Source organism: Durio zibethinus, chromosome 10 (genome assembly GCF_047325235.1).
Source record: "Durio zibethinus cultivar Kanyao isolate XHJ-2024 chromosome 10, ASM4732523v1, whole genome shotgun sequence".
Lineage (NCBI taxonomy): Eukaryota > Viridiplantae > Streptophyta > Magnoliopsida > Malvales > Malvaceae > Durio > Durio zibethinus.
In genome coordinates this window covers 26,882,701-26,950,597 of record NC_143171.1, presented here as the reverse complement: position 1 = coordinate 26,950,597, position 67,897 = coordinate 26,882,701, and the positions used below count along the sequence as shown (strand labels likewise).

At 32.6% G+C, this 67,897-nt stretch overlaps 9 protein-coding genes and 2 pseudogenes across 18 annotated transcripts; 7 read left to right on the top strand and 4 right to left on the bottom strand.

Annotated features, from left to right (window-relative positions):
- The first annotated feature begins 626 nt into the window (after positions 1–626).
- On the top strand, positions 627–3,729 carry LOC111293141 (uncharacterized). 5 transcript variants are annotated; one of them, XM_089767045.1, is made up of 7 exons: positions 782–861; positions 1,337–1,374; positions 1,786–2,064; positions 2,150–2,256; positions 2,375–2,507; positions 2,680–2,874; positions 3,226–3,729. In XM_089767045.1, the coding sequence occupies exons 3-7, from the start codon at positions 1,801–1,803 to the stop codon at positions 3,505–3,507; spliced, it is 981 nt and encodes a 326-aa protein (XP_089623171.1). In that variant the 5' UTR covers positions 782–861; positions 1,337–1,374; positions 1,786–1,800; the 3' UTR covers positions 3,508–3,729. The 5 variants fall into 5 exon arrangements, with proteins under 5 accessions (XP_089623175.1, XP_089623174.1, XP_089623173.1 ...); XM_089767049.1 differs by lacking the exons at positions 782–861; positions 1,337–1,374 and adding an exon at positions 627–742; XM_089767048.1 differs by lacking the exon at positions 1,337–1,374 and having other exon boundaries at positions 709–861.
- A 1,379-nt stretch (positions 3,730–5,108) lies between these two features.
- On the top strand, positions 5,109–5,876 carry LOC111293419 (E3 ubiquitin-protein ligase ATL42-like). Its single transcript, XM_022886158.2, has one exon. It carries the CDS (start codon positions 5,201–5,203, stop codon positions 5,840–5,842), a length of 642 nt encoding a protein of 213 aa, XP_022741893.2. The 5' UTR covers positions 5,109–5,200; the 3' UTR covers positions 5,843–5,876.
- Positions 5,877–8,456: 2,580 nt separating this feature from the next.
- On the top strand, positions 8,457–10,065 carry LOC111293140 (UDP-glycosyltransferase 90A1-like). Its single transcript, XM_022885901.2, has one exon. The coding sequence runs from the start codon at positions 8,536–8,538 to the stop codon at positions 9,943–9,945; it is 1,410 nt and encodes a 469-aa protein (XP_022741636.1). The 5' UTR covers positions 8,457–8,535; the 3' UTR covers positions 9,946–10,065.
- Positions 10,066–13,154: 3,089 nt separating this feature from the next.
- LOC111292848 (UDP-glycosyltransferase 90A1-like) lies at positions 13,155–18,779 on the top strand (annotated as a pseudogene).
- A 2,766-nt stretch (positions 18,780–21,545) lies between these two features.
- Positions 21,546–24,914, top strand: LOC111293418 (wall-associated receptor kinase 5-like). Its single transcript, XM_089766305.1, has 8 exons — positions 21,546–22,361; positions 22,413–22,483; positions 22,540–22,666; positions 22,768–22,881; positions 23,590–23,805; positions 23,888–24,003; positions 24,193–24,468; positions 24,547–24,914. Exons 1-8 carry the CDS (start codon positions 21,662–21,664, stop codon positions 24,787–24,789), a joined length of 1,863 nt encoding a protein of 620 aa, XP_089622431.1. The 5' UTR covers positions 21,546–21,661; the 3' UTR covers positions 24,790–24,914.
- Positions 24,915–25,127: 213 nt separating this feature from the next.
- Positions 25,128–29,066, bottom strand: LOC111291759 (benzaldehyde dehydrogenase, mitochondrial-like). Its single transcript, XM_022883731.2, has 11 exons — positions 28,878–29,066; positions 28,182–28,316; positions 27,875–28,017; positions 27,565–27,718; positions 27,233–27,462; positions 26,900–26,989; positions 26,541–26,714; positions 26,297–26,434; positions 25,848–25,985; positions 25,670–25,731; positions 25,128–25,584 (listed from the first exon to the last, which is right to left on the bottom strand). Exons 1-11 carry the CDS (start codon positions 28,951–28,953, stop codon positions 25,311–25,313), a joined length of 1,614 nt encoding a protein of 537 aa, XP_022739466.2. The 5' UTR covers positions 28,954–29,066; the 3' UTR covers positions 25,128–25,310.
- LOC111291758 (imidazole glycerol phosphate synthase hisHF, chloroplastic-like) lies at positions 28,991–38,618 on the bottom strand. 5 transcript variants are annotated; one of them, XR_016345888.1, is made up of 21 exons: positions 38,132–38,618; positions 37,942–38,024; positions 37,728–37,822; positions 36,817–36,920; positions 36,190–36,359; positions 35,954–36,068; positions 35,465–35,520; positions 35,331–35,369; positions 35,053–35,151; positions 34,716–34,778; positions 34,534–34,596; positions 34,339–34,421; positions 34,066–34,174; positions 33,917–33,970; positions 33,229–33,316; positions 33,012–33,049; positions 32,038–32,143; positions 31,524–31,690; positions 31,300–31,347; positions 31,038–31,171; positions 28,991–29,100 (listed from the first exon to the last, which is right to left on the bottom strand). XR_016345888.1 is itself a non-coding variant. In XM_022883726.2 (20 exons), exons 1-20 carry the CDS (start codon positions 38,304–38,306, stop codon positions 31,160–31,162), a joined length of 1,767 nt encoding a protein of 588 aa, XP_022739461.2. In that variant the 5' UTR covers positions 38,307–38,618; the 3' UTR covers positions 30,886–31,159. The 5 variants fall into 5 exon arrangements, 3 of the variants coding, with proteins under 3 accessions (XP_022739461.2, XP_022739460.2, XP_022739463.2); XM_022883726.2 differs by lacking the exon at positions 28,991–29,100 and having other exon boundaries at positions 30,886–31,171; XM_022883725.2 differs by lacking the exons at positions 28,991–29,100; positions 31,038–31,171 and having other exon boundaries at positions 31,181–31,347.
- Positions 38,619–44,375: 5,757 nt separating this feature from the next.
- On the bottom strand, positions 44,376–47,610 carry LOC111293012 (cyclic nucleotide-gated ion channel 18-like; annotated as a pseudogene).
- Positions 47,611–49,186: 1,576 nt separating this feature from the next.
- LOC111293013 (uncharacterized) lies at positions 49,187–50,444 on the bottom strand. Its single transcript, XM_022885696.2, has one exon. It carries the CDS (start codon positions 50,256–50,258, stop codon positions 49,296–49,298), a length of 963 nt encoding a protein of 320 aa, XP_022741431.1. The 5' UTR covers positions 50,259–50,444; the 3' UTR covers positions 49,187–49,295.
- A 5,449-nt stretch (positions 50,445–55,893) lies between these two features.
- Positions 55,894–62,019, top strand: LOC111292270 (potassium transporter 8-like). 2 transcript variants are annotated; one of them, XM_022884558.2, is made up of 8 exons: positions 55,894–56,477; positions 56,558–57,050; positions 57,140–57,193; positions 58,946–59,206; positions 59,301–59,353; positions 60,054–60,177; positions 60,260–60,514; positions 60,758–62,019. In XM_022884558.2, the coding sequence occupies exons 1-8, from the start codon at positions 56,436–56,438 to the stop codon at positions 61,858–61,860; spliced, it is 2,385 nt and encodes a 794-aa protein (XP_022740293.2). In that variant the 5' UTR covers positions 55,894–56,435; the 3' UTR covers positions 61,861–62,019. The 2 variants fall into 2 exon arrangements, with proteins under 2 accessions (XP_022740293.2, XP_089623170.1); XM_089767044.1 differs by having other exon boundaries at positions 56,107–56,477; positions 58,928–59,206; positions 60,758–61,992.
- Positions 62,020–62,747: 728 nt separating this feature from the next.
- On the top strand, positions 62,748–66,534 carry LOC111292206 (uncharacterized). The gene is made up of 7 exons (XM_089767043.1): positions 62,748–63,180; positions 63,288–63,368; positions 63,495–63,671; positions 64,509–64,679; positions 64,903–65,118; positions 65,203–65,291; positions 65,594–66,534. The coding sequence occupies exons 1-7, from the start codon at positions 63,096–63,098 to the stop codon at positions 66,290–66,292; spliced, it is 1,518 nt and encodes a 505-aa protein (XP_089623169.1). The 5' UTR covers positions 62,748–63,095; the 3' UTR covers positions 66,293–66,534.
- The last annotated feature ends 1,363 nt before the right edge of the window (positions 66,535–67,897 follow it).

The window sequence follows — 67,897 nt, the reverse complement described above, 5'->3', positions numbered from 1 at the left end:
ATGAACTTGAATCGTTTAATAAATAAGCATACAAATAATATTTAAAATCATTTATTAAATTTAATAAATAAACATAAATAAATAAAAATTAAATATATTTACAAATAATTCATCAAAAATTTTGTTCACTTGCACCTTTAACATTAATGATCTCACGATATTTATCTAAAAGAAAAAATAAAAGGAGAAACTCATTTGAATGTTAATCTTATGGAAACGACTTTGATTAAAATAATGATTAGGCATGCAAATGATATGTCACGTTTTGAACAAATACATTTCATTATTTTTTTTCAAATGATGAACCATCAAATCAAAATTTCACCTTTGGAGCGCAAATTCAATAAAATTACTATAAATTGTTTAATTTACAAAAATCCATAGAAATAATTTTACAATTCATCTATTTATAATAATCGAAATCATGACGAATCGATATTTAATTGATTTACTCATTTATATATATTTAAATTATGATTGTATAAATTAAAATTTTTTACTATTTTTGAATGAATAAAATCACATTCATCTACTTAAAATCAATAAAAAGCAGTGGCATTTTCGGTATTTAAAGCAAGACCAAGGGTATTTACAAAATAAAAATTAATTTCAGCTGCGAGAGAGAGAGAGAGAGAGAGAGAGAGAGAGAGAGAGAGAGGCAGTCTCACATGCAAAAAACCCGTGCCACCTGCCGGGCCCGGTCGGATTTCTTCCAAGAATAGTCTACACCGTGTCGTTTTGGGTCAGTTCTCTCCAAAATTTTTTTTTCTTCTGTGCAGTAAAAAAAGTCTCCATTTTTCACTGGAGAGTCTAAATGCAAGTGACAGCATTCCCCGATCACTCTCTCTCGTTCTTAATCCGGTTCTGTCTCTCTTGTTTTTATTTTATTTTATTTTTATTTTTATTTTGTTAAATTTAATTTTCGAGGAAAAATTATGAACGGAAGAGACATTTCTCGGCGAGATCTTGTATTTAAAAAAAAATTGTTGCTTTAGTTTCATTTTCATTTTTAAAAATTTTCTGTAATTACATTTTCGATGTCTAGATCTCTCTGTTCGCTTTGATTTTTTATTTTTTTGTGGAAATTTCGGAAATTGTGTTAATTCGTGGATTTTGATCTGTATTTAATCAAGCAAATGGAGATTTACTTAGGTTAATTGTTTATTTTTTATTGTATATGCAATGTGAAGAATTTTGGTGCAAATTTATGTATAAATTATTTAAATTAAATACTTTTTTCTGTGTATATGTTGGATTTTTTTTGTCTGTGGTGAAATGATGCTAAATTTGGTTGAATTGAGGCTTTAGAGTCACTAATTAGTGTAATGTTTTTCAGATTGTGGCAATGTTTTTGGGTTCAATTTGTATAAAAAGGTAATTTGAAGTGGATGTAGGCAGTTGGTTGGCTCATTATTGCTCAATTTCTGAAATGTGGGTTAACAATGTTGGTAGTTAGGGTGTACAGTAGGCATTATAGGAACAGGTTGTTAAAAATGAGTGAAATTTGTGGAACGAAAGATGCAAGCATCGAATGTATGATTACTGAATAAGAATTTTAGAGTGCTTGGCTTAGAATTGCTTTGTTTGTTGTGTCAATCTGAGAAAGTGAATGATAGGGTGGTCATTGATTGAGAAGAAAAACAGGATTTTACTGTTTTCAGCTATGTAGTTCTCTAAGCCAACTAGCCAAGCGATTATTTAATTTCATTGTCAGTTTGTTTGTAAGATTGTACATCGGTAGTGGAATATGTCGATGTTTATTTATTCTTTTCCTTTCGGTTTCAGACTTTAATTTCTATAATGTCGGGGAATGCTTTAAGAGATCTCAATACTTTACCTACGTCTGAGAGGAACAGTGACAGCTCTAGTAAAGGGGCATTTACTAAGCCTTGCAATGGGAAGACAATTGAAAATGTTGAAGAGCAGCAGAAGAAAAGCCCTGCTTCTGTTCATATAAATGGTGGTGAAACTGTAAGTGCTGGAGTAGAGGTAGCTAATTTGGAAGTAGAATACATTGAATCTGAGAACTTGAGTGATCTAGAAGATGTTGATACATGTCTGAAGGTATAATTTTCTGTTTGTTTTTTCTTACACTTCATGCTCTGATTTCTGATGGTCCACTGTTTGCTTGCATATTTACCTATATCAGAAGCTCTTTCCTGGACTCGACTCTAAAGATTGGGTTCTAGTTGCTGAAGCGCTCAACAATGTTCGCCGACTATCAATATTCCATAAGGAAGCAATGCACAGTATGCTGTAAGTCTCAAATTCTCACTTGGTTATCTGACTGGAAAGACCAGAGGATGGGGAATCTAATACTGTTGTCTTGGATTTAATTTGATTAGTGTATTTCTTTCTGTGTTCTAATGTGCAGGGGTGATTTGATCCCTCTTGTAGTTAAGTCCTTGAAGAATCCAAGAAGTGCTGTTTGTAAAACTGCAATTATGACATCTGCAGACATTTTCAGGGCATATAATGATGATCTGATTGATTCTTTGGATCCCCTGGTATTTTCACACTTAATGCGTTTTATTTTCATGCTGGTTTGGGTGCCTGTTTGCATTTTTGGATGGTATACTGCCATCTTGGTTATTTTTCTCTTTTGTGAATGTTTCTTTATCTTGGGATACAAGTAAATGAATTTGGCTTTTCTGATGTGTTAAAATATGATTGATACAGCTGGTACAGCTTCTTCTTAAGTCTTCACAAGACAAAAGATTTGTATGTGAGGCAGCTGAGAGAGCTTTAGAGGCAATGACTACTTCAGTTTCCCCTACGTCTTTGTTGCCCAAGTTGCAACCCTATCTTAAGAACAGAAATGCACGAATTCGAGCAAAGGCATCAATGTGCTTTGGTCGTAGTGTTCCACAATTGGTAGGCAAATGATATATGAAATGCTTCCTGCTATTTTATTTGTTTTGAAAAGGGTTTGGTTTTTCCGGTCTTTATCATGTTTAATTTGTGCCATTGATGTGGATGGTGCCTTTGTTTACTATATTTGCAGCAACATAAAACATATAAATTTCAATTAACTGAATTCATTTAAGTAGTTAGTGTGTAGCTATATGTGGGTATTTATAGTATATAGTTTGCAAAGCTAAAGTTTATTCTTCTCATTCTCTTTCCAATCACTTTATCATGCATCCCTAGTTTTATTTTTCCTTCATGAAAATATTTTCCCCTTCACTTTTGTATTAAGTTAATGCAGTCACTTTGGTTTGACAGGGTGTTGAAGGAATTAAAGAATATGGAATTGACAAATTGATACAAGTAGCTGCATCCCAGCTCAGTGACCAACTCCCAGAGTCCCGGGAGGCTGCTCGAACGCTTCTTTTGGAGCTGCAAACCGTATATGAGAAATCCCATGGCCTCTCAACAACAGTATCTGAGCATCCAGAGATGGGCTCTTGGGAAAACTTTTGTCAGTCAAAACTCTCTCCTTTAAGCGCACAAGCAGTACTTCGTGTCACAAAAATTGCTCGGGAAGGTCTTGTTATTGGTTCCTAACAGTGAGTTTTATATAAACCATATATGAGTTTGTAGCAAGTAATGTCTTTTTAATTTTACCCACATATATGAGCTCTAGCGTGCAGAGTCTAAGGTCACCTTTTATTGATTTGGCTTTGGTTTTATCTTTTTTTCGTTGTAAATTCCCTTGAATCACTGAGATGCCTTCTATCCTGGTTAAAAATTTGTTGGATTGGAATCTTACGAATGAAATTCTTTGCATATGGTTCCCTCTCTGTCTTCCTCATCCATGTCATGGTTGCTAAAATAGTACAGTTTGCTTAAGCCTTTTTGCTTTAATCTCATAGCAGAATGTTCTACCAGAAATGTTACATAGTAATTAATATACATATATATATATATATATATTTATGATGACTTTATGATTGCAGTGGCAGATCTGAAAGAAGCAATAATGTCAATTATTGAGTGCTCATCTAAGAGTTGGCTTCTAGCTTAGATGTCTTAATCATATGTTAACATCTTTTTGTGTGTGTGTGTGTGTGTGTGTGTGTTTGTGTTTATTGTCATCTTGTCAATTTCTTAGCTGCCGGCTATGGCTTGTGGATATGCCATAGCTGGAAGATGGAGAATATGCTTTGTTTTATTTTAATTTATATTGTAAAAGCTTTATTCAAAGCAACAGATAATTTATTTTTTACAAGTTAGATGTGAAATTAAACTTGTTTTCTACTCCCCATGTTAGAATATCACATCAAATTTTACTTTTTTTTTTATTTGAAATTTCTCTTCAACCCAAGAGATAAAAAAACAACTAATATGTTAAATTTTCTGGCCTAACTTTTTATATCCATTTTCTCAAGTTCCTAACAATGATAAGATATAAGTGAATGAATATATGATTTTGTGTCAAAATGGTATTCCAACGTGTAACGAGTTTGAGTAATACCCAAAAATTTACTGTTATTTTTAATCATAAAGAGACTTTGATCAGTTGGAATAATTCTACCAGACTGTTTTAGGACATGAAAGCAGATTTGAGACAGTAGTAAACCCAAAAACATAGTGTAAGACAGGACAAAATGGCTTGTTGCTTGGACAGAACATTGTGCGGTCTGAAATACGGGGCATACTCTTAATGAGGCCTGCCTGAATTCTGATCTGAATGACAATACTGCCAAACAAAATGGGCAAAAGTAGGACTGCAAACGAAGAGCAGAGTTGTCTCTTCCCATGGAGGCCGCCTGATTTGTCAGAAAAAAAGAAGTGGTCGAAGTACACAAAGACAAATAAGAATGAAATTATAGAGAGAAATGAAAGAAAAGAGACAGAAGAAAAGTTTAAATCATCAATCTTCCTATGATTTTGTCTCCACCTGCTTACATTCGTTTGAACCTTTTTTTAATCTGTATAAAAACAGAAACACACCTGATCAGCTTTTTGCTAGTAACTTCACTCGAATCAAAATATACATTAACAAAATCTTATCATCCTGGCGAACAGATGTGTGATTGGTTTGATAAAGTGCTGTACTCTTAATTTCAGTGGTACAGATTTGATCTTAAAATTTTATCATCTTGCCAATAGCTTGTAGAGTCCTACAAAAAAAATCTTATCATCCTGTCATTTCTGTCATGTTTCAGGTTGTTGTCATCTTTTGAGGTATATTTTCTTTGTAAGTGGCAAATTTTGCTTTTCCGATGAAAATCAAGGGGATTTAGAAAAGATTGCGATGAGCATTAAACATCTGGCGGTGGGTGCAATACAGATTATGGAAATGGCAATTGTTATAACTGTGCTTCTGCTATTTCTAGGTGTTGGAATGCTGGTGATAATGCATGTATGTATAGTAGGAAGAGCCTTCAGGAGAGGATTCGGGAACCCAGGAAACTTTGACAGGAGCAGCAGCAGGAACAGAAGCATGTCCCTGGATGATTTACACAGGCTTCCCTCTTATGATTACATAGCAAAAGACAAAGGAAGTAGTCCAGTGGATTGTGCTGTCTGCCTGGAAAACTTCAAGATGGGTGAAAAGTGCAAGCTACTGCCTCAGTGCAGGCATAGTTTCCATGCAGAATGTGTGGATTCATGGCTTCTGAGAAACCCCATTTGCCCAATTTGTCGAACCAGTGCTGATTCAAGCAAGGCTGGGTTGGTTTTAGGCGAGGAAAGTAGTCGTTCCTGTGAAAATGTTGTTCAGTTGAGAGGGAGTCCAAGTAGGGAAGGTAGTAGACATTTGGATGATGTTAGAATTGAAATTGCAGAGAACCAAACAAGAGAAGCTCGTATTATTACTTGCAACGGGCATGAATCAAGAGAAAACCAAACAAATTTAGTTGCCATTCATTCGAGTTTTGCAATTGAAACTACATAGTATTGTTATATTTCCAAAATGTTGTAACTTTAAATCATCATCCAATTTTAGTGAATTCATTTTTTTTTAATGAGACCCATAAATAAAAAAATTTACAAATGTTAAAATTTGAATATTAAATTTACTAAATGTTCCCTGTTAAAAATTATTATTACTATACATCAATTACTAAAAGATAATTATATCAATCAATTAAATAATATACATTAAGAAAGAGTTAACTGGCCCAACCCAAGATTTTCTTCTCTTTTTAATTTTTACAGTAAAGAAATCAGGCACACAAAAAATGACCCAATAGCACAAGAGTAGTGGGTCGAATGGCCCAACAGAGCTCACAAATGCATCCTGCTTTCTTCTGTCAGGCTTGACCAAGAAGGTTTTGGGTATGTTAAATAAGTTTTTTTATATTTAATTGATATTATATAAAATATTAATAATTTATATATTCATATAATATTTTATAAAAATAATCTATCACGGTTTATACCCACATAAAAATATAAAATATATTTTTTGATTTTATTAAATTTATTTATAATTTTTATTAAAATTTTAAATTATATTATTTCGTATATTTATTCATATTATTTTTATATCGTATCACATTGTCATAATTTAAATTATGAAATTTACTTTTAACACATTCCTCTACTTATACTAAGGCAAAAGGTTTTTTTTTTTTTACTTTAGTTTTTATTTATTTTCTATTTTTTACTTTTTTTTCCTTTTGTAAAAAAAAAAAAAAGGGTGAAGACATCTGTATCAAAGAAAGCCCAAGTAAAATTAATGCACTTTTCGTATCATGGTCAATGGACCAGATTTATTTTAATTTATATTTGATATATTATTAATATATAAAATTTATAAATTATTAATAATTAATGATATAATTTCATTAATAAATAAATATTTTAAAAAAACTTATTTATTAATAAAATAAAATATTTTTATTTTATTTTATTAATAAAATAATATCATTCAGTGTATTAATTATATATAAAATTTATACATTAATAATATATCAAACATAATTCTTTATTTTTTTTGTCTTCTGTGGGCATAACATTTTTGTCTATATCATAATCTCACAAGAGGGAAACTCTCATACGGCAAGCTTCATAGCCATTCTAATTGTTGCGTTGCTTTTATCTGATATTTACCAAAAGTTGAGTGAGACTGTGAGGGGTGGGCTGCTTCTCTCCTGGCCTTTCCCCTATCAGAGTTGATTTCTTGATTTTGGTTTCAAAATGAGGCACATCCATTCAAGATTACTTACCTTCTAGGTAGTTTGACAGTGTTCTTTCTTTATTAATTTAACTGAAAATTATAACACTGTGTTGTCAACTCTTCTGATAATATCACAAGTAGTAAAGATGGATATGGTGAATTTCTCACCAAAATAAGCCATGTAGTTATGGATATATGTCATTACTTTTGTCACAGGTTTTTTTTTTTTTAATGAAAGAGGCCATTGATTTTAGTTGTTCAGGATACCTGTTTGCTGATTACCAGCCATACAATGAAGGATGGAGACTTTGCCATGAATGTGGAAAGTCTAATGGTAAATGAGAAGAGACACATTGAAAAGCAGACAACAAACTTACCAGGAATAGACCGTATGCAAACTCAGAAATGTCTTTTAGCTTTCCAGTAAGCCTCAAGGTCTTCCACACGAAAATGTCTATTCCATGCTGATACTGGTTTCTTGGTGCTTCTAAGACTTCATACTTTGAGATCAAAAGTTAATCACCTACTATAATTTAAACGGGATAAAAAGAAATGATATAACTTAAAATTTTAACAAAAGTTAAATTTAAATTTGAAAAAAAAATTTATGTTTGACGTATGATATGAATTATAATATCATAATTTTCATATTATATATATATTAAATATAAAATAAACAGACAAAATATACACCATCTTTCAAAATTCAATATTAAATCTCAGCTTGATATATATACATAGAGTTACACCTGATAGTGACAGTTCAGTGGATGCCTAATAAGCAAAAATATTAAAGTATGTGGAAATTCATACGAGAATAAGCCTGAAAATCATCACTCCAAATTCTTACTCTTACTATACTTGGCAGTAGGAAATATCTGAGGCAAAAGTTAAGAAAACTGCAATTATTTGTCATACTTCGAAGTTTTATAAAAGTTTTGTTGTTAAATGCCAAAAACCTTTACTGTCGGGTACAGTGGTGGGAGTGGAAATGTGAATAAAAACAAAGGAAAACTGAGAAATCACATTTCTTCATCAATATTTCAAGAATAGATCACTAAATCTTTGTCCTGTTTGAGTCTAAGTTGATATAAAAAAGAAAAGGGAGCAGGCCCATTTTGTCAGAAGTAGACAAGCCACAGTCCAAGCAGCAAACTTTAAACAGATTTTTGTCTATATCAGAATCGTCCCAGTCCAAGCAGCAAACCTCATCCATAAAATCTGATTCTCATTTAATATACCATCTTCTCTTCCATTTTTCCCCTAAAAAATGGAAGAAAAAAGGAAGAAATATCTCTAGGTGGAAGTAAATAGCATTAACATGCATGGTCCACAAAATACAATGTCAGCTGCACTGAGCTGTAACAATCCTCTATAAAAGATTTGCACCAGAATTCAGGATTGCCACAACCACAGATTCATGATTAAGCCATAGAAAGGTGGAAAGAGAGTAAGAGGAAAGGACTATGGAGACAAATTCATCTAATTTTTCATTCCACCGTGTGCTCCTCTTTCCTTTCATGTCAAAAGGTCACACCATACCAATTCTCCCCCTAGCTCGCCTCTTACTCCGCCGTGGCTTCGCTGTTACAGTCTTTACCACGCCAGGAAACCGTCACTTTATTGCTAAGTCTCTTGCTGACACTTCAGCATCTATCATTGACATTCCTTACCCTGAAAACATTCCTGAAATTCCAGTTGGTGTTGAGAGCACTGATGCACTACCTTCAATGTCACTCTATGTTCCGTTTTGTAGAGCCACAAAGCTCATGCAACCAGAGTTCGAAAGGAAGCTTCAGAGTCTGCTTCCTGTGAGCTTCATGGTATCAGATGGGTTCCTTTGGTGGACTCTAGAGTCTGCAACAAAGTTTGGTTTCCCGAGGTTGGTGTTTTATGGCATGAACCAGTATGCCATGAGTGTGTTAAAAGCTGTAGCTGCAGACAGGCTTTTGTTTGGGGCTGAGTCAGATGATGAGTTGATCACAGTTACTCAACTTCCATGGATTAAGGTCAGTAGAAAAGACTTTGATCCAAAATTCTTAAAGCCTGATCCAAATAGTCCTTCGTTGGAGTTAATCATGGATCAAGTGATATCAACAACAAAGAGTTATGGGTATATTGTTAACAGCTTCTATGAGCTGGAAAAATTTTTTTTTGATCGTTGGAACAGTGAGGAAAGGCTCAAGGTATGGTGTGTTGGACCCTTGTGTCTGGCTGAACCCCGCAAGGTTGAACATGAACCCCAGAAGAAACCCTCTTGGATTAAATGGCTAGATCAAAAGCTAGATCAAGGATGCTCAGTTTTGTATGTAGCATTCGGTACCCAGTCAGAGATCTCATCAGAACAACTTAAACAAATAGCAATTGGGCTGGAAGAATCAAAGGCTAACTTCTTGTGGGTTGTAAGGAAGAAAGAATCAGAAGTAATGGATGAAGGGTTTGAAGAAAGGGTTAAAGAGAGAGGTATTGTGGTGAGAGAGTGGGTTGATCAGAGAGAAATATTGATGCACCAAAGTGTTCAAGGGTTTTTGACTCACTGTGGCTGGAATTCAGTGTTGGAAAGCATATGCGCAGGGGTACCAATCCTTGCATGGCCAATAACAGCTGATCAGCCATTGAACGCAAAAATGGTGGTAGAGGAATTAAAGGCAGGGTTAAGAGTCGATACATGTAATGGGACAGCGAGATCCGATTTTGTGCATTGGAAAGGATTTATGAATATGGTGAGGGAGTTGATGGAAGGAGAGATGGGACAAGAGGTGAGGAAAAAGGTGAAAGAACTTTCAGAGTTGGCCAAGATGGCTATGGAGGAGAACAGTGGATCATCTTGGCGGACACTAGACTTGCTCATTAATGAGCTCTGCAACAAGAAGTAGACGTAAGCCAGTCAGTCTTAATTTCAGCATGTTCTTAAAACTTTTTTATAGCTCTTAATGCATTTGTTGGGATGGAAATCCAAGTGTTAGAAGACATCATGAAACACCCCTATCCTACAAGAATCTGCTATGACCTTTGATTTTCATATAGGACAATATCTCACAAGGTCGGTTGGTATTAACGTGGGATAATTGGGTTTGGATCCTAAAGAAAGTTTAATTTACAGACTAGAGCTTTGTAACAGTAAAAACTATTTGTAGTGTATTTGTGATGCAAATCTGGAATTACTGTCAGCTTTGTTCTGGGAGTTTTGTAGCACTGAAGGAATTTGTCATCGGTAAAATCGTTATTAAAAGTATTACAGATGAATTTTAAGCGTTTATCGATGAGATTTTTTGTCCGTAGAACTTAATTTTCTAGTAATGTAATATCTTTAATGTCTAGATTCTGCTAGCTACTTATGAGATTAAGTATATTTATTATTTTAATCATTTGAAAAGGGAAAGTAAAGAAAAGAATAAATCAAATATTATTTTTATACATACATATAATTTATTTAGAAGTATCATTTAAATTATACTTTCAAAACATTTAAGTAAACATTTAAAAAATTGATATCATATCAAAACATTTCATCAATTACAATGGTCAGGTATAACTTTGTGGTAAATCATAGACTAATTTTTAAAATTATAAATTTATCAATATAAAGCATCATTACATTAGTTAATTATTAGTTAGTCACTATTATAATCGGTGTTGATGATTATATTGATAATTTCATCATTTTAATTATTGTAAACTATTATAACTCGTTAGTTAATGTTTTATATTAATTATTATAATCGTTAGTTAAGATCGTATGATCATGAATATGTTAATTATTACAAACCATTAATCAGTGTCATAGAATTAATTTTGGTATTGATGATCTCAATTTTTAGAGATAAATTTATAGTTATCATAAAATTATTTTTTTAAATATAAATCAATTTATCATTTCATTCATAAACATGATTTATCACATATATATATATATATATATATAGAAAAAATAAAATAATTATATGCTTGATCTTATTTTCATGTATCAAAAATAAAAAAATAAAATATTCACTTATTTAGAAACATACATATATACATAAGTTCGTATGAGATTTTAATTATCTTCTTTCGATTTCATCACTTATTTTTTTTTCAAAATAATTAATAATCTATTCAAAATTATTTCAACATATCAAAAATTAATCAACCATTTTAAGGTAATTTAAATTAAAATTACTAAATTATATAAGAGTCGATTCAACTAACTAATGTTGACATTCAGTGCTTCTTTCACTAAAATAATCATATCTCATGATACAACTTGGAGTTAAGATTTTTTTAGTGCGTTAAAAACTAAACTTGATAAGATACTAATCATATATAACCCACTTCTTAATTTTTTGTAGATTAATTATATTAATTTTTGACATTCACATCATATACTGCTATCAAATAGTATGTATATCTTTTAGTAAAAATTAAATATTTATTCATAAGAGATTTAAAATTTAGTTTTGCTTGTTTCATTGAAAAAAAAACTCAATAAACTTTTCAAACATATATAACTCAATTCGTAATTCATTAATAAAAATTAAGAGAATTTTTGTAATTCCTTTATGTTGTTGCCTTGCAGGTTACACTTCTTGAAGTAAAAATTAGACAATTCTTTATAAAAAAAACTCAAAATTGATTTCCATTTGTTTCGTTAGAAAGTAGATTCAATGAACTTTTCAATGCTATATAATACTTATAATAATTTATCTACCAATACAAATTTTAATTTTAATTCACTGTTATAGATAATAACATTTCATTCAAAAATAAAATTTCTCCTTCAAGTTTTAAAAATTTAAATTTTCACTTTCAACCTCGATTTGGATTTCACCGCATAGAAGATATGGTGCGATTGAGTTCACCGCACCACTAATTGAATCCAAATGCCTACTCTAGTAAGGTCCATGCAACATAAATTTTTCATTGAATTTTTTTTTTAATTGTAGCTACAATAACTTTTTTTTTTCAATCGTAGTTACAATAATTTTAATTACTATTTTTAATCTCACTAGAGACAATCTCACTACCCATCCAAATGGAGCCTTCACCTTTAAAATCCACTTAATCATCTTCATTAAATCTTAATAGCAAAAAGAAAACAAAACCCAATAGTTTCCCAAATAAATCTTAATGAAAGATTTCATTTTTTTTTTAGTTTTTTTCTCAAAACTTTAACCCAAAATAATATAAATCAACATGATATTTTTCTTAAATAAAAAAAAAGAAGTATATGCTCACTTTTAAGAGATTAATTTGATTATAGTCTTTGATTTCAAATCCCTAACTTGACTTTTTAAACTTTCTAACTTTAAGGAAGATGAAGAAGAAGAACTCTCATTTTCTTTTTTATTTTATGATAAACAAAAATGATAAAGTTTTATCTCATAATACACCTCAACCCATTTTTTTTAGTAATTAATATCTTAATTAAACTAATGGGTTTTGATAATAGTCTAACCTAATTACAATTTGAGTTAAGGTATTATAGTACCATATGTACAAATTCCTTAACTTTTTATAAAAAAATAATATAAAAAACAAAAAATTGAGTTACCATATGACCCAGCAGCAATCTCAACTCATCCATTAAATCTGATGCTTATTTAGCTTAAGTTTGGATTTCATCACACCGGATTGAATTTATCACACCATCAATTAAATCCAAATGCTTACTCTAGTGAAATCCATTCAGCATAAATTTTTTTGTAGCAATCTCAACTCATCCATTAAATCCGATGCTTTTTTAGACTAAGTTTTGATGCCACTGCACCGGATTGAGCTTATCACATTATCGATTGAATCCAAATGACTATTCTAGTGAAGTCCATTCAACATAAATTTTTGATTGAAATTTTTTTTCAATCATAGTTACAATAATTTTATTTAATTACAATTATAATAACTTTTATTATTATTTTCAATCTCACTAAAATTAATTTCACCACCCATTAAATGAAGCCTTAATATACCATGTTTTTGTTCTTTCTCTCTTTTTTTCATTTTCCTCCTAAAAAATGAAAAAAAGGAAGAAACATCTCCATGTGGGAATAACTAGCATTATTGCATTAACATGCATGGTCCACGTTCAAACACACCTTAATAAAGACAATGCCAGAGGCAAACAATCCTCTATAAAAGATTGGTACTAGCGTTGCAGTATTGCCACAACCACAGATTCATGATTAGGCCATATAGAGGTTGAAAGAGAGTAAAAAGAAAGGACTATGGAGACAAATTCATCTAATTTTTCATTCCATCATGTGGTTCTCTTTCCTTTCATGTCAAAAGGTCACACCATACCAATTCTCCCCCTAGCTCGCCTTCTACTCCGCCTTGGCTTCACTGCTACAGTCTTTACCATGCCAGGAAACCGTCACTTCATTACTAAGTCTCTTGCTGACACTTTTGCATCTATCATTGACATTCCTTACCCTGAAAATATTCCTGAAATTTCAGTTGGTGTTGAGAGCATTGATGCACTACCTTTAATGTCACTCTATGTTCCGTTTTGTAAAGCCATAAAGCTCATGCAACCAGAGTTCGAAAGGAAGCTTCAGAGTCTGCTTCCTGTGACCTTCATGGTATCAAATGGGTTCTTTTGGTGGACTCTAGAGTCTGCAACAAGTTTGGTTTCCCAAGGTTGGTGTTTTATGGCATGAACCAGCATGCCTTAAGTGTGTCCAAAGCTGTAGCTGTAGACAGGCTTTTGTTTGGGGCTGAGTCAGATGATGAGTTGATCACAGTTACTCAATTTCCATGGATTAAGGTCAGTAGAAAGGACTTTGATCCAAAAATCTCAAAACCTGAACCAAATAATCCTTCGTCGGAGTTATTCATGATCAAGTGATATCAACAACAAATAATTTGTTGAGCCTGAAGTAATAAATACAATAATATATAAGCCATATATCGCAATAAACTCACAGTAATAGATAACAATCAATAATCAATAATGTAAAAAAAATAAAACACACTAAGATTTACATAAAAAATCCTTCAGTATTGAAGGAAAAATCACGAACCACAAAAAAAATCTCCACTATCAGATAAATCCAAATGCCTACTCTAGTGAAATCCATTCACTATAAATTTTTCTATAGCAATCTCAACTCATTCATTAATCTGATGCTTATTTAGACTAAATTTTGATTCCACTGCACCGAATTGAGCTTATTACATTATTGATTGAATCTAAATACCTATTCTAATGAAGTCCATTCAACATAAATTTTTTATTAAAATTTTTTTTTCAATCGTAATTACAGTAATTTTTTTTAATTATAATTATAATAACTTTTATTATTATTTTTAATCTCACTAAAATTAATCTCACCACCAATTAAATGAAGCCTTAATATACCATGTTCTTGTTCTTTCTCTTTTTTCTTTCATTTTCCTCCTAAAAAATGAAAAAAAAGAGAAGAAATATCTCTAGGCGGGAGTAACTAGCATTATTGCATTAACATGCATGGTCCACGTTCGAACACATCTTAATAAAGACAACGCCAGCTGCACTAAGCAAACAATCCTCTATAAAAGATTTGCACCGGCGTTGCAGTATTGCCACAACCACAGATTCATGATAAAGCCATAGAAAGATGGAGAAAGAGTAATAGGAAAGGACTATAAAGACAAATTCATCCAACTTTTCATTCCATCGTGTGGTTCTCTTTCCTTTCATGTCAAAAGGTCACACCATACCAATTCTCCCACTAGCTTGCCTCCTACTCCGATGTGGCTTCGCTGCTACAGTATTTACCACGCCAGGAAATCATCCTTTCATTGCTAAGTCTTTTGCTGACACTTCTACATCTATCATTGACATTCCTTACCCTGAAGATATTCCGGAAATTTCAGCTGGTGTTGAGAGCACTGATACACTACCTTCAATGTCACTCTATGTTTCGTTTTGTAAAGCCACAAAGCTCATGCAACCAAAGTTCGAAAAGAAGCTTCAGAGTCTGCTTCCTATGAGCTTCATGGTATCAGATGGGCTCTTTTGGTGGACTCTAGAGTCTGCAACAAAGTTTGGTTTCCCAAGGTTGGTGTTTTATGGCATGAACAAATATGCCTTAAGTGTGTCCAAAGCTGTAGCTGTAGACAGGCTTTTGTTTGGGGCTGAGTCAGATGATGAGTTGATCACAGTTACTCAATTTCCATGGATTAAGGTTAGTAGAAAGAACTTTGATCCAAAAATCTTAAAACCTGATCCAAAAAGTCCTTCGTTAGAGTTCTTCATGGATCAAGTGATATTAATAACAAACAGTTTGTTAGATTTAAAATAATAAACACAATAATATAAAAATAATATATTATAATAAATTCACAGTAATAGATAATAATTAATAATACAAGAAAAATAAAAAATATTATATTTACGTAAAAAATCTTTCAGTGTAAAAAGAAAAACTATGAACTATCAAAAAAATTTTCACTATCAAATAAACCCAAATATTTATTCTAGTGAAATTCATTCAGTATAAATTTTTCTGTAACAATCTCAACTCATCTATTAAATTTGATGCTTATTTAGACTAAGTTTTAATTTCACTTAAGCTTATCACACTATAGATTAAATTTAAATACTTATTTTAATGAAATTCATTCGACATAAATTTTTTATTAGTTTTTTTAATCATAATTATAATAACTTTTTTTAAAATTATAATTATAATAATTTTTATTATTATTTTTAATCTCACTAAAACTAATCTCACCACCCGTTAAACGAAGACCTAATATACCATGTTCTTGTTCTTTCTTTTTTTTCTTTCATTTTCCTCCTAAAAAATGAAAAAAAAGGAATAAACATCTCCAGGTGGGAGTAACTAGCATTATTGCATTAACATGCATGGTCCACGTTTAAACACACCTTAATAAAGACAATACCAGCTGCACTAAGCAAACAATCCTCTATAAAAATTTGCACCAGCGTTGCAGTATTACCACAACCACAGATTCATGATTAAGCCATAGAGAGGTGGAAAGAGAGTAAGAGGAAAGGACTATAGGGACAAATTCATCTAATTTTTCATTCCATCATGTGGTTCTCTTTCCTTTCATATCAAAAGGTCACATCGTACCAATTTCCTCCTAGCTCGCCTTATACTTCGACGTGGCATTGCTGCTACTGTATTTGCCATGCCAGGAAACCATCTCTTTATTGCTAAGTCTCTTGCTGACACTTCTGCATCTATCATTGACATTCCTTACCCTGAAAATATTCCTGAAATTCCAGCTAGTGTTGAGAGCACTGATGCATTACCTTCAATATCACTATATGTTCCGTTTTGTAAAGCCATAAAGCTCATGCAACCAGAGCTCGAAAGGAAGCTTCAGAGTCTGCTTCCTGTGAGCTTCATGGTATCAGATGTGTTCCTTTGGTAGACTCTAGAGTCTACAACAAAGTTTGGTTTCCTAAGGTTGGTGTTTTATGGCATAAACCAGTATGCCTTAAGTGTGTCCAAAGCTGTGGCTGTAGACAGGCTTTTGTTTGGGGCTGAGCCAGATGATGAGTTGATCACAGTGACTCAATTTCTATGGCTTAAGGTCAGTAGAAAGGACATTGATCCAAAAATCTCAAAACCTGATCCAAATAGTCCTTCGTTGGAGTTATTCATGGATTAAGTGATGCCAACAAGAAACAGTTTATTGAGACTGAAGTAATAAATATAATAATATAAAAATAATATATCATAATAAATTATATTAATAGATAATAATAAATAATTAACAACATAAAAAAAATAAAATATATTAAAATTTACGTAAAAAAATCTTTAATTTACGTAAAAAATATTTCGATATAAAAAAATCATAAATCATCAAAAAAATTTTTACTATCAAATACTAAATATATAATTTTTTTAATTAAAATTAAAATTAATCAACAACTAAAAAATAATTAAAAAAATCTCATCAAATAAATAATTTAACAAATACACAATAAATTTAATTTTAATGAGTTTCAAATCTAATTTTTACCATTTAAAATGAAAAATTCTAATCATAAACATACTTATAAAATTTTAACTCAATCAAACTGCATCTAACTCTCCTTTCTATTTTCTGACTTTGCTTTTTCTCTCTTCGGTGCCTCCTCTGTTTCTCCTTTTTTTGTTTTTTCACCAAAAAATCAGTCCCACCTTTTTATTACTAGGCTGTCAAGGAAGCCCAAAAACACAATACTCATGATTTTTAAATAGTCAAATAACCCATAAAACTGTACCTCACTTTCCTAACACTGTTATGAATATATTGTTAAAGCTTCTGTGAGTTGGAAAAAAAATTTATTGATCGTTGGAACCGTGAGGAAAGGCTCAAGGTATGGTGTGTTGGACCCTTGTGTCTGGCTGAACCCCACAAGGTTGAACATGAACCCCAGAAGAAACCCTCTTGGATTAAATGGCTAGATCAAAAGAGAGATCAAGGATGCTCAGTTTTGTATGTAGCATTCGGTACCCAGTCAGAGATCTCATCTGAACAACTTAAGCAAATAGCAATTGGGCTGGAAGAATCAAAGGCTAACCTCTCGTAGGTTGTAAGGAAGAAAGAATCAGATGAAGGGTTTGAAGAAAGGGTTAAAGAGAGAGGTATTGTGGTGAGAGAGTGGGTTGACCAGAGAGAAATATTGATCCACCAAAGTGTTCAAGGGTTTTTGACTCACTGCGGCTGGAATTCAGTGTTGGAAAGCATATGTGCAGGTGTACCAGTCCTTGCATGGCCAATGATAGCTGACCAGCCATTGAATGCAAGATTAGTAGTAGAGGAAATAAAGGCAGGTTTAAGAGTGGATACATGTAATGGTACAGCGAGATCCGATTTTGTGCATTGGGAAGGATTAATGAATATGGTGAGGGAGTTGATGGAAGGAGAGAGGGGAAAAGAGCTGAGGAAAAGGTAGAAGAACTTGCAGAGTTGGCCGAGATGGCTATGGAGGAGAACAGTGGATTATCTTGGCGGATACTAGACTTGCTCATTAATGAGCTCTGCAACAAGAAGTAGACGTAAGCTAGTGAGCCTTAACTTCAGCATTTTCTTGAAACTTTTTTATAACTCTTAATGCATTTGTTGGGATTGCAATCCAAGTGTTAGAGGACTTCTTTAACGCGCCTATCCTACATGAATCTGCTATGACCTTGGATTTTGATAAAGGAGAATACCTCAAAAGTTGGGTCGGTGTGGGTCGTCACGTGGTTTCTTGGGTTTGGATCCAAAAGAAAGTTTAATTGAGAGTCTAGAGCTTGGTAACAGTCAACTTTTTGTAGTGTATTTATGCTGCAAATCTGGAATTACTGTCAGCTTTGTTCTGGGAAAACATATAAACTGTTTACTTGAACTTCAAGAGCATTTTAAAAGCTGGTATTGAGTACAACTGTTTCGTTATGAAAAATAATGATCGATGGAAAGCTTAAAGTAATTAAATTGAGTTCGATCATGTGTATAATCACTAGTCATGTGCAGTGCCTCAGGCACCAGGTCAGTCTGCCCGGCATTATTTTCCAAGGACACCACCCACACCCTGGGGACTCGATCATAACAACTGTCTCATCCAATCATGCAAGAGCTATTCACGTGAGATTAGGCACTCAAATTGTAGCCCATAAACAAGACTAACAGCTGGGGTTAGTATTTTTCCAACTAAGGCTAGCTGTAAAGGCCAATTAATCTTTCATTGCAGGAAGTTTCTCAAATGAATGAAATTTCCATTCATGATAATACAAATAAACCTGATCCACAGTCCAAAAACCTCCTAGGAGGCTCGTTGCGCCTTTACCTTCTGTTAACCTAACAATTGGGCCCTTTGGATCAGTTCAAACAATTCCTGTGCCAGGTAGAGCCAGTACAAATGGTGCCTTGCTTTGACAGGCAATGCATTGTGCACCATAAAGTTTTTACTAAACTTTTACAGATAGCCGTAGCCTGTAGAGTTAGAAACCAAAGTAAGGTTCTGATGAAAATTATCAGTCAGCTTCTCTGGAAAAACTGAATATATATTAAGCAATAATTGATTGCTATCCTCCCACAGTTTCACTGATAGCTGATGATAACAAGGTAGAAATAATGTCATCGGTGACATCAGCATCATCTTCCTTGTCAGGCTAGTGATATCTTTCTTATTTAAACAAAACAATAAAAAAAATTTAACCGAAACATAATTTAAATGTAATTGAATTCAACAACTATAAGGTTTCAGACTGCAACATGTAAAAAAAAAATCAAAAAATTGCCAGTAAAATGAAAAACCAATCTTAGCTGCTTTAGTGGGTAAGCTTTAATGTTAGTTATATCAAGTGAAGATTCATTGGTTTCAGTTGCATTAAAATTAGGCCAAGCTTGTCTGATTTCGACCAGCCCTGTTGGAATAGACTACAGAGTACAGAGTGGTCATGAACAAAGGCCATTGGATTTATTACTATGCCCAAGATTTGCCTTCTTTATTTATTTCAACAATTTCATCAAGTCTTGAAATAAAATTCTATTTAAACAAGTATTTAACTGAGAATCATGTTAAGTTTTCGAAATGTCATAACCAAGAAATAAATTTTGTATAATTTGGGCCATTATTTTTTTCTTAATTTATTCAATTAGGTTTCTCAATTTATTTGTTTTTTTTCTTAAATAAATTTTTATCATGAATCACTACAATCACAATATTTTTATTTTCACATTTACCAACCTAAATAAATTGTGTATATCGAACCAAAGTGGTGAAAATTTCTTTTTTTTTTTCCTTAATTTTTTTTTTATATATGCCAACTCTCTCAATATGTTGATTGGATAAAAAAAATATTGTACTAAAAATCAATCAAGCGATTTTAATTTTTAAAGGATGATCGAGTTTATCAATATTTTAAAGTATAGAATTGATTTATATAACAAGGCAGGCAGCCGATTATCAAAACCCATTTTAATAAGTTTTTAAGTTCAATGTTTCATTCATGTATAGAATTTTTGAAGACAGTTTCTTGGTTTTTACTTTGGATTTTTCTTGGGGTCTAGTGATTTTTTCATGCTTTGACGTAAATTTGATAATTTAAAATATAATATAAAAATAATACGAAAAAAAAAATGATATAATTTAAAATTTTAATTAAAATTATAAATAAGTTTAATAAAATAAAAAATATATTTTATATTTTTATGTCGACAAAAATTGTAACATATAATTTTTTTATAAAATATAATATAAATACACATATTACCAAATCTAATTGAGGTACAAAAAGTACTTCGAATTTATACAATGGTTCTCGGTTGGATCCCTAGGTCTTTTTTTTTTTTACATTTTTTTATTACTATCAAACTATGGTTTACAATGAGGTAATGACGACAAATTGACAATGGCAGTTTTATATATATATATATATATATATATATATATATAACTAACAATGTAGAAGAATCTAAAATAATAAACCTCTATGGAGATAAAATCAACATCTAAATTTTTTGGTTGGTTCCACATTCATGGCCTCATGCTCACAATTCTGTTGTAGGCATATGAAATGTAAGAAGTAAGAACAATAATTAGCTATTATTATTATTATAAGTTTTGGCTCAACTACTAAAATTGTTCTCTTTGAGTTTGGGTTTAACCGATCGGTTCCCTTACTTCTTTGGAAGTTGGATTTGGATTCGACCAAGATTTGGTTTGTAAAAACTAGTAACACCTAATGAAAGAGTTAAAGATAGCTGAACTTAAATCATATCTGGATCACCTTTTGAAAGTGGTTTTTTGAACTGGTTTTCATTGAGGCATGTTGATGTGTATGTCTGAATTGGCTGTTATTGAATTCATGCATGTGATTGGACATCTAACAAGTTCCAAATGGTAGCTTCAAAGGCCTATATATCAGGTTTATGTGATTGGACATTTATGCTACAATCATGAATTATGTACAAATCTTGGCGTACAGTTAAAACTGTATGCTGGTTTTGGACAAGAATCGTGGTTGTAATTCAAACTAATATTCCTTGGAATGTCTTGCTAGAAATTTTGTTAGACCTCATCAAGTAAAATTGTAAAACCGTCATTAACTGTCAAGGAGGCTATCATTTCTCAGGCTAGCTAGTTTTGTCTTGTCCTTTGGAAGAATATCTGTAAATGGATCTGTCAGCATAAAAAGTAAAGCAAAATGACCCTTCTCTGCTTAAGATTTAGTGCCTACGCCGGCATCAATACTTTCTGAAATTGGATGGTAAAACAATGCTATTAGTTTATTTATGTCATCCTTTTTCTGCTGAAATTGTTCTTCAAACAACTGAAATCAAATGCCAAAGAATCCTGAATATACTTTACATTGAGTTGTAGTGAGGGGAAGAAGGCTTTTCCATGCTGTAATATGAGCAACCATTTTCTGCCCTTTCTTATGTCTGTCTAAATGTGTTCATTGTTGCTTCATTAAACTTCCGAATCCACTGCACACTTGATGCAGTTTTTACTAACCAAAGGCAGAAGAAGAAATCATTATTTACTATTTTCTAGTATGCTAAGTTCACCTCTTATGCATTTCTTAGTTGTGTTCTTCCTAGCATTTTCATAGCTGTGAACTCTCATCTCTTCAAATCAAGTTGTTGCCTAGAATCCGGTCGATCTTGTTGATAGGTCTAGATATGACCTGCAATTGCAGTATGTATTTGTGCAACTGGCATTGGGACAAGTACCCAAAACCAGTTCCTATTATCTGTATCTTCATCTTGATCACCACTGCCAAAGTTGCAGTTTCCCAACCTTCCACAACAAACTGCAGCCTTGAGTTTGAGTTTGCACCATCCTCAAGTTCAAGCTGTGAAGGGGGTGATTGGGGTGGATTTCTTAACAAAAACTGCTGTGGAGAAGCATTCCCTGGCCACCTCGATGCATTGGGGCTGAGGGCATATAAAACAGGGCTGATATTCTTAAATTTTAGTGGGCGGACAAGTTGTTTGGATTCAATGAAGAGATATGAAGAAGATGTTTTTACTTGTAGGATTGAGAAGCTAACAAGAGGTGCCGGTGGATGTTCTGATTATTCAGTAGCTGATGTTGCTAATAAACTGGGAGATGAATTGAGAAGTTTAAGTGAAAATTGCAAAATTTTGAACTCTGATGAACTGGATGAATCTTGTGGTTCTTGTTTTAGGACCTGGAAAGACATAGGAGGAACACATTTGACAGATGCAGAATCCATGATTTGTAGGTTTGCAGTGCTGGTTTCATTAACAAGTAGCAGGATAGGAGATGAGAATATTGAAAGAATTTATAAATGCCTTTCACAGAAAACTAATGCTTATGCCGGTAACATGATCTCATCAGATTCAATGTCAACTGAAATTCTCTAATTTCAATAGAATGATTTCTCACAAATTTCATTTTTCTTGGCAGAGAATGATGAATCACCACCAGAGCATAAAAGGAAGGCAAAAATTAGAACAGGTAATAGTCCAATTGTTATTGTATATGAACACAATTCTAAAATATGAAAGATTTGATGATATGTACTTATTGAAAGTTCTACACTAAAACAGATATTTGGATTCTGATTGGAAGCCTTGTCGGGTTTCTTGTGATAATAGTTATTATAATTTGCATCTTGTCCAAAAGATGTCGTAGATCAAAGCCACCATCCAAAAAACATGGTATGTTCCAGCAACATTTCATATGTACAAGGCCCTAAGTTTTGCATAGGTACAGCATTGCACATATTTATACTAATTCTGTTTGTTTTTTCTTTTTTTAGCATTTAAGGAAGTGTTATTGAAGAAGCCAGGTTGTCCCAAATTTCCAATCAAGGAGGTATATTCTGCTACAAACAGTCTGGATGAATCAAATTTCATCGGTGAAGGAACTGCTGGTAAGTATATGAATAATGCAGCAGGAGAAAGAACCAGGTTTCTTCCCATGTCAAGAAAGAACAGCAAATAACGTGCATAAAGACACATTTTGAAATTGTTGAACCTCACATCTATAAATAATCAAACCACTTGATCATGTAATCTGATCTTTGGAGTTTTATCTCAATTATACCAGTTTTCAATCATTGCAGAATCTTCCATTTCCAGCATAATGGTATGCTCATGTATCGATGCTTGCTGTGGTTAGATGCCAACTTGAGTGCTCTAAGATATTGTGTTATTTTTTTTCCCATTTTAATGTTTTTTATGACCATAGTTTATCTCGATTGGAATCATGTCCAGTTTGAGAGACTAAGACAAACATTTTCTTCCAGCACATACGAAAATGTTTATCCACATAAACTGGAGTTCGCAAACTTCAGCACATAGACTTTCTTGTATCTACCAATAAAAATAAATACCAAGAAGTATAAAGGAATATAATTATTCCATATGTGTCTAAAAATTGTTTGAAACTTGACTTTGATCAAATATCGTGCTCGGGTAAAATATGCTATGATATTGACATCTGCAAATATGGTGAAAAACATACAAATCTTGCTTTGTTTAAAACTTAGTGAAGGAACAACACAGATTGAGAAGCTTATCAGACTTGCATCTCAGAATATCATCAATAGTTCAATAATTTTTCTTTATTATTATATCAGGAAAGGTGTACAAAAGGATATTATCAAATCAACAGCATGTAGCAGTAAAACACATCATAAATGATGGAAATGTGGAGACTTTTGTGAGGGAAGTTACAAGTTTATCTCGCATCAAACATCCAAACCTTGTGACTCTGCTTGGTTACTGTTTAAGTGAAGACTGCTTCCTCATATATGAACTATGCCCCAACGGAAATCTTACAAGGTGGCTTTTCGGTATTCCTCTATCTTAAGTTTCTGTTATGTTACTTCCATGTCATGATTTCAAGGACAATGAATTAAATATGATTGACAGCAGGCAAGGACAAGGTACTTTCCTGGATCCAAAAGCTTGAGATTGCAATTGGTTGTGCTCGAGGTCTTTGGTTTCTTCACACACATTCAGAAGGCTGCATTGTTCATCGCGATATCAAGGTCTGTCTGAAAATAATCTCTGTGAAAATGAAATATCTAGTATGTCTCCATGGCATATTAGTATTTCTGTAATAAATGAAACCTGTCAATGTATACTATCTATAGTTTCGAAACTAATATGTAGCACAAGACTGCTGCTTATAGTTTGTGTGTAAAGCCAATCAAGTAAGGTTTCTGTCTGTCTTGCAGCCATCAAAAATTCTCCTGGGACCAAACTTCGAAGCCAAGCTCTCAGACTTTGGGTTATCTAAGCTCATTGACCTGGGTGAAACTCAAGTGAGCTCAGAAGTCAGAGGAACTTTTGGTTATGTTGATCCTGAGTACCAAAACAACCGCGAAGTAAATTCGTCAGGTGATGTCTACAGCTTTGGAATTGTACTACTACAAATCCTCTCTGGTAAGAAGGTTTTCAATTTGAATCTGAGAAAACCAATGCCATTAAATAAAATGCCCAGAAACCATGCTGTTTTTTTTCTTTTTTGAACTCCAGGTTGATATGAGCATTGGCTCTAATATTTAACCACCAATGTTTCTACTTCCCAGGCTAGAGTTCGGAGTAGAGGTGGAAGTATACGAGAATTTGCAGATCCTAAAGTTGAAGAGGAATACTCAATAGAAGCTTTTGACCTCACATTTCAGCTGGCTCTCTCATGCACATCAGCCAAACAACAACGACCATCTATGGAGCAAGTTGTTGTGAAATTAGAGAAGGCCCTTGACATATCAACAAGGGAGAGAGCCTCTACTACTCCAGAAGCTACACCAGACCAACATTCTACTACTTAGTAGAAAAGTTTTGAATTAATCTTATAGGTATAAAGGAGAATATCGAATTCAAAGAATTTTTTATGTTATATATAGTAATTGATACCATTTCTAGTACCTAATAATACAAATTCATATTAGATTAACCAGGCTTAGACAGCTAATAAACTAGCTGCAAAAGAAAGTGGAAATCTGCAAATCCTTGATTGACCAGAAAAGCATGAAGCTTCTTTTCTAGAGCTAATAGGTTTAACATTCATAAATTTCCACTGAACTCTTTTACAGCTATTGATGAATTCTTTTTCCAATTTTGAGAAATGAAAGCTATCTTTTTGGGAGTTAGACAAGGGCAGCGGATATTGTGTCCTCAAGATTGTTTGCAGTTCTTAAGTTTACATAGATTTAAACATGGTGTCCAAGCATCTGGCAGATACATTGTGAGAGAAGGATTAATTATTCATTGCAAAAACAAGCTGCAATCAAAACCAATGCCTTCTCTGCTCAAGTGTAGATATTAGAAGATGGCGATTTGTGAGAAAAAATTACAACCATGCTGGATTCTTTAAAGGAGTGACAACAGCCTTAACTTGCATGTAACTAGAAAGGCCATAGATTCCTTTCTCTCTTCCTTGCCCACTCATCTTGAACCCACCAAAAGGAATTGCAGCATCAAATATATCATAGCAGTTAATCCATACTGTCCCTACTCGCAATGCACGAGTCAAGATGTTGGCAGTTTCGATATTCTGAGTAAAAACACCAGCAGCCAGTCCATAGGAAGTTGCATTTGCCCTTTGAATCACCTCCTCAAGATCCCTATTGTAAATCAAAGCCATGAATAAGGGCCCAAGCAACCCAAGAACCTCAAAGAAACTTGTAATAACTACTATTAATGGCTTACGTGAACTTTAAGATGGACTGTACTGGACCAAATATTTCATCTTTGGCTATCAACATGTCATCCTGATTGGTTTAAGAATGGAAATCATATTAGCATGATACTTTCACAAATAAAAACAAAGAAAAGATTATCAACATCTTTACCAAAATTACGGTAGTAGCGGCGCTGATACTGATACCTGAACATTGGAGAAAACAGTGGGTTGAATATAGTAGCCTTTGGAGCCAAGTTGTTCACCTCCAGATTCAAGAGTAGCTCCACTTTCAATGCCTGACCTTATGTACTTGAGGATCTTCCGGAATTGCTCATTATCAATCTAAATTATAAGAAAAGCAACAAAATATTCAGTTTCTCATATATGATGTGTTTGATTTTGGGTCAGCAATCCTCACTTAATGATAAAATAAATTTGAATATAAGGTTGGCACATGTGTAATTCTGTATACTAAATTCACTGGAAGAAGGCAAAGCAATGAAACTTTGCTTAACTTTCATTTCATGCAAAACTGCAAATTTTCTATATTATTAATAGGTATGGTTTACTTTTTTCCTATTAATCTAAGAATAACAAAGCAGGAAGCCCCCAATTTGGATGGTGTTACTGGAGAGGAGGGTCCTGCTTCTCACCTGAGGGCCTTGTTGGATTCCCTTCTTGAAAGGATCCCCAACTACACGTTTCAGTGCTTGAGCCTTTGCTTTCTCTACAAACTCGTCATACACACTTTCGTGCACAAAAGTGCGAGAACCAGCACAACAACACTGACCCTGCAGATAGATGTAATGGTATGACTTCAATTAGAAAAGTCCACTTTTGAAAAAAATTGTTCATATCCTATTGGTTTATATTATTGGATTTGAATGAAAAACAAACCTGATTAAAGAACAAGGCAGAATGTGCAAGCTCAACAGCCTTTTCAACGTCAGCATCCTTACAAACAATGAAGGGGGATTTTCCTCCAAGTTCCAATGTTACCGGTTTGAGATTGCTCTTTGCAGCCAGTCCAAGTACAATCTTACCTGTCGCAGTGGAACCTGTGAATGAGAGCTGCAAACACAAACTGTTTAGATAAAATTTTCTATGGCTTCACTTCTTCTGCATGCCTGGTCAAATAAAGTTCTGATCTCACAATAAACAGGAAACAGATACGGAGAAAAACAAAATTTATCCTTATACAGCTAAGACCAACCCCTATCAAAATTCAAAAACAGAATCCAGAATTTGTACAATACCTTGTTGACGTCCATGTGACTAGAAAGTGCTGCACCAGCTGTAGGACCAAAACCAGAGACCACATTCAGAACACCAGGAGGAAGGCCAGCCTGACAGGCGGAATGCATTCAAGATCATTACATTAGAAAAAAGAAATGGCATCAAATTCTTCTTTTGTCATCGTCAGCTTTACGGCTTATGATTTCAAAACACAGAAAAATCCACAAATTGTGGTGTTAGTCAGAATGTAAAGAAGAATGTCTCAATGTACATGAGCAGACCATATCAAAAGCAAGAACCATGGGATGAATGAATAACAAATCAGACACAAAGAAAATATAGAAGCAACATACCTCATGAAAAAGCTTGGAAACATAGAGAGCAGACAATGGTGTCTGCTCTGCTGTCTTCAGGACAACTGTGTTACCACAAGCTAAAGCAGGACCAACTTTCCAAGAATACAATAGAAGAGGAAAATTCCATGGAATAATCAGACCAGTTACACCATATGGTTCATGCAGTGTTTGGACATGATGCTGTCCATCAGCTGGAACAGTGAGTCCGTGAATCTTGTCTGCCCAGCCTGAAGAATATGGGAAAAAGCTTTAAGATTCTGACCCAAGTAACAACATTATAAAGGCAATATAACAAAAGGAAGTGAGTTATACTTTTTAGATTCACCTACCAGCATAATATCGAAACATGCGCACAACCTTTGGTATCTCAGTATTAGCAGCTTGCTCATAAGGCTTCCCATTATCCCAAGTTTCAAGTGCTGCTACCTCTTCAGTGTGTTTTTCAAGCAAATCAGCAAAACGCAACATTATACGTGATCTTTCCTATCCATATTCACAATAGGAATCAGGTAAAATTCTCATACACATTGGGATTGATCATTTTCAACCATGTTATGAAGAGAACAACAAACTGAGTAAAGTAAACAATGTGGGTACAGAAGAAAGAAAGGAAGTATGCAAAAGAAAAGCAGATGTTACATAAGCAGTCATCTTAGGCCATGGCCCTTCGTCAAATGCTTTGCGAGCTGCAGCAACTGCACGATTGACATCTTCAGCATCCCCTTCTGCAACTTGGGCAATTACATCTCCTGTCCTAGGATCGAGTGTAGGGAAGGTTTTTCCTAAAGCCAGAAAATTTTCATCGATTAGTTCCATTGCATTTCTGCTTCTCCTTGAATGCAAATTTGAAGTTAAGAAACAAAATGATTACATATTGTTACAATATGACTTGTAGGTATATATTTATATACACAAGAAAACACTATCAAATTAGGAGAGGTCTAACCTGATGCAGCATCCACAAACTGTCCATTGATGAGAAGCTGAGTATGATCTATTTGAATAGATGGACTGATAGGTTCATCAATTGCAGAAGAGGTACTCAAGCTATTAATTCTTCTTCCCCACCTTGAAAATCGTCCTGCATTACATCATTGATATTTTATTTTCAACCTATTAGTCAAACGTGATTCAGACTCCTCAAGCAAGATGAAAAGAACCAAAATTGTTTTTACTCATTAAATCAAAATAATGGTCGGAAAAAATGAAATTGAATGTAGGTATTTTAGTGATAACTTTTTATTAAAGCTATCAATCTTAGAAGAAAAAAGTTCTGTTCAACATGGAACAGAATTTCAGCTGGAATACTAAAACTTTGTTATTATACTAGTGGAAAGTGAGAAAAGGGGTCAGAAATTTGTGATCTAAAACATGCTACCAAAAAAGAAAACATATGTATAATTTAGACTATATAGCAAAGTCACTGTAGGAAAAGTGAAACATGGGAAGGAAAGAAAAAAGAACAAGAAAAAAGAATTGTGGTTCAGATGTTTTCCCAGGTTTTGTCCCAAGAAATTAACATGAAGCTCAACCCAAGGAGCCTAATTATAATAGCTTCATTGACTAAATTTCCTGCTTGAAAAAGCTCACCAGAAAAAATAAAGCATTCACTTCAGAGAGAGATCAGTATAACCAAAAGTACCTAAAGAAGTTGCAGTAGCACCAGTAGCAGCAGAAGAAGAAAGAGAAAGCAGAGAAGAGAGCCTCCTAGCAGCCATGATCTTAGCTAGTAAATATTGTTGTTCTTTGTGTTCTATTTCTCCTCTCAATCATTCATACAGGCATAGCAGTGCTCTTTCAGTCTCTTTATAATCATTTTTCAAATGGACTCTTCTCTACATGCAACATGTTTATTGGTAGATATACTGTTAAGAAATAATAAAAAAAAAAGAAAAAGAAAGAAAACAAATCATCTTCCATTTTATTAAAAGAGTAAGGAAAAAGAAAAAGCTCAAAGTCTTATGTTTACCAATTTGAGTTACATGCAGTAAAAATGAAGCAATAGCCATAAATGCAACTTGCCTAAACATGTCATTGTAAACCAAAAATTTGAGAGCAATTTGAGTGGATAAAGTCATTATAGCTTATCTTTATCAGAGCCATGGTTGAATTTTTCTTCTTTCTCATAACAAGTTGAGGACAAAAAAAACGGTGACATGAGTCACCTTAATAGAAAGTTGCTGTTGCAGTCATAATTGGATTTTTTCCTTCACCTTGTCATATTATTGTCAGCATTGGACAAAGCAATGGCTAGTGGATGGTCTTGTGACTTGATGGTATTTTGGATTTCGGTGGAGCATAGTCCAATTTCAGTTTTTTTTAATATAAAAGAAATTGCAATTTGAAAATAGAAGAAGATGTTATAAATGTTGAAATTCGAACCCTTTATCTCTATATGCTAAATACTAATGAATATATGAATCAATTGAACTAATTTTTTATTCATCAAACTCTGAATTTTGATTTGGTAAGAATGTTACATATTATTGGTAATTTTGGTTTTCAATCATTGTCAGCATTTTATCTATTAAGTGGAAATATGAAAACAGAGATCTTGTTTATCTGATATATCCTCTTAGGCAACAGTATCTTGTTTGTTTGTATAAGAAGCAAGTGATAAATTATAAGGAATTTTTCCTTCTATTAGAAAAAAATCACAAAAGGGAAAAATGTAAATGCTTTCATTGTTAACGATCACGGACTAGTTTCCTCTCCCTACAATTTTCTGCATAATTCTCATTTTAGAAGCAACAACTCCCATCTTTCTAAGCTTAGATCCATCTTACTTGCCAAAGCAGAAAGCCGAAAGTGGCTATATCTGAGTGGGGGAGCTGTGATTAGGTTTGGCCTTGAAAAGAAGCGTGAAATGGAGACTTTTGCTAATCTGTTTATGAATGGGCTAAAGAATAACATTAGGTTTGAATTTTATCACATTTTTTGTATGGTGCAATTGCACTTAACGTCCAATTGAATCCAAATACCAACTTCAATAAAATTCATTTAATATAAATTTTTTATTAAAATTTTTTTAATTACAATTATAATAATTTTTATTGATATTTTTAATCTCACAAAAATTAATCTCTAACACCCAAAATGAAATATGACTAAAATTTCTGGTTTCTTCAAAAATTGCAGCAAAACTCTAATTCTAAGGTATATTACTCTGCATTCTCCAAAGATTAAGGCCATGAAAATCAGTTTATTTGCAACTAATATTAAGTCCTTGGCTGTTTAGGAGCAAATGCTTTCAAGTTGATGAATGTCAGAAAAACTAGTTTTCTTTTAGTACAAATAATTGCAGCCTTGGGAAAAAAAATGCGAGGCTTACGAAAAAAGAGAGAAGGCTGGCAGAGGGGAATCAAAGGACAATAATGGATGTAAACCTTTTTTTTTTTTTTTTGAACTTTTAAAGTAACTGTTTAACATAACATTCAAAATTACCAATCCAATGGATGGTTCACTCAAAAATTTCCCAAGAATCCAAATTATTTCCTAATAATCCATTTGAACGAAGATAAAATTGATTCCGAAAAAATTGAGACAATGATAAAAATGAGATTTATTATTGTAATGGTAAGATTAATATTAACGATGAAAATATGTATTTAGATATAAATATAATGACAACGTTACGATAATGAGTTGAATTATGATAAGAAGAGAAATGATTATTAAAAACATTAGATCAAAATTTATATGTTAAAAATGGTAAAAAGTTAAAAGAAAACTAAAACAATCCAACGTTGGATCACAGGACCCAAAACAACCAATGAAAAAAAGGCAGATTTTCACACCATACCTTAAACATCCAAACTGATGCTCGGTGCGATCTGCACAAATTTTCATGGAAAACGTACCCCACCGGGGATACGTTTGAATCCAAATCAAGCCTAACTCATGATGACTACATTCATTTTGGAGTCACTCCCAAAACTGCAAAAATGCAATAAACATACAAAAGAGATATGATTTAAAGTTTGCATATATTTACCTACTCCTGATTTTAGGAACAAAATTTCAAGCGCCTAATCAACACGCAACAGATATGATTATATCCTTACTTCAATGCCTTCCTCCAATAAGTGTCCTTTTACTGACTGAATGGGCACCTAAAACCCAAAGAATCAAAGAATTGAAATCAGAGTTTGAATTAATGGAGCCTTGAATTGATATGTAGAAGAGGAAATATATATATATATATACACATATATGTATATATATATTTTTTTCCTTATTCCATCAAGCTGTGAAAACTGAAATTCTCAATAAGTATTAAATAATTTACCTCCTTCCGATGGAAAATGCCAGCAGCAAGAGCTGCTGATGCATTCGTTTTCACGAATACCTCCGAGAAGTGCTCAACAGCACCAGCACCACTACTTGCAATTACAGGGATGCTTACAGCATCTGATATCAGCTTTATTAAATCTATATCAAACCCTTTTCCTTGACCTGCAAATAAGTAGGCATTGAAACAAACAAAAGAAAAAACCAGGATTTAGGAGTAAACTAAATGGCAAAATCACAACTATATAATATTAAATCTTCTGTCATTTTGATGCCCATGGGCAATCTTGATAACATTAGGCTGAAACCACAAAACTTTGACATTAATTTATTTAGCAGAAAAAACTGGCATACTCAGGATGGGTATTCCCAATAGCAATTAACCATCGGTTATAAATGTAAAAGAGACTCTTGTTATAATTCTCAAAGCAATTATCTGAAAGAGTAATGTCATACTGGAAACAATTACTTAAAAGGGTGCAATGTTTGAGTGACGAGAAAGTTGTTTATACCGTCACAATCAATGCAGTTCAATAGTATTTCTCCAGCTCCCAGTTCTTCAACTGCTTTTGCAAGCTCATAAGCTCCAATTGGTCGACCTTCTCGTCCACCATTAACCTTAGGAACAGTAAGCCATTCAAGATACACATAAGATAAAAGACTTTTGAAATATAAGCAGTAAAGCAATGATTATTTAATCATGTATACATAAACTCTGGTTATATTTCAGAAGTAAGACTTATTGTATTTTGTCCTGGTTATTTAAGATCTTTCTTCTCCCATTCCAACAGCTGAAGGTTCCAATGGATTGTACATGAACTGTGGCAGCTGTAATTCCAAAGTTCGAAAGCCAGGCAAAGCACCACATTTTGGAGATGGTATTAGTTTATCATTGCCGACATCTTTCTTATCATGTGTTTTCCTTCTAAATCAATGGGTTTGAGTGTTGCTTAGATGCTATTTATTTAGTTTCCACCTTCAAGCTAATTTTCTTTTCCTACCTCGACTTTTCTTTTGCTAGGTTTGCACATTGAGATTTTATCTAGTTTTCAAGCTTTTATATGATTACACAAAGTTAATATATGCGCCTCCCTTGTTTCTTATTCTTCTTTCCCTATAAAACCTATGTTTGGCTACTCTCTCTCTCTCTCTCTCTCCATCTTTATACCCATACACTTGCTTTAGATATTAAAAAAAAAAAAACCCTACTTAAGCTGCTGATCACTCACTGATGTGCAAACACATAATTGTGCTAACATGAATGGGTATTGATTGCAGCATTTGGGTCCTAAGTTTTAAGAGTGCCTTTGAGTGGTTGTGATTAATATTTGTACGTGGGAATTAAGCGATTGATGGGTTTGTTGGTTCTATGTGAGGTATTCGCTTGCTTTGTATAAGATCTAATTTTACCACTAGTTTTAAAATGTTTATCTTGATAAATGCTTTATGGATTATCATGCAAAAGGCAATGAGCAAAGAAAACTACCGTACACTGATACCAAGCATATTCTTCTCCGCTTGGACCTGACACCAAAAAGGCATGTTCTAATTAACAATCCTTGTGAAATCTAAAAGTGTAAAATTTCTTGAAACAGGTCTTTAGAAATTTTTTCTACCTTTCATCCACGCACAGCGGGAGTTTCCAAGACACAATGTAAATTTCACATGAATGATAAACCCAAAAACAATAAAATCTTCTTTACCTGGTTTTGTGACACTTATAGTCTTGAATTGCACATCATTAGGACTTTTAAGGTACACTCTACGAGGATCAATGCTTACAACAACAGCCTGTTAAATAAAAATTCAATCAACTCATAACAAACCCATTCTAGATAATGCATGTATAATCAAGCAAGTAGCCAACATAATAAATTGAAAATTGGCTTACATTAAGTAACAGAAAAATTAGCACCAAAACTGACTACAGTTGTATGGGTAAAACGCATGATCTACTGCTCCAACGGGAAAAAAAAGAAGTATTGAATATTGCCAGCACAGAATACTTTCCTCACCAATTGCCTATGCTTCCAATGAAGAAAAAGTCTTACAACTTTCATCTGTTTTTTCTAGCTTGCATGTTACTAAATTAACATATAAACCAAAACAATGAAAAATTCATCATACAGGCCCAACCAAATATATATACATTTTAAATTCTCTCATCCAACCATCTATAATTTGTAAGTTACTTTTATGCTTTAACATTTATTTTCCCTCTAAAAGATTAATTTCTGTATATAATTTTAAAGTAAATATCATGCAAGAAGTAGCAAAAACTTCACAATCAGCTAGAACCCAAAGTATGCATATAGTTGTAAAGATTAACAAATATACATGGATATATATTAGTACGGGCATCAACAAATCAAAAACAATAATAGGAATCACCTGATTTCCATAAACTCTAGAAATTTGTTCTAAGCTGCTATTTCCCGTCTTTACCTAAAACAAGAATTTACAGAACTATTAGTAGCGATACATATGCACGTCTAACCATCTTAACAAGTTACAAATTTTAATAAGGTGAAACTGCATACTTTGGTTTTTATATATTCTTCTCCCGCATAAACTGCATCACTTCCAATGGAAATTTTATCAGCCCCAGACCTAAAATACTCTGAAGCAACTTCCAAACTAGAATAGTGCCTGAAAAAATATATATAATAAATTTTACAAAATTGTGCTGGTTAATTACACAAAGAACACCGAATACGGCAGTATCAGGGAATGTCTAATAAATCACTTGAAAAGAAATTGTCTTAATCTTAAGATATATGAAAACTAGATCACAGTATAAAACAGAAGCAGACCTGCCGTTTGCATCTGTAAAATCTCGTATACCACCTCCAACAGTTAGTGGGACAAAAACATTTTCTGAAGTGTGTCTTAATACCTGCAAAGAACAGAAATTAGTACAAATACACATAAATATGCAAACATTCAAACACTAAAGAATAAATTAAAAATGCTATGTCAAAATATATTCATAATTAAATGTCAAAAACCTCCAACATTGGTAAATCGCCTAATGGGAAGTCACGGAAGCCAGTTATGTTCAAAAAACTGACCTGAAATTTAAAGCATGAAAGAAATCAATAATTCAAGGTATAAAAAGAAACACAGCAGAGGCCAAATGATTGCCATTATTGCAATATAAACATAAAACGCCTAGAATCTAAAAGCATACCTCATCAGCCCCATCTTTGTAATACTGTCCAGCAAGCTCTACTGGCTTGCCAAGGTTTCTCACCTATAAAAGTTTCTGATGAGTTAAAATGGCATCCAAATACAAGTTCTCAAGATTAAACATAATACAGGAGATCAAGAGGAAAACAAGCAAGTGTTACAAAGTAATTCAACTCTTATATCCTCTCATATCTAAGGGTACATCCCCCTTTTGACATGTCTGGTAATTATGATGCATTGATTTGCAAAATTAGAATTTGATTTAGGCATCCACCAAGCTAAAACTAAAATCAAAGAGATCAAAGAATTAGAGCAATGAATGACCCCCTCTGGCTTACCTCATTCTCTTTTGTGTGCTCTCTTACATCATACTGGTCTCCTTTGGTTACAACAAGATCCCCTTTGTCATTAGTCCTAACATCAAGGCAAGCAATCACCTGAATGGAAGTAATATCACTCAGCATAGAGTTACTAGCCATAAGAACCACAAAATCAAGCAGAACATGTCAAAGTTCTCATTTAGAGCTATGTAATTAAAAACTGAAAGAAAAGTAGGTGCATAGAAAATAAAACCATTAATAATATGCAAAATAGTTTGAGTATCAGAAACTTTTACCCTCTTAGCAAGTTTTGAAGCCTTCCCCTGAGTAGGCTTCTGTAGTCAAGCAACTCATTCAGATCATTAGATGGATGAAAATAAAAGTTGATAAAAGTTACTAGATGAACTAAAACCAAGGATACAAAGACTACCTTTGTCCCCTGTGACTTTGGATTTAGGAACCTTCTCAATACAGAAAGACCAACATCTGAAACAATTTTATCCACAAATCAATTGTCAATAAACAGGTTAGCTATTATGTCTGACTTTGTTCTGAAAAGAAAAAAAAAGATGTTTGCAAAGAAAATTGTCCAATAATCAGATAGACCAAGTAATTATATTAGAATAAAATACAGAGGAACCAACTACCTAAGCCAGGATAAACACCTTAAAAATTCCCCCTTTGATGCTCTTCATGTACTCATGTCTATATCATAAATAGGATTGTTATAATTAGCTTTTTTTTTTTTCTTGAACAAACACAAAAAACTAGAAGATGACAATCTTAGAGGGCGACATTGTTCAGTGAAGATATGTATGTGACAATCATTCCCAATATCAACAGGAAGAAACTTGTAGATTTTGAAATTTGAAACATGCAAAGACAAAAAGATAACTACTAAGAGCACAAAATATCTTGCCTCCACTTTTCTCTGGATGGAACTGAACTGCATGCACATTTCCCCTTCTGATAGATGCTATAAAATCATCACCATAATTGCATGTAGATGAAACCCATTCTTTGTTATCATCTGACTACCAAATATATGAGACCATAGGTTACCAAACAGCACAAAATATGCTTATGGAAAGTTTTTGCAACAGGCACGTAATAAACAAGTGTGATAAACAAATTAAGAAGTTGAAAAGAGCATACTGGCATGGCACGGTAAGAGTGAACAAAGTAGACATGGTGATCACCAATGTCATCCAAAATTTCAGAGTCTTTTGCAACTTGCAAAGCATTCCAGCCAATATGAGGTACTCTAAAACCATTAGAAGAGTTGAACCGCCCAACCACACCAGGTATCAAGCCGAGTCCATTCACTGAAACAAAAGTAATCCATGGAGTCAAGTTGAAAAGTTAAGAACTAGAAAAGAAATGAAAACATGCTACAAAAAAATCCAAAATTTTCTCTATTTGCCAAATGAAGACTAATTGGTTTCTCTTTTTTCTCCAGCAGATTCCTTTTTCTTCTTGCACGATTCATTTTTCCTCTTATGCTACACCTCTTCTTTAAGCCATTTATATAAAATAAAATAAGAACTGAGATTTAAAACACCAAAAAAGACGCTCATTAAACCACATAATATAAACATAACATATATTCAGGAAAATAGTCATGACATATACTCTACAAGAGTAGAATTTTTTCACATCCTGATCATTAATATATATATATATATAGATCTTTTCGCTAATATAATATAATATAATATAACATATATCTATATATATAGGTCTTTCAAGGATTTACAAAAAAACAGGAATTTGAAAATTGACCTGGTCCATTCTCTTCACTCGACTCAAAGAGTAGTTGAAGTCCAAGACAAATGCCTAGAAATGGGCGATCATTTTTGATATAGGTACATAGTGCTTCAGCCATCCTGTAGAAAATGACAAATGAAAACTTCCAAACTGAAAATTTAACTAAGAAGTTAAATTATAACCTAAACAAAAGAGGTAATCAGCTATCATTAAAAGGTTTGTAGGAGAAAAATTTTCAGCCAATTACAAAGTGGCATATGCTTCAAACTTTTCTTTAAATTTTATTTAGTGATGCTAAATAAATTAATTAAAGTTTTTCAAGCCATCGGGCAAATCAAGATAAAGACACATGATTGCCCAATCAAATTTCAAAAGCTCAAAGATCATCCAATCAGATTTCATCTATGAGTCATTATATTTATCTCTAATTAAATTAAAATAATTTAGATAAAATAAAAAAGACCAAGTTATTACAGAACTCTCTCACTATAAATAGTGTTTCCACAAGCCATTTGAAACACACAAATAGGAAAAAGAATTAAAGAATCAAAATCTCTCCAGAGTACACAAGTAAAAGGAGAATGATCAGAACCCTCTCCTATGATGTAAGATAGATAGATCATTCTGGTTTTTGTCAATTTTCTTACCTGAATTCCTAAAATAAATCAAGTATAAAAGCAGAAGAGACGAAACCCCCCACTCATAGGTCTCTTAGAAGTCAAACCTAAGGTTCATAACATTGCACATTCATATCAGCAAGAAGATCGGTAATGCAAGAAATTCTCCAATAATAATTCTTCCAAGTCCAAAATCCATGTATCCCCATTGGAGAACATCACAAATACTTCTAAAAATAAGTTCAAATGACAAAAAGAGAGCTGCTCTAAATAATTATTTTCATAAAAAATTCACAAAAAAACTCATACCCGGTCTTAGTTAATACATCCATGGCTGAAGCAAATGCCCCAACACCAGGAAAGATAAGGCGCTCTGCATTCAAAATGTCTTTTGGAGTTCGCACCTACATTTTAATTCAAAAGAAATAACACATTTATTACTCACTATGCATCCTTTTTTGAAAAGCAATTAAACTTAAAATGAAAAGCAATTAAACTTAAAAAGGAAGCTAAAACGGCTTACATCCTCTATCTCGAAGCCAAGATAGCGAATAGCATTCCTCACGCTCCGAACATTTCCAGCTCCATAATCAAGCAACGTCACAACTGAACCTCAAAAAAACACCAAAAGAAATTGAAAAACAGAATAAAAAATTATATATATATATATTATTGAGAACCAGAAGTAGAAACAGATTTATGAGAGAAAGTACCAGAATTTGAAGCAGATGAAGCAGAGATAACAAGATTTCTATGAGATATTGATTTTAAAGCCTTTTTGTGAGGCTTTTGGCGGAGTATTATGATAGACGATGGTGACAGAGCCGAAAAAGACGACGATTTCGTTGTTGCGAAGCTCGTAAAGGAAGCGTATCGCACTCCCTCCATTGTATTACCAAAGCAACTGTTTATGAATCGTTGAAGCCTTGGAGGTGAAGTGAAAAAGTCTAATTGTTGATCATGTTTACAACACCATCTTTAAGAGAACAATCTTTGATGAAACAATTCAAACTCAGCTTAAAAACAAAAACTCAGGAAATTTGTTGTTTATGCTATTCATAGAGGAAATAAATTAAGAAGAGCAAGCAAAGCAAACTTGAAAAACCACTTAGAAAAATGAGGGAGAAACTGAGGAAACAGAGGAGAGGTCGGCTGCCGGCAACAGAAGGGCACTGGCGGATAGGTGAGTGAGTGGCGGTTGAGAAGAAAAATAAGGGAGAAAATGAGATTTTAGGGTGTTTTTATGAATCCAATGCTACGTCGTTTAGCATAGGAATAAACTTAAAAAGGAAAAGAGAAACGAAAAATAAAAGAATTGGGTTAATATACCACTAGTAGGTGCGATAATTTATATATTTATATAATACAAAATACTCAAATTTATATATTATGAAAATTTTATATAATAATTTATATCGATATAAAAATATAAAATATATTTTTTATTTTATTAAATTTATATATAATAATTATTAATATTTTAAATCATTTTATATCCGTATTTTTTATTTATATCGTATTTGAGTAATGTTTTAAATTTATAGGTTAACTTATACGGTCTTGGCTATTTTAAAATTTTCTGATATTGATTTTGAGCTTAGTTTAATCGTATTATTATTTCTTTGAAAAAATTCTGGTTTTAAAAAATGTGTTTAAAAGTTTCGTTAAAAATGTATTTAAAAAAGTTTTAAGTGTTTAATATTGATGTTCAAAAAAATACTGTTGGTGTATTAAATATCCAAAAAGACATATTAAATAATAAAAATTTAAAGTTATAAAGATAAAAAATATTTTTATCGTCCAAAAAAGTATTTTCATATTGTAAACACACTTCTAACGATCTTTTGCGTTTAGAGTATTTATTGGAAGATTTTTAGTAGGTTTAATTAATTGGGTTCATTGTAGGAGTTTTTAAGGGATCGCTGATTGAATTACAAGACATAATTGTAAGGTTTGCATTAGAGTTGATGGATATTATTAATTAATGATTTTTTTTTAATTTTAAGTTGCACGAATTTAATTAATTATAAATAAATATATTTCGTATTTAATGTCATTTAAATTTAATATTTTGAGTGTATATTTATATATACTATTGAATAATATAAATAATCATGATTGAAATCTAAATTGCATGAATTTAATCATTCATAAATTTATTATATCTATGACTGTGGATGAATATATTTACTGTTTAAGATAATTTGGTTTTTAGCATATCTATTTAATAATATAAATACTCTAAAACAAATCAAATTTGTTATATTTCAACTTGATTTTCTTATGTTTTAATAAATTTTAAAAATAGAAATTATTGATTTTGTATCATTAGAAAGTCTTTGTTTTAATTTATGCATCAATGAATTTCCAAATGAATAATTGTTGACATTAGATATTATTTTATCAATACTAGTGTCACATCTAAGACATTGTTGCAGGTTTTTCTTAATTATTTTAACATTGAAATATATAAAAAATTTAGTTAAAGTATAACAATAAATCATAGTTTTTAAATTGATAACATAAGAAATTATGTTCATTATAATAATATAAGGAAAAGTTTGATATAGTATTGAGTTATATCTTATTTCTTCTTTCGTTTTCTCTAGAAATTCTTCGTGAAATGATTTGGAGCTAATATAATTTATGTTGTTGAGTCAAATAAGACTTGATTTATGTAAATTTTATACTATTTTATAAATATTTTAAACTCAAATTACATTAAATACTAAGTACATTTAATCACAATCAATTGAATTTATGAATGATTAAATTCATGAATATTTAAATTTATTTATTTTGTAATTAATTAATAATAAATAAGAATTTAGACTCAAAATTTCAAATAACACGAAAGATACATTTATCCACAATTAATTGAGTTTATAAATATTATAAATTTATAAATATCTAAGATCATAAATAATCAAAGTATAGATTAATATTAGGTTAGATGTTATTATGTAAATCTTGAGAACATGTAAAAAAAAAAAAAGAAGAAGCTGACATGGCAGTTAAAAGAATCACAATGTGACAAAAATAAACTAACATGACAGTATTCATACGTCAAAAAAATAAATTACACGAGATAAAAATATATGTATATTATATATAATACTATATTATAATTCGTACGATACATGAAATAATTTTACTTGTTTAATGTGAATATAGATATACACAAACAAAAATTAATTTCTTTTCAAAATTATATTGAAATCTTTAAAACTCATAACGTATATAAAATTTATATATAGTGATTTGTCATTAAAAAATAAATTTTTTAAAAATAATAAGAAAAGAATTATGTATTTCCTTTGGATATTTTTGTTTATAATAATGTTTATACATTTGTAAGATTATATCAAATAAAAATAAATTATGTCTTTTTTTAAAAATAAAAATATATATTATTGAATGATAAATTAAATAATAAAAGAAGTATTAACATACATTTACTTTAGTAATCTTTACTAAATTATTATGCAAAATATGAAAAAAATTAGAAAATAGGTGCAAAAATAAATTGATTTTTTTTTCATAATAATAAAACTGTAATAACAATAAAATATATATTGAAAAAAAGTTATAAAAAACAATTTGCACTAGTAATAGAATATATCTTGAAAAAAAATTATTGAAAAAATAAAAAAGTTTATGTATAAAACATTATATTTATAGTCTTAAATTTATAGAAGAATTCTTTAGTGGTAATTAGGACTAAATAGATAATTTTTAAATTAATTTTTTAAAAGTTAAAATGGATATAATAAGTGATAAAAATAATATTAAAATTTTTATATTTATTTAAAATATAAATTTGATAATTATGATTCAAATGGATATAATTATTTTAATGATCTTATTACTTAAAAATTTAAGATGAATTTTTTTTGAATTTTCAAAATCTTAAATAAAGTTACTTGAATTTTTAATGTTTTATATAAATTTTTTTAAAACATGATTTTTTAAATAAAGATAAAAAATATTATTGAAAATTTTAGATAAACTTAATCTTTGTAATTTTTAAAAATGTTTGAAAGATTTTGATAATTAAATAATTTTTAAATAAAGTTTTTTGATAAACAACTAAAATTATTTATTAAAAGAAATAAAATCCATATTTTTATATTTTTAATTTTAAAAAATATATCTCTAAATTAATTTGATTTTAAATTATAATTTAAATAATTTTGATATTTAAATAAATTTAAAATGATCTAATTTATAATTAAAAGAAATTATCTTATTCTTTTCAAAAATATCCTATGTGTCATTTAAGAAAATTGTCCATGTAAATATTCATGTGACAAAATTGTTTATATATGTTGTTATATTATATTATATTATGTGTATATATGATTTGTTCATACTTAACAAAATTGTGATTCACGCTAAGCTAGATAAATTTTCTGATATTTCTTAATTTTAGGGTGGTAATTTTGGATTATGGCAAGGACATAGTTTTTCCTTTTCCATTGAGACAAGACATCAAAGTAGGGTTTTAGTTGATTTTGATACTCATGACGCTATTAAATCTAACAGCTTACACAATCCAGTTTAGGACATAATCTAACTTTTGAAATTAATGTATAAAAAATTCCTTGAATTTTGAAATTAACTCGGTGGATGTTTGGATGCAACTGCAACTCAATAAGGTATATGTAAGTTCTAATCATCATAGGTTGATTTTAAATATAAATTTTAATGAGATTCATTTGGTATATAAATTTTTTATTGATTTTTTTTTCAATCTTATCTATAATAATTTTTTTTTCAATTGTAATTATAGTAATTATTATTATTTTTTTTAATTTTATTAAAAATAATTTTACCGTCAATTCAAATGAACCATCAATAATAAAGTTAAAAAACACTTTATTTAAGTTATAGATTAATCATTAAATTTGATAATTAGAAAATGAGAAGTTAGGGTGTTTTAACGTATCCAATGCTACGTCGTTTAGCATAGGAATAAACTTAAAAAGGAAAAGATAAATGAAAAATAGAAAGAATTGGGCTTATATACCATTTGTAGATAAGATCATTTATATATTTGTATAATATAAAATATTAAAATTTATATATTTATATTATATTTTATATAAAAATTTCGTATCACAATTTATATTGACACAAAAATATAAAATATTTTTTTATTTTATTAAATCTATATATAATAATTATTAATATTTTAATTAATTTATTGTGAGATTTTATTAGGTTGAATTAATTGGGTTCATTGTGGAAATTTTTAAGGGATGTGTCGATCGAATTACAAGACATAATTGTAAGGTTTGCATTAGAGTTGATTGATATTATTAATTATTTATTTTTTTATTTTAAGTTGCACGAATTTAAATATTTACGAATTTAATTATTTATGAATTAATAATATTTATAAATTTAATTTTTAAGGGATGTATCGATCGAATTACAAGACATAATTGTAAGGTTTGCATTAGAGTTGATGGATATTATTAATTAATGATTTTTTTATTTTAAGTTGCACAAATTTAAATATTTACGAATTTAATTATTTATGAATTAATAATATTTATAAATTTAATTAATTATAAATAAATATATTTCATATTTAATGTTATTTAAATTTAATATTTTGAAAGTATATTTATATATACTATTGAATAGTATAAATAATCATGATTGAAATCTAAAATTGCATGAATTTAATCATTCATAAATTTATTATATCTATGATTGTGGATGAATATATTTACTGTTTAAGATAATTTAGTTTCTATCATATCTATTTAATAATATAAATACTCTAAAACAAATCAAAATTGTTATATTTCAACTTGATTTTCTTATGTTTTAATAAATTTTAAAAATAGAAATTATTGATTTTGTATCATTACAAAGTCTTTGTTTTAGTTTATGCATCAATGAATTTCCAAATGAATAATTGTTGACATTAGATATTATTTTATAAATACTAGTGTCACATCTAAGACATTGTTGCAGGTTTTTCTTAATTATTTTAACATTGAAATATATAAAAAATTTAGTTAAAGTTTAACAAATTAAATTCGTGAATGATTAAATTCATGAATGTTTAAATTTATTCATTTTGTAATTTATTAATAGTAAATATGAATTTAGATTTAAATTTTTAGATGATACGAAATGTACATTTATTCACAATTAATTGAGTTTATAAATATTATAAATTTATAAATATCTAAGTTCTTAAATAATCAAAGTATAGATTAATATTAGATTAGATGTTATTATGTAAATCTTGATAACATGTAAAAAAAAAAAAGAAGAAGCTGACATGGCAATTGAAAGGATCAAATGTAACAAAAATAAACTGACATGGCAGTGTTCATACGTCATAAAAATAAACTACATAGGATAAAAATATATGTATGTTATACATAATATTTGTTCATACTTAACAAAATTGTGATTCACGCTAAGCTAGATAAATTTTCTGATACTTCTTAATTTTTGGGTGGTAATTTTGGATTATGGCAAGGATGTAGTTTTTCCTTTTCCATTGGGACAAGATATCAAAGTAGGGTTTTAGTTGATTTTGATACTCATGAAGCTATTAAATCTAACTGCCTACACAATCCAATTTGGGACATAATCTAACTTTTGAAATTAACGTATCTAACATTCTTTGAATTTTGAAATTAATTACATCCTCTAATAAGAAGTATTTGGGCTCTAATCACCATCAATTGAATTTAAATATAAATTTTAATGAAATTCATTGGATATAAATTTTTTACTGAATTTTTTTTCAATCGTAATCACAGTAACTTTTTTTTAATCACAATTATAATAACTTTTATTATTGTTTTTAATTTTATCGGAACCAATTTCATCACCAATTCAAATGAACCCTCAACAATAAAGTTCAAAAACACTTTATTTAAGTTATAGATTGAAAAATAATGTAGCACAGTATCAATGTATGAATGAAGAAATCAACACCAAAGAGAGTTGAGAATGTGATTTGAAATCCTATTCTACAAGTAAAATTTACACAAGTCATGTTATGGAAATTTTCTATCTAGTTTTCTTAGTCTATTTATACATCTTCAATATGGTCTAGGGAGAAATCAGGCTCATCTGGTTTAAACAACTTGGGCATCTTTAAACTGTTAGAAGGAGAATCAATCACAACAACCTTAGGATTGTTAGACCCTTTTCTAGTATTGCAGCAAACTTTGATACCAAAATTGTGGCTCCAATATGCTGATAATTGTTTGGGCTATCTGTGGTTGTCATCCCAATTTTCTCTTCCCCATCGTAATGTAGTCCATCTTTCATGTCATCAATGAAGTAATTCTCTTGGTCAGGTAATGACATGTAGTAAAAATTACCCTCTCTTGCAATCAACTCTTTTGTCATCTTTCTCTTTTTAAACCTTCTCCAGGCTGCTTGTATGAAGCATGCACCCCATGTCCTCCATTGGTGAGAATAGTACCTAAAGGCATGCTGGAGCTGTTTACTTTGAAGTCGTTTGAACTGATGTGCGAAAAATTGTAGGTCGTCAGCTTGGAGTGCAAAAGCTTCAACTTCAGAAACGGCTTTGACTGTCCTGGTTGAAAGGGGTAGATTCAGACTAGAGTTTGGCATCAAGGCCCATGTCAACAGTTCCTCTCCACAGAAGTCACCTGGCCTAAGGGTGATGGAATTGAAGAACCCTGATCTTCCTCCATTGGTTGTAGAGCTCTCAAGTTGCCCTTTAATGATAAATAACATCTCATTGACTGGATCACCCTCTCGGACAATATAGTTGCCTTTAGTACTCAAAGATGAGACAAGACGCTCGCATATGGCATCAAGAAGTTGATCATCCATTTGTGAGAAGAATGGAACCTAGCCAATTAAAATGGTTACCTAGAAAGTGATCATATAGCTAATTGCTGGAGTAAATTGATTCTTTTAATGATTTTATAGTAGAAATGAATGCATAACAAGATAAGGTACCAAGATTTACATACACGTCGAACAAGGGAAATGCATAAATGGCGTTGAATTTCGCGACGAAGATCCAAAGGTAATGATTGTAATATAGATTCTCCGTCAACTCCTCTCGTAGGAAGCCATTTGTATTGAACAAACCGGCGAACACGTTCTTGCAAATCCTCAGGTAACTGACGATGCGTCATCCATTCCTCTGTATCTCTTCGGTTAACTCTCCATTCCTCGATCCTTACTGTCATTGATCGGAAAGACGTCTCTTCAAGGAAAAAAGAAAATCTTGTTACATCACCATCGGTTTTTCACTATCATCCTCATTCAAGCTAATAATTCCAACTATTAATCCTGATATAGGTTAAGGTTAGATGCCAAAACAAATAGAATATTGGTAGGCTAAAGTTGTTAGAGTTCAAATTATGCTGCAACAACTAGAATTATAAGAATGAGAAAGCAGCAAAGGAATTAGCATATTAGATACCTGCATGTTGCCAATCAACAGTGAGAACAGAATCAATCCAAAATTACATATAAAAATGCAAAACAGATTCTCCCAAATATATATGGTTGTCTCCAAATTTTGCCCATATGAACTTCAAATTAAGAAATAACATGGATATATATAAGCATGAAGTTGAAAGAAACTATTAATGCATAATAAACATATTCATTTAGTAGTAAAATATGTCAGACTAAAAAAGGAAAAAAAATTCCTCAATACTGAATTCCATTATAAGTAGTTTTCCTTCTGGCATGAAACCTTTTGATAGTGCCTAAGTACTTGCCTAATAAAAGGAATTTTACTATGTAGATTGGGGCAAGGGAAATGATCCATTTGAACGTCCGTAACTTGAGATCATACCTTAGATTTTTTATACCCCACCAAAGACAAAACAAGTACTTTATAACAAAGTTCTTGGAAGCAACATCATTAGTAAAAGCATCTGCAAACATTCCGAATTTGAAATCAATATCGTTGTTCCTGGCGTCACAGTTAGCAAGTGTATTAGTAATATTTGCCCAATATTGCCTCTCAGGTGCTGACAAGCTATTACAATCTAGGAAACTTGGGATGCAAGCAATAAATTTAAGGCATTCTCTCTTGCACACTCCGTTTTCCAGCAGGAAAATTGCCTTGCTATGGAACACAAATACCATATTGCTCCTAATACCTACACCAACAGTCAAGAGATGGAACCAATTGAATGTAATGAAGTACGGAAAATAAAATTACAAACAAAGAAGTAATAGGATGCTTACGTGACTGGCAAGTAAATAAAGAAGAAGATTGTATGCAGCTCCTGCCCAAGCAGTCTTAGCAACAACTCCTGTACTTTTAATGATCCTTCGATTAAGAGGGAAAATAATGAACAACCTTGGAACATATTGAAGGAGAACAATAAGAGCAACAGTGTTGTTGGCATGATCAGTTCTGGAGCTTCTTGCGGTTGGAATCACAATCCAGATGACAAACTACATGGAAAAAGTTACAAAATCTAAGCCATAGGAAAACAAAACAAAACTGAAGACTATAAAAGGCTAGCTTCTCATTCTATCCCAGTTAAGTAGCATATAAAATAATTAAGACCATTTAGTATCATTCAAGAAGAATATCACTTACTCTATATACAACTGCTTCATTTGGATCACCGGTGAAAAAGGATTCTTACCATGTTATCATATCATTTTATCATTGAAACTACCATCTAAATGAAGTGAACGTCAAGGAAGAAGAATAACCTGAGGTAGTGGTAGGGTAGCTGCAAGATCAATGAGAAAATCGGACTTCAAGTACCGCATTGCAATCTCCTTCGCATCCATAACAAGCTCACCCCTTCCAAAAACCCTGGAATTTGGCGCGACAAATGCGGTTCTAAACTTCATGAGCATATTTAAAAGGTATAAAAAATCAGCCATAGACCTCAAAACCGTGATGACAACCCCATATTGGCGTCGGATTCCAAGCATGCAGGGCCTCCAACATAAGGGAGAAAGAAGTAGAGAGGGTCTATGAACAGAGCCATAATGCAAATGATCAAGAACACATGGTTCCAGTAGGAAATTATGTCGCTATCCGGGTCGAAAATCTGGTAGCGCCATAGGAGGAGGAAGTCGGTAGGAGCGTTGGCGGTGGAAGGTGGTGGAGGACGAGGAAGGGAAGAGGAGGAAGGTAAATATATTCTCTTCATCTTCCATTGCGGATTCCGATATTACACGAACTCCGCAGTGAAAGAGATAGGGTTAGAAATGGAAGGTTATAAAGTTAAACAATGTACTCTAAAATATCAAATACGTTTAATAAGAAAAATTAAAGGAAAGAAAAGAAAAAAGACGGCGACGACGGTGTTGACAATGCAAAAGCATGCAAAGTAAAGTTGTTTGAGAGAGAGGGGAAGAAGAAAACTGGTTAAGAAAGAGACGAGAGATTTACGGGAAACCAAATAAAAATGCATTAAAGCTCGGAGGCTTATTTGCTAAATGTTTTTGCTTCTATATTTCTCTCTCCCATTTTTCGCGTGTACTATAGTTAGTCAAGTGACATGTAATGTGAGAGTTCATATTTTTAGCTAACTCAACTTACAATGTTAGCTGCCTTAGCATTTATGCTAAAAAGGATCAAACTCAATATCAAATTCCCATTAAACCCTCAAAACAATTAGCATTGTGGGGATGATGGAAGTGTCTCGTTGTATTTCCATTAAGTAAATAGATGTATGTGAAATAGATGCTATGGTGGTTGATGTGAGTAAATTGCACACCGTCTTCATTTTTTTTCTCATATATAAAAGATTGGCAAGTTTATGCTAGATTGATGTGAGCAAATACATGTTCTTGTTAAAGTTAGAAAAAAGGAGAAAAATGTGCAATTTAGAGCCGAAACTCTTTTCCTGACAATGCAACTGGGTGCCTATATATCAGATTGCTGCCTGACATTCATTTCCCCCCCCCCCCCCCCCTCCCCCTTTTTCACAATTCGCAAAGCGATTTTTCCCAGATTTGGCTGTTGGATATATATGAGGATTCATGTGTTAATCTCCATTTCGGTGATGGTACCATATGCTGTCTTATGTCCTTGCTCTTATGTGTCTTCCATTTGTTCAGTGGTTTTTACCCTTTAAAATCTTGCAGGAATTAGAATTCCTAAAATCTGCTCCCCAGGGTACCTATGATGCCATTGTAGCTGATTCTTCTAATCCAATTGATAAGTCTCCTCTGTCTTCTGTTATTTACTTGTACTCTTAGGCAAGCTCAAAATTTGTTGTTTCTTTCAAAACCTTGTGTTTCCATCATTATACAGGGCCTGCACAGAGCTTTTTAAGACGCCATAATTTCTTTGAGTTAGTAGCAAAGGCCCTGCGCCCAGGAGGTGTGGTTTGCTCTCAGGCATTGAGTTTGTGGCTTCACATGCGTAGCATTGAAGAAATTGTGTCAAACTGTCGCCAAATATTTAAAGATTGTTTGTCAACTATGCTTGGACAACTGTGCCTGCAGCCAAAGTGGCAGAATATTTTAATTTTGATGATTTTGAGTCGGCAATGAACTTGCTGTTGGGTGATTGGTCTTATGCTTTGCTCTACCGAGGGCCCTCTAATTGATTTCAGGCACCCGATGGCTCGAGTTGATTTAATTGGCAATCATAATCCAGCATTTCATGTTCATGTTGCTTAATGACAAGGCAAACGGCTAACAATAATTTCTGCAGTGAAATTTATAGGCAATTATGTACCAAAAGGAAAATTTATTGACAATTATAGATTCGTTTTTGCTCAATTTGGGAATATTACAAACATAGATCAATAAGAGTATGAACTAGAATATCAAATTTCTTGATCAAGCTTTTCTAATAATAATTCCATGTAAAAACATGTCAATTATGTATATATAAAAATGCCAAAACTTATACATGAGAAATTATTAGATAGGCCCTCCCTGCAAGTCATTCCTGGATTTTGCCTCCTCCACATCGGTATTCTGATAGGAATTTTGCTTCTTACAATCATAGAAGTAGACCATGATGGCTACCCACTTCAACAAGTTTGCCAAGCAAACAAGGCTGATATGGATTGCTGTTACCACAAGGCTACTTCCTCCATTGTTCCATCCTTCATAGAGGAAAGAAAATCGTAGGCCAAGCCTCCAAGCAAAGAACCCAAGCATTAAGAAAAATCCACATGTTCTGTTAAATCTGCTAAGGTATGATGAGACCAACAATGCTACATCCCCTTGTTTCTCTTCCAGGACTGAAATCACAATCCCCATGTTCCAAATGGCACTCCACTCTAAGTACTTTGCTAATAGAGCTATAGAGAGCACCATAAATAGCAGCATGAACAAAACATCTGCTGATGTGATGTACATATATGTTGCGAAAGAAAGCAGTCCAAGTAAAATAAGAAAAGCTAAAGACAGAGAGCAGATAGATGTAATTAGAGGCCCTTTGAACCTTGTTTCCTTTACAGGTCTGCACAACATGTCCTTGAGACTGATGGACTTTTCTCCTACATAGATTATTGATGCCACATCCACAGTTGCAATTGTGTTGAAGAGGTCCAGGAAATGGATAGTTCCCAGATGTAAGAAACCCAGTAGAAGGACCATAGGAGAAACTTTCGCTAACAAGTTTCCAAGGTCCATTAGTCTTTCGTGCTCAACACCAAATATTCCAAAAGGATCAGCTGTTCCTTGTAAAACTTTTCCCGCTTCAATCAGTATATGCTGAAGGATAATTTCAAAGAAAACCAGGAAGCAAAAGAGAGGGAGGGAAGTGAGGAAGATGAACAAAATGAAGTTGGGATTTTTGAAGGGGATTTTCAATGATTCTTTGATTATCTCAAAGAATCCTATTCTCCCTTCCATCACTGTTGATGAGTTCTCCATCTTCCTCTCCTAGATTCCTTAGCCTCAGGATTCCAGATGAAGAGGAAAAGTATTCAGTGCAAGTCTTTGCAGGAGTTTGACTTTGTCATATGGTTTGTCACACCGTGATGGAAGGAGCATGGAATTCTAATGAGCTAAATTTTGTTGACTACGGATTTAAGCTATTGGTCCTAAACAGTTAAATGGTTATGACTTTTCAATTTTGATGCATCTACAATCTCTTGGTTGAACTTAAAAGAGGAGACTTGTCTTAAACCCAACGTCCTTCAAAGACCATAAGTGAAAAAGTTAGCAGAACGGTCAATGGTCTTCAAGGATGAACTGGATTCTTTTGTTTGTAGGTGTTATATTGTTGACATTAACGTTATCATGGTTGGGTCATTGTATAGGCCCATGTTTCATAATGTTTATCTTCATTTTATACGGTTTTTTGGTTATGGACTTTATTGGCACATTGCATAGTGTCTGCTACAATGAATTTTGGACCTTGCTGAGATCTACTTGAGGAATTGGACCAATGACCCAGTAGTGGAGGAACCATCTCACTGCTCGAACAAACTGGCCTTTCGAGGGTGGAACTGGTAAATTGATAATGATATGAAATGTCAATATCTGCAATAATCATAGTCCTTTTCTTTATTATTCTACTTAAAATAGATGGCTGTAGTACTACTGGTAGAGCAGGTGAGCTGCCTATAATTGTGATTACAGTAAAAAGTCGCTGTCCTGTTGTTGCCTGCATTACAGTGAGTCCTATAACATGAGCTGTAAGAGTACTGAGACTGCATAGTCAACTCCCAGTTTTAACATACTCTCAAATCCATGCTTCCCAACAGGCAAGGCAATTATCAGGGACAAAGCTTTCCTTGCCTGTGTTTTTTTCTTTTATTTTTTTAGTTTCAGATACCCACTCTGTCAGTCTCATTCTCCCAAACTTCAAACACAACCCAACAGTTAAATAATAAGCTCTTAAGATTGTTGATTTGTCTGAATCTTGCATTGATTGTCTTCTCAGTCACGCCTGCATTGCAGGCAGGACTGGACCACAGTTTGGCAAGTGGCTGGCTAGAAACAATCCACCTGTTCTGGGTTACTTTGACAGAAAAAAGTCACGGAATCAAAGATATTCAACCGGGATTTTTCTTACCAAAAAATAAAAAGATATTCAACAGGGATTTTTTATGAATATTCTGGAATTAACAGGCCAATTTCTGAAACAAAACCTCCAGCCATGAATTTAAGCCCTACACTTTTTTTGCAAAAGGGTACCTAGGAAATAAGTAGGACATGCACACAAACTTTGAATTCAATTGTATTCAATTCATTGCAGCTGTTGGGATAGACTCTAAGACTTTAACGAGGTCAGAAGAAAAAAGTACCCTTTTTTCCAAGTCATATTGGCCGGCCTAACCAGATTGTGGCCCCTAATCAGAAGGTTGTGTTTGGTTTGCTGTAATAAATTTGTATTACCTATGACTTTTACAAGTTCCATCCAAACAAGTTGTGTTTCATGCTGTGATTAGACATTGGAAACTTTAAATTTGAGCAGCATGACACATGTTTATTGTCTGAGGAAGAACCTTTTTCATTTGTAGTATACAATTATGAAATAATTTCTGAACACTGTTTAATCGAAAGGTACCCTTCAAATCTGTGTTCACTGCATCTAAACCTGATGTCATTAACAGGATATTTTCAAGCATTGGATCTCTTTACCAAAATTCATTACATCATAGAATTATATTATACAATTATTATTCACAGCTCTTCAAGCATAATCCTATAGCTGGCCTGATAGCAGGAACAGAATAAAACCCGGATTCTAAGGACTCGCTTGATCTTTCATGGCGTCAGAATGACAAGTTTCACTCTCATTCTTTTAACATCAATCAATTTATCAACTTGATAATAAAATAATTTTGATAATGGCCTGATCTTATGCACTGTATTGGAAAGATTCTTTTGGAGATCCCTTATCTTTGGTTTTTTTTTTTCTGATGTGCATTGCTAAGTGCTGTCTCTTTCACCAATGCTTAACGTGCAACACCTTTTTTATTTTTTTGTAAAGCGAAATTCCTAGTCTTTGCCCGATACATCCTCTCTTCGGACAAATTTATTATCTTTTTAACAATTTCTGAACCGATTTGAACCCAAATAAAAGAAAAAACACTCCTTGATACTTAAGCCGACCATCCGTTAACACGTGCACTACTTTGTTTTCTGCTTGCATGTTTTCAAACTTTCAACTACTTGTAATAATTTTAATTACAGATTGAATAGTGATGAAGCAAAAAAGCTAGTTATCACCCCAAATTTCATCTATCTCATCTTATTGTTATTGTTTGCTTGAATCACTCAACATAGCATTAAAACCAAATAATATGGACAAGAAACTGATCCTATTAGGCCAAAAGGTTACAGATCCCAAGTCCCAAAACTGAAAATATTAAGGTGAACATCCTTTCTTGATATTTAGCAGAGGTTATGAGGAAACAGGCTGTTAGTTCCATAAAATACATTAATATGTTTCATCAAGCTAATGCTGTCAAATACGTATATATTTCTCTCCTGCAAAAGCATCCAAAGGAACCAAAAGAGAGTACAGTCAGAACAAAAACTGGGTTTTGCTTTATTTGTATGATGATCACAAGAACAATATGATATCTGCAAAAGGGATAACGGGATCCAACTTGATACCAGAAACTCCAATTCAGATTCCAAAAACTCAAATCAAAATCAAACAACAAAGGAAAGAGCCAAAGGGTAGGGTACAAGACATTAACCAGTTGTGGAAAATGGTCACCCACTAAAAAATTGACATGACAAATACCAGGCTCTTTGGACCATCTATTTTTACATTTGCACACTTGTTTTTTCTCTTCACCATTGAGGATTTGCACATAATTTACGAAATATTATTTATTTTAATCCAAAAATCTTATAATTTGATGTTATAAAAAACAACTCATAGATTTTGATGTGTGATTAGGACGTTACAATATTTTCATATTTAAAATTTAATGTCTCTTATCAAGTCCAACTATATAATCAATATCACACTAAAGGTGACTTTTTACCGTGTAACATTTAATGACTCTCATAATATAATATTTAATTTCTTTCGATTGATAATTGTTTTGATATTATTTGTAGATACTTGTATTCAATTTATGAGATATTATTTACTTTAATAAAAAAATCTTATGATTTTATCTTACAAAAAAATCTCACAAATTTAAATTTAAATCTATATATATCATATCATATTTATACGTTTTTTTCATATAAGATTGAGACTATACATCACCACATTCAAATAATGTTCCTTCCCTTCCTTCACATTCTTTTCTATCTTTGTCTTTTTTTTTTTTTTTTAAAGTAATGCCATAAATGACATATGCAGATTTTCTTGACCCCATCTTTGATCACTCATAATATTTTTTCTGTGATGATTAAATTATAGTGCAAGATTAGGTCATCTGTAGCACTCAGAGCTGACTCCTTTGAATTCACTCAAACTCAGATCAAATGTCTTTGATTTTTCTGTTTGGTTGGTAAGAAATTAGTACAAAATATTGATCCCCTGTTTGAGATTGTTAGGATTCTAAATAAAGCATTCAATTTGAATTCTATGGGTTCATGGCCCATCCTTCACATTATGGAGCAAGAAAAGTAACAAATTTGTAGGAAAGTGGGGGTTCCTAGGGGACCATGGAAACCAAAATTTTGCTAGACAATGTCTGTGATATCCAAAGGTTACTCATCTTCCAAATTTTGCTACAAAATTTAAAGTTATATGATTAAATTGTCATGCATCGGCTTAAATTTTTATGTTAGAGCAATAATTTAAAATGATTCTTATTGTTTTTTTTTTAAATTTTTTATTTCATGATTCAAAGTTCGAATCCTACAAAATGTTAGAATAGTAAAGCATGAATAATGCAAGCAATCTTTCCTGAGTTGATTTATTGTTCTGAGAATCCAACATTGTATATATGCAAGAACTTGAACTCGTATTTATAAGACTTTTTTATCGAATAAAATCATAAAATCTTTAAATTAAAGCAAATAATATTTCATAGATTAGTAAGGAGTCTCCATATTACATTTCAAAACATCCTCTTGTTGAAAGTATCTGATTCTTGAAGGATTTATTCTACAGCAAAAGGCATAGCATTAATTGCATTAATGCTTAAAGAATTTATTTTGTGTTTTAATATATTCTAGATTCAGATTTTATGAATTGTTTCAAAGATTTCTACAATTAGTCCAACTGCCACAGCTAGATTATATATTAGAAACAGATTCTACTTGTTCATTAAATTTTGTTAACATTTACAAATGAGGATACATCACAAATTGGCCATAAATTTGTATTTTACAAAATAAACTAGAAGGTAGTTAAGCTAATTCTGACATTTGCCTTTTGATCATGATCAACTGTTATAAACAAGAAAAAATTGTTTATCCTAAAGCTTTTAGACTTTGTTTGGTAGACTCAAATCTCTCATTTTCTTTTCTCTAATCTTTTGTACTCAATCTTATCAGTTCTTCTACTATTCTGTAATTATTCATAAAAACAAATCATTCCGAATTGAAAAGATAAGATAAAAAAAAAAAAATTGCAATGATGTGGGTGAAGTTTATATTTACAGGAGTCCTTTTTTTCTTTTTTTCATTTTTATATTCAACCTATCAAGGGAAACCTTAAAACTTCATGTTTCATCCAATGTCAAAGGTCTGAAATCAACCGATGAAAGGCCTTAGGCTTATCAGTTAATGTATTCATTATTAGTAGCTTGAATTTTTAGTTACGGAAGGCAGTTTAGCCTTTCTTTGTGTGACAACTTGCATGTGTATGAAGCATGAATTCTCCCTTTGATGAATCATTTTTCATATGATTTCGTTTTCTTCATCCTTTTTCCCTGGAATTTTCTACTCTTCCATGTTCTTCTACTATTAACATTGGGCTGCCGCTTAGGCCAGGCTTATAATGTGACTTGCAAAGAAAAGGATTATCAAATAATCAAAATGTATCCTTCAGGCCATTTGCAATCTTGGTTTTTATGAGAAAAAGTTGTCAGATTAATTATTTATGTCATGACTTGATTCAATCTCAATCTTTTATGTAATGAGTATCTATATTATATAATAATTCTTTTACATAAAAGTGATCATAATATAAGATAAAAAAATTATAAGGATTGTAATTTGAATTTTAAATTTGTTTAATAATTTTTTAAATATTTTCAGCTCTTCAATTGTTTTTTCTAAAGGAAAATTGAGGCTGATTTTGTTAAAAAACAAAACTTATAAGCTAAAAGTTTACCAATATCAATAAGAGAAACTGATGAACAGCAGTTTCTCTTTATATTTGGAAGTTGGAAATTTTTTACCAGGAAAAGAGAAGGAAGTTATATTTCTGAGCCAACTCACCGGAGTCACACAATCTGATGGTCCCATTTTGTGAGAGTGAAGTAGCAGTTCATCAACTTTGTCAGAGAAAAAAATTAAAAAACATTTTAAAAACATGGAAAAAGAGACGTTTCTTTTAGTGGCTACTGGTCAGTGTTAGGTTTCATAAAAAAAAAAAGAAAATATTTCAATTTTCAGTTAGTGCATCCCCAGTTTACAAGGGGACCTCACTTTTCCACTCAAATAAACAAAAAAACATAAAGTACTTTTTTTTTTTTTTTGGTTTTTCTCATACAAAGACAAGTAAGTGAAGATGACAAATGAACATTAAACAAAAAATTTATGCTATCCACAATATCAAATACTAGTGAACAAAGCTTTAAAGGACAAACCAAGTGTCTAATCTTAAAAAATTCACCGCTTCTTTCTCTCTATCTTTATCTTGTTTAGTTTTCTGTCTTTAAAACTAACACCCTATATTCCTATAGCTCTAAATCCAACCACCTTTCCTTGTTTCAGTACCATTTTCTCTATAAAATATTTTCATCTTCTAGGGGTATCGTGTTTGTTTCTTGACTTGTTTACATTGCCTAGTTCTTCACCTACTTAATTTCTGTATACTCCCCTAGCAAAGCCTATCCTTTTTTTTTTTTCATTTGATGTGTTTTTGTTGTGTTTTTGTTGAACTTGCAAGAACTGGGTAGTCTTTATTTTTGGTTTACTTGTTGAAAGAATGGATTTTGAGTGATTTTGTGGCAGTTTATGATGGATCTTCAAGGTGTTATACCCGGGAGTCCAATGAAGGTAAGACATGTTGCAGTTTGGTTTTTTTAGTTGTTCACTTCAAAATCTCAGCTTTTTGTTCTTTGTTTGTTTTGTTGCAGAAGAAGGAATCATGGAAGACTGTGTTAAGTTTGGCTTATCAGAGTTTAGGTGTTGTTTATGGAGATTTAAGTACTTCTCCTTTGTATGTATACAAAAGTGCTTTTGCTGAGGATATTCAACATTCTGATACAAATGAAGAGGTTTATGGGGTTTTGTCATTTGTGTTCTGGACTTTAACATTGATGCCACTAGTGAAATATGTTTTTATTGTGCTCAGAGCTGATGATAATGGTGAAGGTGGCACTTTTGCCTTATATTCATTGCTCTGCAGGCATGCCAGGGTTTGTTCTTTGCCTAATTGTCAACTTGCAGATGAGGAATTATCAGAGTACAAGAAAGATGGGATAGTACCAGATAATAGGAGCTTTTTGGGCTCAAGTTTGAAATCAACTTTAGAGAAACACAAAATACTACAAAGGGTGTTGCTTGTATTGGCTTTGATTGGGACTTGCATGGTCATTGGAGATGGGGTGCTCACGCCTGCAATTTCTGGTACTGGAAGATAAAATCTGGGTTTTTTTCGTGTATACTTGGAAATTTTAGTGGTTTATTAGTAACTGAGAATTTCTCGGTTTCTGCAGTTTTTTCAGCAGTGTCAGGGCTGGAGCTTTCCATGTCCAAAGAGCAACATCGATGTAAGTTCCTAAATCAGAAGCCAATTTTCATAATTCCCATTGCAGCAGTTGAATATATTGTTTGCAGAACATAAATATTCATTCCCGATGAATATAATTCTAAGATGCGTATCTGTTTCTGATATAGTTAATTGAGTCTTTTGAACGATTTTTACCAGTTGGTAAGCACTAATTATAACCAGGTTCTCTTTGCCTGGTCTCTTTCTTTTGTTGCTTTAAGCATTTATACACAGTTCCTCCAGCATCTTAGTACTGTAAATGTTGAATATAATGTTTATAATCAGAGTTCAAAAAGTGGCTAAAATTGCAAAGCTTCTTATTGCTTACTATTTCATGAGCAAAAGGACAAATAGAAGTTATCAAAATTGTGATAAGCGTTCACATTCCTGTGGGTGCCCCACGAATGAAATTAAAAGGCCTAAGGCAGCTTCCTTGCTTTAATAAAACTCAAATCACTATCAATCTAATAAATTATGCTTAGATGCATAATGTGGAGGTTCAAGTTGATTAGCTTTCTGTTTATAATAAAGTAAAGGTCGAACATGTGGCCAAGAAAAGAAGTTTAAATACATAAATCAGAACATTATGGAAAGTTCCAACTTTTATTTGTTAAGCTGTCGTTATAAGGCAAAAAAAAAAAAAAAAAGTAAGTTTGGTAAGAATGAGAGTCTGAATAAACAAAACTACATGGAATCGTGTGCTGCAATCAACATGTTATCTCATTATTTACTCTATTTGGTAGGACTTCCTTTGTTAGACTAGTCAACCTGAAATAAGACCATGACTAAACGTCCCCCATAAGAGATACATCATCATGACTACGGCTTCGACCAAGCCTAAAGCACTAGCAAATATTTCAAGATATGGTAGTTGCCAACTTGCCATGTACTACTATATTGAGATATTCATTTTCTGATTGACTGTCATTGCTGAAATGTGGTCAAATCATCTCCTTCATCTCCTTTGGATGAATTTTGAAGATATATATATATATATATATATACACACACACATATATATATATCTTATACTTTGATGATTTCCCAAAATTTCACTGTAGTTGCTTTGTTCTTATATTCATTTTAATCATGTTTGGTTCCTTTGTCACATTAGATTATTCAATTTACTAGTGGTCTTTTATTTGTCTCCCTTCATCCTTTATTTGCTAGCATTTTCTGTTTGTGGGTGACATGAACTCTATTGATCATACCGTCCTGGAATCATGGTTTACTAAAAACAAGTGGATTTGAGATTTCATTCAACAATTTTTACAACTTAGTTTGAAGCAGTCAATAGCAATGTTTCATTAAAGGAAATCTTTTTATAATACAGGAACCAGTCAAATGCAAATAATTGGTAATACAACTTACCTGTCAGAGTACATATATAAGTGTCTAAATTGTCTATCAACTTAACAGTTTAATCTTTTTTTTTTTTAATTTCATCATATATCGTTGAGTGTCTACCTGTTTCTCATACTAATGCAACATTTGACCTTGAGAAATGCTAAAAGAAATCCTAAAGCATCATGTCATATCCTGCTTCTTTGGTTCAGAGACAAATTAAACTAGCTTACTGTTCACAGCAGATTCAGCAACTCTGAAATTTTTTTTTTTTTTTGGCAATTTGACAAGTTATATATTAATAAGGTTTTGGTTTATACTAGCCAAGTATAGTTTATTTCAAGAGCTCAAACTCAACACTGCTTATGTGCTTAATATTCTGTTTCCTCAGAGTTTATTGATTCTGCAGATGTTGAAGTCCCAGCTGCTTGTGCCATACTGATATTCTTGTTCGCCCTCCAACATTATGGGACACACCGCGTAGGATTCTTGTTTGCACCTGTTGTGATAACATGGCTTTTATGCATCAGTGCAATTGGGGTGTACAATATTTTCTATTGGAATCCCCATGTCTACCAAGCGCTCTCTCCATATTACATGTATAAATTTTTGAAGAAGACCCAAAAGGGGGGTTGGATGTCACTGGGTGGGATCCTGCTTTGTATAACAGGTACAAGAGTGTGTAAACTGTACTATCTCTTTTAGCATTGACTTGACTGTCACTTCTTGTTTTTTCCATAATGTCTCTCTTCTCATTGTTTCAGGCTCGGAAGCTATGTTTGCTGATCTTGGACATTTTTCACAGTTGTCTATCAAGGTAATTTGTTGCTAATTATGTAATTTTCCATCTACATTATTACTGGTTTATTCAATAACCTATCTAATTCATGTGTAGCTGCATAAATACATAAATTAGTTGCATAAATGCATTATTGATCAACAACTGTTAGGTAAAGGATGAAAAATATAATCTACTTCCTAAATATTCATTTGTTTCCCAAATGCATCAACATTTGGTGCAGTGACTGTAACAATGATCCTATGTCTATGAATGTTGTTGAAGAACAAAAAAATCCCTCTCTATCATATGCTTCTTCCTTTCTAAATGTTTGAAAGGTTGTTTTACATTGTCGAAAAATATGCAGACGAAGAAAATGGATTGGTAGTACCAAGAAGCCATCAATTCTTTCTCTTTGGCTCATTTCAAATGGGACAACCTCCTTTCTCTTGTTGCTGCTAATTGCTAAATGCTAATAAACAATTTTGAAACATTGCTAGCACACCATATGCTTATTAATTAAACAAGAAGGTCATGTTGACTTCACAAGAAGATTATTCGGATAGAACAATGCCTTCATAACATCATGCACTATTAAAACAAATATTTTTCATGTTTCCTTGCTGACTTGACTCAGTTATGTTCATTTGTAATTCCTGTAAAATTACCTAGTAGTTAGTATTTTTGATGTAGAATGGTGGCATTGTTATTTCCCTAAGTAAACTCAACTGTCCTGCAGATTGCTTTCACCTTTGTGGTTTACCCATCCTTAATCCTTGCATATATGGGGCAAGCTGCTTATCTTTCTAAGCATCATATTCTTGAAACTGACTACAGGATTGGATTCTATGTGTCTGTACCTGGTAGGTTCTTCATAGATTTTGAAGCAGATATTTGATCTTCAAAATTGTTATTTGCTAAGTCTAGGCACCATTGTTGTTTCAGAGAAAATAAGATGGCCTGTTCTGGTTATAGCCATACTTGCAGCTGTTGTGGGAAGTCAAGCCATCATTACTGGAACATTCTCAATTATCAAACAATGTTCTGCTTTGGGTTGCTTCCCAAGGGTCAAAATTATCCATACTTCATCCAAAATTCATGGCCAGATTTACATTCCAGAGATCAACTGGACTCTAATGCTGTTATGCTTGGCTGTGACTATTGGTTTTAGAGACACAAAACGCATGGGCAATGCATCAGGTACCATCTTCTCCTTTCCATTTTATTTACTTAGTTTTCGGTTGGGGAGTGGGGGAGACGGGAAATGTGCATCTGCAACACTTAACAACATGCCTTTGAAATGGAGATAAACTATCTTCATATTCTGATATGATAGAGATAAACCGCTGATGTTGGAGCTCCAATTTCTTTTGGGTTAACATTTTCTTCTGAGAATTTATAATCATGATCATTCTTATAGAATCTTCTTCTCTCATTGAACAGGTTTGGCAGTTATAACAGTTATGCTGGTTACAACAAGCCTAATGTCCCTGGTTATTGTCTTATGCTGGCACAAAAGTGTCTTCCTAGCTATTTTGTTTTTATTCTTCTTTGGATCCATTGAGGCACTTTACTTCTCAGCATCTCTTATCAAGTTCCTTGAAGGGGCTTGGGTTCCCATTGCCCTTGCTTTTATATTTTCAGCTATAATGTATATTTGGCACTATGGCACACTCAAGAAATATGAGTTTGATGTTCAGAATAAGGTCTCTATCAATTGGCTCCTTGCTCTAGGGCCCACTCTAGGTATTGTTCGGGTTCAAGGCATTGGCCTTATACATACTGAGCTTGTTTCTGGAATCCCAGCTATTTTTTCTCACTTTGTCACCAACCTCCCTGCTTTCCATCAAGTTTTAGTATTCCTTTGCATCAAATCAGTTCCAGTACCACATGTCAGCCCCATGGAAAGGTTCCTAGTGGGAAGAGTTGGTCCAAAGGAAAAAAGGCTGTATCGATGTATTGCCCGTTATGGATATCGAGACATTCACAAAGATGATTTGGAATTTGAGAAAGATCTTGTTTGTAGTATTGCAGAATTTATTCGGTCAGAGAGGCCAGAGTGTATTATTGGGGTAGAAGACGTGGAAAATGATGAAAAAATGACAGTTATTGGGACTTCATCATCAAATTTAGAAGGTGTAAGAATGTGTGAAGATGGTGAAGAATCTTCTGAAATGGTAGAGGACATTAAAATGTGCAAAGATGATGATCCGGATTCTTCTGAAATAGTATGTACCTCAGAGCTAATGGAGACAAAGTCCCCTGAGAGGCTGAGGAAGAGAGTGAGGTTTGTTGTCCCAGAAACCCCCCAGATCGATAGGGATGCAAAGGAGGAATTGCAGGAACTGATGGAAGCAAGGGAGGCAGGAATGGCATTTATACTTGGACACTCATATGTAAGAGCAAAGAAAGGATCAAGTCTGATGAAGAGAGTTGTGATAAATTTGGGATATGATTTCTTGAGGAGAAACTCTAGAGGACCAACTTATGCCTTAAGCATTCCTCATGCATCTACACTAGAAGTTGGGATGGTCTACCTGGTATAAATTTGAGTTTACAGTACAGTCTTGTAATTCAAGGATTTTCTTTCTTCCAATCTTATTGTATATGATAGAACACAGCTTTTTTGAGATTGTAGTCTGACTGCAGATTATAAGGGATCATAGTTCATTATGTAAGTGCTGTCATGGTTTGACAGTCAAAAACTCTCTAGTTCTCAACAGCATCAACTTACAGAGGTGGCAAAATTACAAATCGACAAGATTTGGAGTCTCATAACAAACAAATCTCAACATCACCGTAAGATTATGGCAAATTAAGGTAGTCTAAAATCCAACAGAACTTGTGTAAAAAGATAGAAGACAAAGATAAGAAGGTCAGTGGCACATCATGGTAATTCCTATACTGTGGCACAATGTCCAAAAAAACCAGAAAAATATGTCTATGCAAATTGCAGAACTTCCCAGAGTGAAAGATGATGGTAACTATTTCAAAATTGAGATATCAGTTTATGGTTCATAATTATTGAGATGAATAAAACTTTTCCTTTTATCAAAACTATGCAACAAACAATGCCTGCAAATTTCATACTAAGTTATAATTTGATAGTGTTGTCAATCTTGCTTGTTTTAAAACTGATTTTTTTTTTTTCTGATTCATATATAATCATCAGGAACTTGAACAAGCTAAAGACGCAAATTGGCATTTTAAATATGTGATTATAATGGTTGGTTTTCACTATTAAGACTCTTAAGTCATCATTGCCCAAGGCATCTTACCAAAAACATTGCTTATTCTAGTATTCGACCCCATGGGAAGGAAATAAACTAAAACATTTTGAATGTTTAATGACAAATAATTTTTAATATTTAAATGTAGAGGAATTGAGGATTTGAGATCAATTAAAACAAAAAAGTTAAGATAAAACCAGAGAATATGATTCCTTTCTTTTAACTCGCATTAACTATATGGTCTAAGAGACCATAAAGCTTCCTTCTCTCTCTTTCTTTTGCCTTTACTTTCTTTTTCTTGAACAGAGCTCCCCTTCCCTTTGGTATTTAAACCCTTCCTATGATCACTACCTCCCTCTTTGTCTCTTTCATAAAGGCTTCCACTGATTAATATGCAAAAAGAAAAAAAGTTGGCAAAGCAAAACATTATACTTGTGGGGTCTTAAGGAACTATATATAAATCAACATTTTTTTGACAAAGCTCAAATCTTTCATGCTTGAACAATTTTCCTTCTTCTTTGTTTCTTATGTTAGAGTAAGAAACTTAAGCAATGGTGAGGAAATGGGTTGTTTTTACTCTCATTTTTTTGGTTCTCTTCAATGGGTTTTCTTCAGTTTCTGCCACCCCACCTGCAAGTAAGTTAGAAAAAGAAAAAGCCTTCACCATTTTTCTTCTTGTTTTTTTACTTGTTTTTGTTTTACATTTTTGTTTAAATTTTGCTTTACATTTTGATGTTTTGCAGAAATTGTAACTTCAGTTGTCTCAAATGTGGTGTCTGCTCTTGTTAAGTGGCTATGGTCACTAAAATCAGCACCCAAAACCGGTAACTTTACTTCAAAGTTTCAATCTTTTTCCTATTTTTCTCTGTTCTTGGTTTTCTAGTCTCTTTGTATGGAGACTAAAGATTGGATTTTTGCGCTAATGGTATTATTGAGATTTGCTTTTTCAGCTGTTTCTAGCCGTTCCATGATGAAATTTGAAAGTGGATATACTGTGGAAACAGTATTTGATGGAAGCAAGCTTGGGATTGAGCCATTTTCTGTTGAAGTTTCCCCAAGTGAAGAGCTCTTGGTGTTGGATTCTGAAAACAGTAACATTTACAAGATCTCAATGCCATTGTCTAGATGTAAGTTAATTTTGAAGAAAGTTTTTATTTTTATTTTTATTTCCAGGGTTTAAGATTTTTTTTTCTTTTTTTTTCTTTTGAGAGGAAGATTTTTGTTTAATAACAATGATTATTGCCAAGCCTCACTTTAAAGTTTCGACAAATTTCACTGTTGAAACTTGAAAGTTTGGCTCTTTTGATTAATTTTGTTCTAGGAGGAGGCACTTAGCTTAGTACTTTGGAACACGAACTTTTTTCTTTCTTTCTTTCTATTTAAGTTGTTGGTGGATTCTTAACACATTACTTAAACAAGGTTGTGAAGTTTGATGTTCTTTTGTTTAGGAGAAGAAACTACTTTTAAAAGGACAGCTAGACCTTTTAGTGCTGTTTGCTGCTGACCCAGTTACATCTTTTTGAAGATTTAGTCTTTTTTCTTTTTCTTTTTTATTCAAAGCCAACATTCTCTATTCAATACTTAGACTTGTAATACACTCATGTTCCTGTCCTTTATCTTTCTAATACATGATCTGAGCTTGTGTCTGTGTACTTTCACTTTTTTGAAACCTCTATATTTGACTAACTTGTTGACACCTTTGGGCTTCTTTATGAAGCTTATACCTTTGTTAATTTGAATAGTGAATGGTCGAAGTTCACTTTGCAGTTCTAATTTTTTGAATTTATAGAAGATGGAAAACTAATGAGACTTTACATTGTGTTCTTAGACAGTGAAATGCCTGGATTCACTTTCCTTATTTGATTTTCTTCTACCTCATCTTGTTCATTTTCTTGGTGCTCAGTTGAATATTCTCCATACAATCTATCATTCTTTCATTTGCTGACATGGATGAATAACTGCAGACAGCAGACCTAAGTTGGTTGCTGGATCATCCGAAGGGTACTCTGGGCATGTAGATGGGAAACCAAGAGAAGCTAGAATGAATCGTCCAAAGGGGCTTACTGTGGATGACAGTGGAAATGTGTACATTGCAGACACAATGAATATGGCTATCAGGAAGATCAGTGAATCAGGTGATTCGGGCAATGTTCAAGGCATTTCTGATAATTAAAGAATGGACTTTCCTTTTTAGCAGTCTTATAGGCCGTTGTGGTTAGATAAGACTAAGAAAATTCACCACTAAGCCACCATCCTCACACAGCTACCTTGCTAAAAGTTTTGTAGGTCCAAGTTCCTTGAAAAGCATTTGCTATTCCAGCAAACTCTTAGCTGAAATCATTTTATATCTTTATGCAGGGGTTACAACTATTGCTGGAGGAGGAAAATGGAGCCGAGGAGGAGGCCATGTCGATGGTCCAAGCGAAGATGCAAAATTTTCAAATGATTTTGATGTGGTCTATGTTGGAAGTAGCTGCTCTCTTTTAGTTATAGATAGAGGAAACCAGGCAATTCGCGAGATTCAACTCAATGATGATGATTGTTCGTATCAGTATGATGGCAGTTTTCGTCTAGGTACCACTCTTTTGAATTTTTATTGATACCATTTTCTTTCAGGATCATGAAAATCTTTAATAAGACATGAGTCCATCATTGTAGGTATAGCAGTGCTTGTTGCTGCTGGCTTCTTTGGTTACATGCTGGCCTTGCTGCAGCGTAGGGTACAAGCAATGTTCTCTTCCCATGATGTAAGTGACCTGATGTTTTATATTTTTCTTCTGTTTCCAATCATTTTTTGCTTTTATTATCAGAGAGTTTCCCATCCATCAATCTTCAAAACATATTATATTATACCTTATGTAATGCTTTTCAATTTAGCTAATCGCTTGGCAATTGGATGGATGATTCATTGTAATTGATTTTCTCTGGATGATGTAATTTCAGTATCCTTATGAATGTTATGGAATCGATCTGATACATACGTATTATCATAAAGTTCCAACTTTCTGAATTGTACACGATATAACCAAGCAAGTTCCCATCTTCTTAGGACTCAAGAACTCCAATAAAGAGAGCAGCAACTATGGCACCATATCGGAGGCCAACTAAATCAGTCAGGCCTCCATTAATTCCTCCTGAAGATGAACCTAAAAGAGCAGAAGAGGGCTTCTTTGGATCAATTGGTAGGCTCGTCGTCAACACTGGCTCATCTGTGGCAGAAATCTGTGGGGGACTATTTTCTGGCTTCCGAAGGAAGCCTCGCCACTATCAGTTTCAACATCAGTACCAGCAATCAACTCTGCATTCGAGAGGATGGCCTATGCAGGAGAGCTTTGTGATTCCTGATGAAGATGAGCCACCTCCCTTAGATACTAGAACTCCAACACCCAAGAGAAGTTACCCATTTATGACCAAGGACCTTGAGAGAAAACACCAGATCAAGCAAAGCAGGCCTCACTATAATGGATGGGATGCTAACTATCAGCGCCATCAAGAGCAGCAAATGCAGATGCAGCACCATCAAGAGCAGCAGCAGCAGCAGCATCCGCATAAGCATTATTCATCCAACCCGCAAACTTATTATGAGAAGAACTGTGAGACAAATGAGATTGTTTTCGGGGCAGTTCAAGAACAAGATGGAAGGCGCGAAGCTGTGGTGATAAAGGCTGTAGACTATGGAGATCCTATTTATAACCACCACAATCTTCGACCTCGTTTGAATTATATGGGTTACTCCCATGGCTATTGACCATTTCCTAGAGCTTCTTAATCAAATGATAGCAAACAAAAATCTTTCGAGTTCATATATATGCTATGAACACGGGGATGTAGGACTGTGGATGATGAAAGTTTTACAGTTTTCATTTGATTTTCCTTTCTTAGGAGATATGGTAGTTTCCAAGTTTGTTCCTCATAAATGGTTGTAATATGTCTTCTGTTTGACCTAGAAATCAAGAGAATCAAGTTACTGCAGTAGCACTTGGACATCTTATTGTCAATCTGGATGCTATACAAAATATTGAAAAGCAAAACCAGACACGATTCAAATTCTATAGATGGGATGAACAGCTAGCTGATTTATATATGCGTGACACGATTCTCTTCAATAATAGGGTATTGCCACTGGATAAAGGTATGTGCATTTCGTTCCTCCAGCTTTGGCTGCAGTAAAATCTCAGAATATATGCAAGCCTGCCAAGGTGTTGCAAGCAGATTGGTCTCATTTACCAATGCACCAAATTAAATGTATCTTATCCATTCCACCCATTTCTTTGACTTTCAATAAAAGTACTAATATCATTGCCCGGCTGGTGATCACTGGGATTAAACAAAGTGGCACGTTCACCAAGGGAAGCAATGATCTGCTAAAGATACAATTTTTTTCCTTTTCAGGTTTTTGGTGCTTGAGATGAGCTGCTTGATTGACAATACAAGAGATGAGGACTAATAAAAAAAAGTGAACGTGATGGAATTTAAAATTTTGGTAAATATTATATATAAATTTAATAAAAATTTAAAAAATATATTATATATATTTTACCTTAATATGAATTATGATATATTAATAAATGATATTTCTCTTGAGCCAAAAAAGTATGATTGAATCATACCTATAAAATTAAAAAAAAAAAAGGTATAAATAGGAATGTCTATATTCTTTTTGTATGTTTCACATGGATTTGATATTTCCTTATGAGTATTACAATTAGAATGGTCAAGCCATGGAGTTTATTTTCAACCATTACACATTGCAACTCCTAATATTAAACTTTAACACACCATAGACTATATTATCAATGCCCTTCTCCTCCATGACTTGGTCCGGAAGAATCCTTGATTCCCAAAAGATCGAGAACTTCGAAAATTTCATTGATTTGAAATCTCCGTCCTTGTTGGCTAGGGCTGCCGGGTTTCATAATGGCACGACGGAGATGATTTGGAGTAAACATTCGAGCTTCTAGAGTAGAAACTAGTAACGTGAAGCTCAAGAAAACGATTAGGAGAACGAAAGGGTGGGTTAAGTTGAGTTTCATGGCCATGAATGGAGGATATTCAAAGGGTTAAACAAAGTAATTTTATGTTCTTTGTGCTTGAGGGTGAGTATAGCCAGTTTGCATGAGTGTGGTTTATATAGGAAAAGATGATAAGCTTGGTTTGACTAGGAATAGTGGGAAAATGTTTGCTAAGTTCAAAGATGTATGTGAAATGTGCTGATGCTAAGGAAGCAGGAAAGGAAACTCATTTGGGGAAGGTTGAATACTTTTTTGAGATGGAAATTTGCAGGGTCAACTTTTACAACATTTTCCAGGAAAATTAGATTACACGATTTCATAGAATTTGAAAATAAGATTCT

Bases quoted from the DNA above. Each gene is read 5' to 3' on its own strand.
- LOC111293141 (XM_089767049.1), top strand. From the start codon at position 1,801: ATGTCGGGGAATGCTTTAAGAGATCTCAATACTTTACCTACGTCTGAG. The intron at 2,257-2,374 runs GTAAGTCTCAAA...TCTAATGTGCAG, and splicing joins GAAGCAATGCACAGTATGCT to GGGTGATTTGATCCCTCTTG. The intron at 2,508-2,679 runs GTATTTTCACAC...TGATTGATACAG, and splicing joins TTGATTCTTTGGATCCCCTG to CTGGTACAGCTTCTTCTTAA.
- LOC111293419 (XM_022886158.2), top strand. From the start codon at position 5,201: ATGAGCATTAAACATCTGGCGGTGGGTGCAATACAGATTATGGAAATG.
- LOC111293013 (XM_022885696.2), bottom strand. From the start codon at position 50,258: ATGGAGAACTCATCAACAGTGATGGAAGGGAGAATAGGATTCTTTGAG.
- LOC111291758 (XM_022883726.2), bottom strand. From the start codon at position 38,306: ATGGAGGGAGTGCGATACGCTTCCTTTACGAGCTTCGCAACAACGAAA. The intron at 38,025-38,131 runs GTACTTTCTCTC...TTTGAGGTTCAG, and splicing joins TTCATCTGCTTCAAATTCTG to TTGTGACGTTGCTTGATTAT. The intron at 33,050-33,228 runs GTAAAGAAGATT...TTTTGGTGTCAG, and splicing joins TATAAGTGTCACAAAACCAG to GTCCAAGCGGAGAAGAATAT.
- LOC111292206 (XM_089767043.1), top strand. From the start codon at position 63,096: ATGGTGAGGAAATGGGTTGTTTTTACTCTCATTTTTTTGGTTCTCTTC. The intron at 63,672-64,508 runs GTAAGTTAATTT...GAATAACTGCAG, and splicing joins CTCAATGCCATTGTCTAGAT to ACAGCAGACCTAAGTTGGTT. The intron at 64,680-64,902 runs GTGATTCGGGCA...ATCTTTATGCAG, and splicing joins CAGGAAGATCAGTGAATCAG to GGGTTACAACTATTGCTGGA.
- LOC111293418 (XM_089766305.1), top strand. From the start codon at position 21,662: ATGACCTGCAATTGCAGTATGTATTTGTGCAACTGGCATTGGGACAAG. The intron at 22,667-22,767 runs GTATGTTCCAGC...TTCTTTTTTTAG, and splicing joins GCCACCATCCAAAAAACATG to CATTTAAGGAAGTGTTATTG. The intron at 23,806-23,887 runs GTATTCCTCTAT...GATTGACAGCAG, and splicing joins TCTTACAAGGTGGCTTTTCG to GCAAGGACAAGGTACTTTCC.
- LOC111293140 (XM_022885901.2), top strand. From the start codon at position 8,536: ATGGAGACAAATTCATCTAATTTTTCATTCCACCGTGTGCTCCTCTTT.
- LOC111291759 (XM_022883731.2), bottom strand. From the start codon at position 28,953: ATGGCTGCTAGGAGGCTCTCTTCTCTGCTTTCTCTTTCTTCTTCTGCT. The intron at 27,463-27,564 runs GTAGGTGAATCT...CATATTCTTCAG, and splicing joins CATGTTTCGATATTATGCTG to GCTGGGCAGACAAGATTCAC. The intron at 26,715-26,899 runs GTATTGTACAAA...TTGTGTTTGCAG, and splicing joins GTCACATGGACGTCAACAAG to CTCTCATTCACAGGTTCCAC.
- LOC111292270 (XM_022884558.2), top strand. From the start codon at position 56,436: ATGATGGATCTTCAAGGTGTTATACCCGGGAGTCCAATGAAG. The intron at 57,051-57,139 runs GTACTGGAAGAT...CGGTTTCTGCAG, and splicing joins GCTCACGCCTGCAATTTCTG to TTTTTTCAGCAGTGTCAGGG. The intron at 60,515-60,757 runs GTACCATCTTCT...CTCATTGAACAG, and splicing joins ACGCATGGGCAATGCATCAG to GTTTGGCAGTTATAACAGTT.